Here is a 72,089-nt window from a genome sequence, read left to right as displayed (position 1 = left end):
GAGCCAGTAGAAACTGCAGAGAGATCACTTGAAATATATGGTTGTCAGTTTATCTTGCTGAAAAATTTCCAACTTTAGTCACATAGCAGATTTCATGTGCCATTATGTTTTATGGTTTATCACTTCTTGCACAGTTAGAATTTTCTCTCCTGTCACATTTTGGACAATGCTTGCTGCCAATGGTAGGAGTGGTGGGGAAGTGTTTGTGGGGAAAAGAATTCTGTGAAATGCTCACTGAGGCTACACCCTGATTCCCTGGCTCAGAGCAGCAGGGATTGGAGGCAAAGATGGTCACTGGGAAGGTGGAAGGGGAAGGTGAGCAGACATCAATTTACTAGAATGTGTGTATGGCTATGGTTTACGTCGGAGCAGCACGCATTCCTCACTTCTGATAACACATCCTGCTCCAGCCACTGCAGAATGTTCGACCAAAGTCCCTCCCAGGGTTTTTCAAACTAGAGGCAGGGAAGACCCTTCCCCTCTGGCCAGGCATGAGCATATGAGCTCAAGGATGTGTCTTTTCCCTCCTGTGTGAAGAGGCTTGACTGTAGAAAGTGAGAATGAAGCCAACACACCCAGAACAGTGGAGGTAAGAGGTAGAGAAAGAGAGTCCTGCTGTTCCAGCTGTCCCTGTAACCAGGCCCACCCAGCTGCTTCCTGTGGTTGGGTTATCTGAACCTCTTCCTTTTTTTGCCTCAGTTGGTTCTGGTTGAGATTCTGCCATTTGCAACCAAAGTGCCCTATTCATTCTGATGGGACTGAAGTCCCACAGAGATGGGATCATATCACAACCTACTGCTGGAGTCGAGGCTGTGCTGAGCAAAGAAGGGGCCCTCAATAGCAGGCTTTGACATGTGCAGCCCTGCCAGTTAGAGGTTGGGGAACCCCGAGCTAACCTCAAGGGAAAGATTCCTGCCATGTTTGCCTCATTCAGAGGTCTCAGCTCCCCAAGGCTCCTAGGGCCAAAATGGGCTTTGGGGAATTGCTGTTTATTAGTTAGGATGAGCTAAGCTGCTGTGACAAGTAGACCCAAAGATATATATTGGCTCAAACCAAAAGAAGTTTATTTCTCATTCACATAACAGACTTCAGCATGTACTCTTAGTTGATGAGTGGCTCTCTCCCAAATGGTGATTCAGGGACCCAGGATCCAACTTGTGGCTCTACCATAGCCTAGTTGTCATCTACATTTTACCAGCAGAAGGAGAAAGATAATTCTTAGAAGCCTTGGCGGGAGTGACACACATCACTTCAGGTCGCATTCTATTGGTGAGAACTAGTCACATGGTCATGCTAAACTGCAAAGGAGGCTGGGAAATGTAGTCTAGTCTTGCACCTTGCTATAACCTGCGTCACTACAAAAAAGAGAATGATTTTGGTGGGCAGAAAAGTTTGACTTTCTGAGTGGACTAAGTGGTAGGCACTCAGCTGTTTGGATTCTAGTTCTAGACTGGAGTTTTTTTTTTTTTTGCTGAGGAATATTTGCCCTGAGCTAACATCTGTTGCCAATCTTCCTCTTTTTGTATGTGAGCCACCACCCAGAGCATGGCCACTGAGAGAGGAGTGGTGTAGGTCCATGCCTGGGAACTGAACCTGGATGTGCCGAACTTAACCAGTAGGCCACTGGGGCTGGCCCTAGACTGGAGTTTCTTAATCTTGACACTATTGACATTTTAGACTAGATAATTCTTTGGGTGTGGGAGGGAGGCTGCCCTGTGTGATGTAGGATGTTTAGCAGCATCCCTGGCCTCTACCCATCTGATACCAGTAGCACGTCCTCTCCCACTCCCCCAAACCCCAGTCACAACACCAAAAATGTCTTCAGTCATTGCCAAATGTCCCTGAGGCACAAAATCACCCCTGATTGAGAACCATTGCTCTAGACAACAAGAATCAGAATCTTCTGTCAACCAGGGATGAAAGGCAGTGAAATAACGGGCTCGCACTTTATCACTTGGGAAGCTTATGGGGTTGCTGCTAGTTTTTGCTCCCAAAATTGATGGACAGATTAGCTGAGGTGCCAACTTGAAGTTTCAGAGAGAACTGAGTGGTACAAACTCCAGCCTCTGACTCTCGAATCCCACGATGGGAATAACACTTAGGAGATTCTGCAGATGCTTGTCACAGCCAGAGCAGCACGCAAAGTAATGCTCTTTAAGTCTTTTCACTTTACTCAACGCACAACTCAAAACCATACTGGCTTGTTTGCAAACAACAGACTTTCTGAGTTATTTGGTGCAGATTCTCTAAAATTTCCTTGAGAAACAAGATTTTTTTTTGATACCTTGCCTAACACGAGACAATGTTTGTAAGCACCTGGCAAGTTCTTATTCTGTACGGATATGGCAAACCAGAGGGTGGGCAGATTTCTAGGAAGGATATCTGTTTGCATGAAATGGGCTGTCCTCGAATAAATGGTGAGAATTCCTTGCAGCCTGGTGAAAACAAGAAGTACTACCATCTAGCAAAGCATTAGGATGCTAATAGTTTGCTTTATCTCCTAGAAACCCAAGAACGCTGTTTTGACTTCATAGGAACTAGGTTTTCTGGCTATAGCTGATGTAGATTCCTTCACATTCCACGGAGATCTTTGGGACAAGCTTCAGGGTCTGTGTTGTTCACAGTCCCTGAATAGTCCCCATAATGAACTCTAGGTTTGTGTGTAGCTGCCAGTATAAAGTATTAATTTCCTGATTCACTAGGAATATGCAAGGCTCTTGAACATTAAGAAAAATGGTTACATAAGTCTTTTTTATTGGAAAGCTACTTGATTGAGATGAAATACAAGGTCATAATCAAAAAAGCTCAATTTGAAACACCACTGAGAAAAAGGAATAGAGAAATTTTCTCTGCTGCTAGAGTGGCACAGTGTAACAGGTTTATGTCAGACTGAGATTTGTGTGCAAATAGCTAAGTACTCCTTCCAATTATGAGCAATTTGAGTCTGAATAAGCATTTGATGTTTCACAGACCCATGTGTATCATTCTCTCTGAGCAGGCTTGAAAACACTAGCCTTTTTGGCTTTTTACCAGTTGCTATTTAGTCTGGAAACAACAATGAACAAATAGGATCACTAATTTTATGGTGCTGAGTGATGGCTCTAACTCCAACGTGATTGTGTCACTCCCTTGCTAAACAACCTTTTAGTCCCTTCCCATTGCCTATAGGTGAATGTCCAAACACCCTGCCCAGCCCAGAAGCCCCTGTGGTCTGGCCTTTGCCTCCTTCTCGAGCTCCATCTGCTGCTGGCCCAGGCCTCCTCTGTCACCTAGAGCCCAGCGGAACCAAGTGCACGGCCATGAACACACCAGAACATGTCAGGCCTCTGGTATTGCTCAAATTTCTCCCTCCCCAATCCCCAAAGCTTGATGACTACTTTTTTAGGTTTCAGGATTCAGGGCACAGGTTACATTTTCCAGAAAGGCTTCCTCACTTTCACTGTGGCCTCCCAAGAAGAACTGGCTACTTGCTTTCCTGTGCCACTCATGTCATTTTATCACCCAGAACACTTTATTGCACACATTGTTTAGATGTCTGCCAGTGTCTGATTCCTCTTGGGAGCAACAGTGCCTGACACAGGATCTGGAGAATGTTTGTTCAGTAAAAGTTTATTGGACTAAGAAATGAACAGTAATTTTATAGCAAATGCAAATACTGTCATGTGGCTCTTCTTCATCTTTTTTTTTTTTTTTTTTTTTGGTAAGTTAGATCAGCCCTGAGCTAACATCTGTCGCCAATATTCCTCTTTTTTCGCTGAGGAAGATTGGCCCTGAGCTAATATCTGTGCCCATCTTCCTCCACTTTATATGGGACGCTGCCACAGCATGGCTTGACAAGCGGTGCGTTAGTGCGTACCTGGGATCCGAACCCCCGGCCGCCGCAGCGGAGCGTGCACACTTAACCGCTGTGCCACTGGGCTGGCCCCCGATCTTTTTTTTTTAATTGTGGTAAAATACACATAACATAAAACTTACCATCTTAATCATTTAAAAGTGTATTGTTCAGTGGCATTAAGTATATTCACATTGTTGTGCAACCATCACTACCATCCATCTCCAGACCTCTTTTCATCTTGCAAAACTGAAACTCTGTAACCATTAAACAATCTCATTCTCCTCTTCCCCAGCCCCTGGCAACCGCCCTTCTATTTGCTGTCTCTATGAGTTTGACTACTTGAGTTATCTCATATGAGTGGAATCAGTATTTGTCCTTTCGTGCCTGGTTTATTTCACTTAGCATAAGGTCTTCAAGGTTCATCCATGTTGGAGCACGTATCAGAATTTCCCTCCTTTTTATTGCTGAATAATATTCTATTGTATGTATATACTACATTTGGTTTATCCATTCATCTTCTGATGAACACTTGGGTTGTTTCCACCTTTTGGCTATTATGAATAATGCTGCTAAGAACATCGGTGTACAAATATCTGAGTTCCTGCTTTCAATTCTTTTGGGTATATATAACCAGAAGTGGAACTGCTGGATCATATGGTAATTCTGCATTTATTAATTTTTTGAGGAACAGACGTACTATTCCAGGCTAGCATTTTACACACATTATTTCATTTAATGCTCTAGAGAGTTCCAGGAGGGAGGACAATTATTATTCCTTTCTCAACAGATGAGGAAATGAAGGCAGAGAGAGTTAACTTGCCCAATTTCATAGAGCCAACCAGTGGCAGAGCTGGGATTCACACTCAGGCAATTGGATTCCAAAATCCGTGAGCCCTGGGCCATATTTGCTTCCTTCCAGAAGGGTGGTGGGCTCCCTTACTCTGGTGGGTGAAGGATCTGCCTTGGGTTGGGGAAAAGCAACTTCCTAAATAAGAGGCATCCTACTCTAGCTGGTCACTGAGGTCCAATGTGTGCAGCTTTACCCCAGTCATCCACAGGCTTGGATATCCTATAGCGAGGCAGTAACGTGCTTTTTGGTGTTAGATATTCTGGGATGAGATGGCCTAATAAGCTCGTAATCAAGTGTGGTTATTACAAAATCACTGATTCAACTCTCAAAAACAACTTGGCTGCTGTGCATTCCTTTTAAGTAATGTCTTAGAAAGGGAGGTCATTTAAATCTGGAACAGATCTCTCCGATTTTGTAATCCAACATCTCTTTTAGTGGTTCCAGGCAGGAAAGAGAGAGCTGGTTCACTTAAAATCTATTAAGTCATTCAGAAATAATCTACCCATAAAGAGCCTTCCCCATCCATCTCATCAAAGATCTGGCAGCTGATGAAACTATCTGGTAAATGGGTGGGTTGTGAAAGCACACCCGATACACCGCTGCATCAATAGACACAAAACCTCTCTTGCATAGTAGCCGCTAGACATCAAAACCTGAGGCAGAGAGGAAAGGCAGGGGATATGATGGGGAGTTCATGCTCTGACGTACCTTCTCTGCACCAAACATACAGCAGTGACAGATAACATATTGAAACAGAAAACCCAAAATAACTAAATAAACTCAAAGACCAGATGAATACTTGAAGATAGAAAAGATGAGGCAGAAAAGAGCGGAAATGTAAAGCAGAGAGGTCTGCAGCCTCGGGTGTGCTGTGTTCTGGTCCGGAAGTCAGTAGAAATGGCTGGGAGTTTGAATCCTATGGGACAAAGAGAACTAAAAATGTTCCACACAAGGTCGCTGCTGGAAGTGAGGGGCAGAACAGGTCATGAAAGGAGGTTGGGAAAAAACAAACAACTATTACTGATCGCCACCTGGGGAGATGGCATTTCATAAGCTGCAAGACTGGGGAGGTAGGAAGACACAGATGAGCCTTGCAACCAAGTCACCAGTTGGCCTATTACCTCATTCTGCATAACTCCAAAACCAGCATGGAGCAGGAGAGTCCTAAAATGTCACTGTAAGAGTATGTCTGAACCTGGGGTCAGGCGGAAGCAACTGCAAAACCACTAGATAGGAAGGCGTGAGCCCAGAGTAAGAGAGAAAAAATAAAAACAAAAACTTTCCAAAAAATAAAAAATTGGAATGTGAATCCACTCCAAATTCACACTTTGGAACAGACTGATAAAAACTTCGATATAAGTACAGTGTGTGTGGCATGCTCAGAGAGATAAAAAAAGGAATAACTTCCATTTTAAAAAAGAGCAAGAAATTATTAAAAAGCAATCAGAAACAAAGCAGAAACAGGCGATGTTACAAAGAAACAACTAAAAATCTTCACATCTTGGAAATAAAAAAGTTATTAAAATTTAAATAGTTACTTTACATATGGGATAAACTTGACACTTGACAGGCTCAAAGAGAACAATCAGTGAATTGAAAGAGAGGCAGAGGGGAAAGAAAAAGGATAAGGAGATCAACTGCATCTACCCTTTGGGAAAAATCAACAACATGCTCACACTGTCTGGATTTTCAGTCCCCGTAGACGACTTCCTCCTCAGACCACCGTTTATCCACTGGCTGGGCCATCAGGGTCAGCATTTCGGCTCACTTCTTCGTGGATGCTTCTCAGGGCTTAGGACCACTTGCCTTTCCATAGAACAATCTCCGCTGGATTCACACCACATTTTGCTGGACAAACTTAGGCACGCAGAAGGCCTCAAGAAATGCAGACATGCAATGATGGACCCACTTGGGAGATCGGTGACGCCTTTGGTCAGATTCACCTTCTGTGTGGGCCTGAGCAGACTGCTTAGCCCACTACTCATTTTTTTTTACATCAACACGGTATAGATCCCCGTTGGTCTTTCTCTAATCTTGTTGCTTCAGCAGTATATCTAGAGTAACCTATAAAATTTCCAAAATTCATCTCGGTGAGAGAAAAACCTCCAAACACACGTGCAAAAAAATAAGGTAACTTCTGGTTCCATCTCGCTCTTGGAATCTCCTTCTTATACCAGGAAATGTGGAGGGAGGAGCATTTTGCATATTCTAGATTCCTCCTGGGAGTCAGAGTGTGAAAGCAGGTGTGAGTGCATGAATGAACCATGTAATATAACCTATATACAACCTATATCGAAGGTGAGTGCACAGAGCTATTTTTACTAATAGAAATGTATGCTCAAAAAGTCTTAAGACCACTTCCCCAAACATTCCGCTTAGTGCTTGTGCGTTTCCTGGCTGTGTATGAATCATTGTGTCCAATTAGAAAATGCCTCTCGTCCCGGTCTTCTTTCACGTTTCTCTTCCTCTAGCCCAACATGCAATGTGTGATTCCACACAATGGAATCTATTTCCGGAAGAAAACAGAGGCTGCCCGGAGCTGTGGACAGTCGTGGACAGTTGTTAACCACGTCTTCAGGTAGCTTCCCTCTAATGTGCCTGTGCGAAGGAAAGGAAGGCTGTATTTGCTGACTGAGAACTTGTACATTCCCACTTTCATCAGCCGATGCCAAAACTGTATCCAATAACTTTACTTTCCTCCTCTTTCTTTTCGCTCCTATTCTGAAAATGAGTGCTTCCTGAAGCAATAAGATAGTAAGTCTCTAAGATAGAATAACCCTCTTAGCTGTGTATATAATAGAAGTCTTAATTCTGTTCAAGCTTTTGCTCGCTGTTGAACCCGCCAAAGGCTTAGCTACTAGATGACTAGATTCTTTAAAAGCCCCTAAGCTGTAGCTCCATCTGTAACCACACAGTTAGTTTTGCTGTAGTGTAAAATGGTAGCACAGTTTTACACTTGTTAGATGTTTAGGAAATACAGAAATACTACAATAAATGGTACTTTACTTTGAAAAATTTTGCTTGTGGAAGTGGGCATCCGAAGGGCTGCAGCTTTTGATTTATTGTGAAATGGTGGAAAGAGGGTTATCTGAAATTGGATGGAAAGTTGTAACATCACGTATGGATGTGTGGTGGATGTTTGAGGTGTGTGTGTGTATTTTGTATATTCCTGAACATGGCGTGGGTGTGCTGGGTGCAGTTTTCTGCATTCGCTTCGTTTTTCATGGATGAAATCACACAGAATCAAACTCTGCATTATAATCAAACTTTGCATTATGCTTAAATTGTTTCCTGATACAGCAATTGGGATGGAACAAATTTTCAAAATAAGCATTATAGAAGAACTGACTATATATTTTTAATTTAATTTTTATTTTTTAAATTTATTTATTTTTTAGAACTGACTATATTTTAAACACTGAAATGTTAATCCATTCCAGAATTTTTCATTAATATCTTATTTAACATTTTGATTCGATGCACCCAAAAAGAGAATTCATGAACAAATTATGTGATATTACCTAGGAGTTTAAGATACTAAAATAAAAAAGTCATTATAAAACTTTAATAGACAACAAAAGAAGTTCTGATTGGCGATTTAGGAATTCCTCACAAATTTCCCAGAGTTCGTGCCCACATTAAAAAAAAATCATGACTAGCTTGATGTTGGAGAACAAAGAAGAAATAGATAAGAACTTAGACTACTATATTTTAGGGCCAAACAAAACTTCAAAACTTACCATGACATTAAAGGCTATTTATTTATTCATTGGAATAAACAGTTTTAGTAATTAGACTGGGAAGATAATATACTGTTAGAAACATGGTTATAGGTTAATGTGTGTGTGTATATACTTTTTTGCACTAAAAGGTTATTTTTAAGTTCATTAAACTAAATATTGTAATTTTAGTTTCGGCAAATACGTTTCTGATTTTGTAGAAAGTTTGGATTTTCATGACTGTACATTAAAAAATAGCCCTCTTTCCCTCTGACTTATTCAACTTTACCAGCATCTGAGAACACAGGGAGAGAAAATCTTAGAGGATTTCTCACATTCAACACCATTTTAAAATTTCCTTCCACCACATATCACATGATGATACCTAAGTGGTGAAGGCCTCTGTGAGTTAATCTTCGGATATGCAGTGAGGTATGAGTCTCGGCTGAGAGCTTTTGCATGTACTTCACGGGATTTCTTTCCAGTAAAAATCTTCTGAGGTCAAAATGGGCCTGAATGATCACATCGGTCTTTGTACATTAATTAATTAATAATCATAAGATTTTTCTTTACTATGAATTTTTTATTGTTTAGGAAGGTGTATACTTTGGTGAAAAGATTTCCTCACAGTTTTTACATTGGTAAGATCTTTTTCTAGTACAATTCTCTGATCTGATCTTCAATAAGATACCTACTTTGTTTGATAACTGTGCCACATTCAGGACAACTACAGGGTTTTCCTCCCATAATAGGACTCCTCTGATGGCAATAAGAGATGAGCTATGACTTAAAGCTTTTCGCAGCTATTACATTTATAGGGTCCCTCTCTGGTGTGAGCACTCAAATGCAGAATAAATTCAATGCTCTAAGTGAAGATTTTCTCAAATATAATGCATTCACAAGATTTTCTCCAGTAGAAATCTTCTAATGTTCACAAAAGATTTTGTAATCACGGAAAGACATTCTACATTCATGATATTCAGAGAGTTTTTCCCTAGTCTGGATACTCTGACAGGAAGTAAGAGATGATCTTTTACTAGACACCGCCCGCATTCAGTACATGCATAGCCTCTCTCTGTATGAATTCTCCGAGTCTGTGTAAGGGATGATCTAGGACTGAGGCATTCCTACAATTCTTACCCTTGTTTTAAAATCATGTATTCCAGTATGAATTCTCTGATGATGCGTGAGAGATGAGCTTTGGCTGAAAGCTCATTACTTACATTCAAAGGCTTCCTTGCCTGTTTGAATTCTGTGATGTAGAATAAGGTGGGTACTCTGCTTGAAATATTTCTGCATATTTTGCACTGAAAAGATTTCTCTGCAGAGTGGATTTCTTGATGTTGAATAAAATATGAATGCAAACAAGTATTTTCCACATTCACTACAATCATAGGATTTGATAATTTGCTAGAGCGGCTCACAGAACTCAGGGAAATATTTATTTATGTTCACCAGTTTATTACAAATGACACAACTCAGGAACAGCCAAATGGAGGAGATGCATGGCACAAGGTGTGGGGGAGGGGTGCAGAGCTTCCATGCCCTCTCTGGGTGTGCCATTCTCACAGACCTCAACATGTTCACTAATCTGAAAGATCTTTGAACCCTTGTTGTTTAGAGTTTTTATGGAGGCTTCACTACTGTGAGATAACAGAAAATATACATATTGGTCTTTGCCTTCAATTCCTGGCGCAGAGCTCCTAAAACTCTTGTAAATTTCCTAAGTGATAAGAGCACTAGGAGCATCTCTTGTTCTAATATTTGTCTTTGACTCTGTCCATGACACAGGGTTCCTAAATCCTTGTAAATTCCTAAGTGATAAGAGCCCTAGGAGCATCTTTTGTTTTGTTGAGGCGACTCTAGGTGGGCTCCTGGATGGGGGCTGGTCACCAGAAAGACCAAGCCATGATTAGAAGCTTGGAATTTTCAGCCCCATCACCCAGCCTCTAGAGAGGGGAGAGGGGCTGGAAGTGGAGTAAATAATTGATCATGCCTATGTGAGGAAGCCTCCATAAAAATCCCAATAATAGAGGGTTCAGAGAGCTTCCAGGTGGGTGAACACCTCCACATTGGGAGGGTAACACACCCCAACTCCACGGGAACAGAAGCTCCAGTGCTCAGGACCCTCCCAGGCCTCACGCTGTGTATCTCTTCATCTGGCTGTTCAACTATATCCTTTATCATCTCCTTTAATAAGCTGGTAAATATAAGTGAGTGTTTCCTTGAGTTCTGTGAGCTGCTCTAGCAAATTAATCGAACCTGAGGAGGGGGTCATTGGAATTTCCCATCTATAGCCAGTTGGTCCGAAGCACAGGTGATAACCTAGGCTTGTGAACGGCATCTGAAGTGGGAAACAGTCTTGTGGGACTGAGCCCTTAACCTGTGGGATCTGACGCTCTCTCCAGGTAGATCGTGTCAGAATCGAGTAAAATTGTAGGACATCCAGTTGGTGTCACAGAGAATTGCTTGATGTGAGGAAAAAGCTCCACATGGGCATTTGGTGACCAGAAGTGAGGCGTTTCGTGGGTAGTAAAGGAGACTCACCGGAAAGAAAGACATAGCAGGAAGAACTGGGTTTTTTCCTTCATAGGAAGTGAAAAACTGAGTTTTTCCTTAACCATTACATAGGCACGATTGATTAAATCACTGCCCATTGATGAGTAAGTCTATCTCCAGCCCGTCTCTGCTTCCCAGAGGTCCCCATGGGATGGGGATGAAAATTCCAACCCTCTAATCACATGGTTGGTTCCCCTGGCAACCAGCTCCCCATCCTTAGGGGCTTTACAAAAGTCACCCCATTAACATAAACTCAAGTAATGTTATGAATAACAAAAGATGCTCTTTTCACCATTATCACTCACAAACCCCAAATATAACAAATGATGTTCCTATTTCTCTTACCACTTAGAAAATTGCAAGGGTTTTAGGAGCTCTGGTCAGGAGCTCAGGACAAACCTCAAAATATGTATTTTTTATTATATCCTAATATCATAGACATTGTATTTAAATTTATATTGTTGCATCTGGCCAACAGCCCAGTCAAAGCAACAACATTCCTGCTGACACAGGGTCATTGTGGACGGATCCATCACCACAGCACAGGAATGGCCACTGGGACTTAGAGAAGCGGGAAGGTGCTCCGTTCCAGAGCTGGAATTTTCTGCTGGAGGTAATATTCACAAACCCTGGAAGTGATGATAAATTAAATTTCTAAATCCTTAATTAAATTCACTGTATTCCCTACCCTCTTTTACAATTTAGCAGCAGCAAGCATTAGAGCTGTCAAATCTTTACCCACTCAAAGTAAAAGACTTGAACAAAGCTGCTCCTTTGAACATTACTGATTTTTATTACTTTTACTTTTTAAAGTTGTCAGAGACATTTTCCCAGAATGCCTTATACTTGGGAAAAAGATTTTTACAGACTAAAAGATAGGCTTTTCTCTTAGATAAGGAGTGATTGGTTAAACAATGATTCCACCCTACTTTAATTCTCCTGGATATTACCATTTTCAAAATACAAAAATTGCATTTTAAACATTCTCTTTATTTTCTTTTAAGTTTAGATGTCTATGTGAAAAATTGCAAATATCTACATTCACTGCACATCATAAACATGTTGTTACTCCTTAAACTCTCCATTTCTCTGATCCTCACAAGAAAAATACATAGAGAATAGGACAGCACAATCAAAAGGTTTAACCCAAGTTTAACATGAAAATAATTTGCTTTATTTTCCTTTAAACCTCATGGATACAGCTTCATGTTTGCCGTGTTATTGTTCCCTACAGACCTGCTGGTCACCCCGCCTCCCACCTCATTGACTGAGGACTTTTGCTCACAAACTCCGTGTCAGCCCCCAGCCTTAGCTTCACGCTCAGTGAAGTCAGTATCCACAGGGCGATCAAGCCCTGCCCAAGCAACTAGAAGGATGTGCAACTACGACACACAACTATCCACTGGGGCTTTGGGGGGAAAAAATAAAATAAATAAAAGCCCTGCCCAGACCCGGTGCTCTTTGAGCATCTCATTGCCACTGACCTCAGCCCTCACACTGAGTTGTGCACCCACAGCCCCTGCCATCACCAGAAACTCCACTACCTCTGGAATATCTATATCAGAGCCCCATTCTCTCACCGCCACGTGGGTACATCAGCTTACTTGCTCAAGAACTCAAAATGCTCAAATCCTTTTACCTCTGAGAGAGCTCCACCCATTGACCCCACACATTGTCACTGTCCCTCAGTCCCCACCCCATCAAAGTTGGTCACACGGTTCCTCACTATTCTTACTTTCTTGCCACGCCTCCAACTTTTTCACAAAAGTCTTATTTACCTCACAAAACTCAAATTTTAGATGAGCTCAAGTGGCCTCCTTCTCCAGGCCTACATTCAAACTGCTGCTTGTGGGCCGGCCCCGTGGCTTAGCGGTTAAGTGCGCGCGCTCCACTACTGGCGGCCCGGGTTCGGATCCCGGGCACACACCGACGCACGGCTTCTCTGGCCATGTCCCACATACAGCAACTAGAAGGACATGCAGCTATGACATACAACTATCTACTGGGGCTTTGGGGGAAAAAAGGAGGAGGATTGGCCATAGATGTTAGCTCAGGGCCTGTCTTCCTCAGCAAAAAGAGGAGGATTAGCATGGATGTTAGCTCAGGGCTGATCTTCCTCACAAAAAAAAACGCCAACAAACAAACAAAAAAACTGCTGCTTGTTTCAAAGAAAACTTACACAGTCATGAGAATTTGCTTCTCTTTAAATTCATTATTAAAAAGCCAACATGCCTGGAAATACTCCCATTTTCCTCTAGTTGGCATCCTTCCCCTCTATCAGAGACCTATATTTCCAAGACTCTTATTTTTCCAAATAATAATAGTTGGAATAGCTTCTAGTCAGATGTACAGATTGCAACAGACCAGTACCCCCACTGCAGCAAGTAGAAAAGAGGAATAAACTTTAAAAATGACATTTTTAAGGACACATGGATGAGATGTGGATGCAAAGAAGTCCAAAGCAATTGAATTCCAGAGAGCGATGAACCCTTCCCAGGGAGGCTTTCCTCCCCAGGGACATCTGCTGAGCCTGGGCTCAGGCAGGAGGAGGATCATGCTTGCTGTGGTGGGTTGGAGGGTCTCTGCTGTTGTGAGGAGACTTCGGTGGTGGTGTGTGTGTGTTTTTTTTTTAAGTATCTGTAAAGTATCTGTTTGGCATGTTGGACTGAAATTTGTAGGAACTGCAAATGCAGAGCTAATTCTCCCTCCTTTTGCTGAGTATGGGGCAGTGGTGGTAGTGTGATGGGCTGGAGACTGGGCATGATATGAGTGGGGAAGAAAGACGAGAGAGAACTGTGATTAGCCCAGTCACACTGCAGAGAAAGTCAGTTACCTTTGGACACCTGCCTTCTCAATCCTGCTATCAAACAGTATACTGCTGGAAAACTTTTCACCATTAAAGAATGAATTCACATTTCTGACCTGACTCTCCTTTGATTCATAAGATGCCTCTCCTACAGCCCCTAGAAGGTAGTTCTCTGGATGGCTTTTTTTCAACTCTTTGAGTAAGTAGGAGGCAGCAATGGTCCAAGGCCCCAGGCCATCTCTTCAATCTTGACTGCTACCAATACACTGCTTAGAAGTTTGTCACCATCCTTAAAGGAAGAACTTCTCTTCCTGATCCCACTCTTTGGTGAGAGGGGATGCTTCAACCACCTTTGCACTCTTCACAGGAGAGGAGCAGCAGTGTTCAAGGCATTGGACAAGCCCAGGTAATCCAGGATAATCTTGCCATCTCACAATCCTTAATTATTTATGTCCAAAAAATCTGTTTTGCCATATAAAGTAACATTCACAAGTTCCAGGGATTAGGACCTGGATATCTTTGGGGGCCGTTATTTAGTCTACCACACTGTGTTTCGAGTTGGTGTTATAACACCCAGAGAGGAATTATTCCAAGTTACTTTAAAATACGTTAATTTGAAACACATACACACACACACACACACACACACACAAATTTGACTGTACATCAGTAGTAGGGTATAATGTAAGGACAAGGGTATAATAAAAGGAAATAATTTTTTAAAAAATCTTAAACTTTTCAATAATACTGTTTGTGGTAATGTTATGGTTGTTCTGGGACTTGTTTATGTATTGTTTGATAAAGCAAATTAGTACTTCTATTGGTATAATTGAGAATCTGGGTTTTCAACATGGGAGAGTCAAGATACAGATGTTAAGATTGATGAGTGAAGTCAAAATCTTGTTGTCCTGAATTTGAATTGGAAATATCAGTTTGAACTCTATCTCTATTTATTTGGAAAAGGCCGAGAAACAACACTATTCACTAATGATGAACACTCCTAGCACCTAGATTGTGGTCTCTAAATACCAGTTCCCACTAAAAGGAACCAGGGCTCCTTGAAGAACTAGTTAAAACCAGCTCTGGGGCAGGAAGTATGCAAGATGAACCTGGACACCTTATTTCAGAAAACAAATAAGTATCAAAGATAACCAATTATGTTAAAGTGCTCAGGAACCAACCTAAAAAGACTTCCACAGGTCAAAGATGGGACAATTTGAGCATCAATAAAAATAATAACTGCAGTGAATTTGAACATATTAAATATTTTAAATACCTGAACTCATAATGACCCTTAAAAAGCAAGGAAGCATGGGCCGGCCCCGTGCCTTAGCGGTTAAGTGCAGGCGCTCTGCTGCTGGCGGCCCGGGTTCGGATCCCGGGTGTGCACCAACGCACCGCTTCTCCGGCTATGCTGAGGCGGCATCCCACATACAGCAACTAGAAGGCTGTGCAGCTGTGACATACAACTATCTACTGGGGCTTTGGGGGAAATAAATAAATAAATAAAAATTAAAGAAAAAAAAGCAAGGAAGCAAACAACTAAATAAACAAAAATCTCTTTGGTCACTTTTGGAGTATCCTAGGGAATAAACTTATTTTGAAAGCTGTTAAAGAAAGGAAAATCACACTTTTATCACTTTCCTATATAAACTGTACCCCAGAGTAGCCCAATAGTTGATGAGGGGGAAATTTGTCTTTACAGGAATAATCCAATTTATAAATGAAGAAGGAATTATAGATTTAGAATATCACTATTTTGCAACCCCTAATAAATTAATGGATCTATATAATGATCATCAATGATTGGTTACATCAGAAAAAAAGAAATGCAGACATTATGTGCCTTCTGATAGAAGAACACAAACCTATGAAGTATTTTTGCCAAAAAATTGAACTTGATCTGGATCAAGCCTCTTGTGCTATCAGTTTATAGGAAACACGTGGAGCAGAAGAACATAGAAAATATCACCCCAGTTAATCAGCAAAGTCTGGATTGTGGGAAACTCTACAGGACAAAAGACCCGGTTTCTCCAAGAAATATATTGAAAGAAATAAAAGAGATATGTCAGTGGAACTTGTAGATTGAAAGAGACTTAAGTGACATAACTTCAAAGTGTGGAACTTATTTGGATCCTGACTCAGATAAACAGACTGTAAAAAAAAGTGCAAAAAATTTACAGCAAGCAGGGAAATCTAAACACTCACTTGATATTTGATAATCTTCAGGAATTATCTTTTAAAATGCAATAGAGATATGTCACTATCTTTAAAAACAATCTCCATCTTTAGAAATTTATACAGGTGAAATAATATGACGCTGAGATTGGCTTCAAAATAACGGGGCGATGTGTGCAGGTGGTGCAAGTGTGGCGGGCTACAGATTGGAAACGAGACTGGATGACTGTTGAAGCAGGTCGACAGGTACATGAGGCTTCAGTTGGAGATCAAGGAGAAGGCTGCTGCAATCTTGGAGGGAGATGATGGTAACTGCTATAATGCGGGCCAACGCGGTTACTTGGAGAAACCCTGTCAAGTCCCTCCGTAACCTGAAAGCTGAGCTCCCTAAAGCATCTCAGTTGGAGATGTCCGGGAGTGCACCGAGGGCGGCAGGTGGACACCTCCTCTCCCGCCTGCCGCCTCTCCTCCCAGCAAGGTAAGCCGGAGCACAGGTGCTCGGGGACGTGCGGGGCGGGGCGAGACGACGAGGTGCGCCTGCGCTGCGGAGGCTGCAGACCACACTTCCCAGGAGCGCTGGCGCGTCTGGCCCCGCCCAGTGTCCCAGAATTCCTTTCCAGCCGGAAGCTGGGCTTCTGCCTGGGGCTGTCTCTGGGCCGCAGAGCTGTCCGTCATGAAGGCTCCCGGATCATAGTTGGTGGGGGAGGGGGCAGCTGTTGCTCCCAAAGCCGTTTTGAACGAACTTTAGGTCCGAACCCTTCCCTGCAGGAGGTGAGCTTGGTCCCATGTCCGTCACTTCCCATTCAGCCGGACGGCGGGCCGTCCCCGGGGCGAGCGAGCGGGTCACCCTGCTGACATGGGTGGACTTGCAGCCCCTCGAAGGCGGAAGGAAGTTGGGCATCGATGGGGAGTGGGGGTTACAAAGAATTTCACAGTTAAGAGTGAAAAGAGGACTCACTTCTGAGAAGCTACTCTACCTGCAGTCTTGTTTGAGTGAGCGACTGAAGTTAGGGAAAGGGACGCCCCAGTTCCAGGGCGCGTTAGGAACAAAGTGCTTAACTTGAACCCACGTTTCCTTTCGCAAGACTGGAAAACGAGTCTGTGAACACTGGCACTCCGGAAGGGGAAGACCTCTCGTCTTGAACCCGCTCGGATAACCCTCTCGCCCCACATTCCCCACTTACCGCATGCCTCAGATGGAGGGTCTGTAGGCGCGCAGGCAGGGAAAGGCCGGCAGAGGGCATCATTGCTCTTCCCGGGTTCTCTCGGCCACGTCGATTGCTTGCTTCCTGAAGAGGCTGTTTACCACCCTTCTCTTCTTTACCCGGACTTCTGGCCACGTGCCTCCATACCCTTTTACTTTCATTTCCTGACACTCTCACTCCCCTCCCCCACATCCTATAAGTATATAGTATATACTTAAGTATATAAGTATTGTACCTTTTATTACTTTGTCTGGTGTTTGGCTTAACCAATAAACCCCCGCTCCATTGTGTAGACGCAATTGGCTAACATTCTATAAAGGGTCAGATAGTAAATATTTTAGGTTTTGCGGTCTCTCTATGGTTCATAACTTTGCGGATGTAGCAGGAAAGCAGCCATAGACAAAACTTAAAGGAATGAGTGTGGCTGTGTTCCAGTAAAACTTTATTTATTGACACTGAAACTTGAATTCCATGTGCCAGGAATTATTCTTTTATTTTCAACTACTTGAACGTAATATATTATACTCCAGTGGAAAATATGATGCTCAGAATTAATGTAGTATTCCAGGTGTAGTTTTTAGTCGCTGTACAGTGGAGTGAGATCATTACTTTTCAACCTCTGGATATGCATCTTATTTTGGTATGACCTAAGATTTTTCTTCAGGAAAAGACTTCTACTTTGTAGACTTGAAATAGAAACTTCATTTTGCCTCTTATCTTCTATACCTATAAGCCAGAATGGCTCCCACATTCTCGGTGGGAAATTTCCAGTGTTGGACACTAGAAAAGACACTATTGGGAGAGGCAGTATGCCATGGGCCCTGAGCATCCCTACGTGTTCATGCTGGGTATGCCAAGAATGCAAGGTTTTATCTGTTCTTTACCTGGGCCATTTCTCAAGGTTGTAAAACAGCAAGCAAATACAGAGTCAGTGTCTCCCCAGGTCAAAGAGCATGCTTGCTACCAGTTCACTATAAAAGCAGTGATTCCCATGCTTGTTACCAGTTCACTATAAAAGTAGTGATTCCCCCAAGCTCAATGTTGCTTTCCTGTAATGCAGCCCACTGTGCTGGAATCCATCTAGGCCCACCTCTGTCCCTTTCTTGCAACTTGGGGGCGGGGGCCATGGGTAATTGGCTCAGATGTGAAGTCTGGCAACTGCTTTTGCCATGAGTAATCGAGTTCTTTGTCTATGACCTAGGAATCTCATGTCTTCTGACAGCATCTATGAAATAATAACAGGCTAGTTTATTAGCTAGTAAGTTGGGTAAAATCCCAGACCTTTCACAGTTCTGGACATGTAAAATAATTTTTTTTCGAGAATACAATCTTGATTTTTGTGCAAAAGTTCCTGCAGAGATGCATTAATCAAACATTTACTGAGGGCTTACTATGTGCCAGGTGCTGTGCTGGGTATAGGAGATACAGAAATGAATGACATAGTCTCTGCCTTGTAGGAGCACATTCTCCAGTAGGAGAGACAGTCATCTTTATTTTTTCATTTTTTTTTTTTTGGTGAGGAAGATTGGCCATGAGCTAACATCTGTGCCAATCCTCCTCTATTTTGTATGTGGGACGCCACCACAGCATGGCTTGATGAGCAATGTGTAGGTCCGGGCCTGGGATCTGAACCCACAAACCCCGGGCTGCCGAAGCAGAGTGCGTGAACTTAACCACTATGCCACTGGGCCAGCCCTGAGACAGTCATCCTTGATTCCTCTGTCTCACTTCCCAATCCAATTCATAAGGAAGTTCTATAGACTCTACCTTCAAAATATATCCAGGGTTGAGTCACTTCTCACTACCTCTCCTGTGACCACCACTATTTCTCATCTGAATTACTGTGATAGCTTCCTAACTGGTCTCCCTGCTTCTGCCCTTGCTCCACTTTAGAACATTAGAACCACCCAGGGAGTTGAAGAAATACTGATAACCAGGCCCCATCCCAAATGAAATAAACCAGTATTCCTGGACGTGGGGCCCTGGCATTGGTAATTCTAAAAGCTCCCCAGGTCATTCTGTGTGTGGCTAAGAGTGAGATCCATTTGCTGTTGACAATGAGAAGATACCAAAGCAAACTGTGACATGGTCAAATGCAGGGCCACCTTGTATGGTTATTCACTACTCAAGCTGTACAGCTGTATGTGGTGGTCCTAGTGAGATGTTTTCAGATGACTGTGGCCAATAGTGCAGAAGATACATTGAAAGGGGTGAGGTCAGGGGCAGGGTGAACACTTACCTGGGTCTGAAATAATCTAAATGAGAGCTGATTAAAAGCTGGAAAAGAGGTAGTGGCAGTGGGGATAGAGAAGAGAGAATGAACCGGAAGATATAGAAGGTAAAACCAATAGGACTAAAACAACTACTGGTGAAGAAGAGAGTGGCTTCTAGCTTCCCTGTCAAAGTTACAGTGAATTAAAAAAGAGGTTTTGGGGTGAAAACAATTCAGTTTTAAATTAAACCACTTAAGGCACTTGTGAGATAGTTCCAGGTGATCAATGACTATGTGGTTCTGACTTGAGAAAGATCTGGGTGGGAGACCAAAATTGGAGTGGAGTCGGGGAGTGCATCCTTTGTTGGGCTATTCTCATTTAAAGATTTGAATTTAAGAAACTCTATGGGAGGGAAGACAAAACAAATAAAAAACTTTCAATGCTCTAATCTCATCAAAATACATTATTTTATAAAATTGTAGGTACATACTTTTTGTGCTCTGAATTTTCATTTAACATTATTTTACAGGAAGAACTCAACTAAGTGCTGGAGCCATGGGTTCCAATCCTTATTCTGTCACTGTATGACTATATGACCTCAGGCAAGACACTTCAGCATCAGGGGCATCACTTTCCCCATCCATCCAGAGGACTCAATGTTGCTTACAAGCTACACACATATTTATACATATCACTGTAGTGCACATGCTTGCCATTTTTAATGGCTACAGTTTCTAAGGGTCTAATAATTATAGTGAAATATAGAGTCCTGAGGAGAATAACAGAAATAGAGGCCTAATTACATTTACAGGCACATGCAAGTAAATTGATAGCAAAAGATAGTCAAAGAATGAAATCTAATAGCCTTAATGTTTTAAGCACCAAATAAAAGTTTAGGAAGAAAAACTAGCACTTAGATTTGCATGAAACAGACCCTCAGTTCAAATTTAGATCAGAAATTTGCCTTAAGGAATGTGATGGGAAAGGTGTGTGATTAGCTTATACAGTAAATTATCAAGATATGTAATAGTTAAAACACAATATAGTATGTATCATGCATTTAGTTGCTCTCTTAACTGCTCTCTACTTAACCCAATTGCCAGATTAACTGAGAAGCTCCCTTCCTCTGTAAAATCTGCTGATAGCCTTGGCACAAGACCTCTTGTGGTTAAGTTTGCTGCTTTCTAGTATACGTAACACTTCTGTTCTCTTCAGTTTAGTTGTAGGCTTAACAAGACTTAGTTGTTTGCTCCTAAATTAGTCTGTCCCAGTATGTAATTATATTTCCCATTACAAAATTAGATATTATGTAACTGATGAAATGGGTGCAAAGAGTTGTCTTTATGGAGACTAAATTGAATGGTTGTAAAAAAAGTCAAAGGCTACTTGCTAATGATACCCCAGTAGCAATGAGCATGCCTAGTGCCCAGATCTTGGTTTCTAAATAGTTGCCTATTAAAAAGAGCTAGGGATTCCTGGAGAAATGGCTCATTCCATATGTGGAGCATTGAAAGTGCAAGGTGAACCTGAGATATCCTGTGTTGGAAGGCAATTTAAGTGCCCAAAGACTAGACAGGGAATGTCAAAAGACGTTAAGAGCTACTTCAAGGGTTCCGTCTGGCCAAATCTGGGATAATCTGAGCATCAGAAACAATGATCATAATTGATTGTAACACATTGAATCATCTGTCATCACTACCAACTCCTTACTCTGAAAACTGGTAATTAAGGGAAAAGAATTGAGCACAACCCTGCCTCTAGTGCATTCCCAGTTGATGAAGGAAAGCTCTTCCTTACAGAATGCCTGTCAGTAAATGTAGAAAGAGTAACAGAACTAGAAAATCGCCATTTTGCAAATCTTGATGAAATAATTGATTCAGGCAAGGATCATCATCATTGGATACCAAAATCACCAGGTGAAAGGTTGTTGGTAAATAGGCCATCCATATGCTGCTGAAGTGTCAGTCCACAGATTATTTAATTGCAACAGGAAAAACATACCTTTACGTTAAGAAGATATGGTGGTTGCCACTTCAATCGAGTGATCAAATTTTGCATCGCTGATAGTGAGTCAACCATATATTGAGACTTTTGATGTGATACAATATGAAATACATCTGTGAACTGTTAAAAATGTTTAACCTGAATCCATCAAGCGTTTGGCTCTAACTGCTAATTTATAGAAACTACAGGGGATACAGGAACAAGATAAACAGACCACATGTAAACAACCAGATAAATCCTGAATGTGAGACATTCTACAACTGACCTGCTCTATTAAAAAAAAAAGTCCTGCAAAAAATTCAAAGGTGGGAGACTGTTCTAGATAGAAGAGACAGACATAATCAAATGTAATATGTGAAACTTGACTGGATCAACAGGGAAAACTTAACATGGACTAATAAGCATTAGATATCAGGGAATTACTGTTCATTTTTGAGGTATGTAATGGTAGTGTGGCTACGTAAAAGAGTGCCTTTATTTTTATGAGATGCATACGTAAGTTTTTAGGGGTAAAATGTCATGTCTGTAAGTTACTTTCTAATTGTTCAGTAAAACATATGGCAAAATGTTAATTTTAATCTAGGTGGTGGATATACAGTTCGTTTTATTATTCTTTAACTTTTCTGTATATTTGAACATTTTCATAATAAAAAGTTGTGGAAAATAAGACTATCTGCTAAAAAACCTGAATTACTTGTGGGTCAGACAACTATAAAAAGGGGAAAAATACAGAAAAATCTAGGATTCTCCACTATTATTATTATACTATCATTTTATAAGGGCATTAATTGCCTCAGTGTATTAGTGGAATACTTTATAAATGCATTATTTACATAAAACACACAAAGGCAGGAAATACAAATGAATTCAAAGAAAGGCGCTATGTACTCTGAATACTCCACACATTCACGCCAGAAGAAAAAAGTGGTGTTTAAGCTATGAAGTGGCATTACAAAAACTGCATCTTAAATACAACGGTTATTTTTTAACATCATAACTATGGCATATGCATAATTTGAGTATTATGCAACCTGGAGACAATCTGCACTTTGTGAATGATGATTCCATGACATCAAGGTTAACTAATGTGAGGACAAGGGAAAGCAACTTCTTGAAGAAAACACTCAACAAGAAAGCCTTTAAGATGCTAGCACCCAGGTCTTCCCTTCAGCACCTGTTTGGAGGATGTTTATAAGAACAGTAATGTCCAAATGAAGCTGCATGGTCAATACGTGCTCAAACTGATATGTATGGCACCAGGATTTATATCAGTTTTTCCTCATCTCGCTCAGGAAAATTTCCTGTGCAAAGATGTCCCATGATTTCTTTAGGAATAGCCCCATTGTTAAGATTTGGGGATTCTGCTTCTTCATTTTTTAGTAGTTCCTATTACCCAGTAAATCACCAATATTTATATTTTTTTGTATGTATGCACAAAAGAATTTTAAATTCTACCAATTTCACTCCATATGTTAATTTTACCTTATTACTTAACTCTAATTTACCTACTTATTTATTCATTAATTCAACCAACATATAGTGACCACCATATGCAAGGCACTGAAGAAACAAGAGCAAGATAGAATCTCAGCTCTCAGAATATGGTCTTATATTCTGATAGTGGAATGCTGTGGATATTAAATACAGTACAGCAGTCCCCCCTTATTCACAGGGGTTACGTTCCAAGACCCCCAGTGGATGCCTGAAATTGCAGATAGTACTGAAAGCTATATGTACTATTGTTTTTTTCCTATATATATGTGCCTATGATAAAGGTTACAATTTAGGCACAGTGAGATTAATAATAAAATAGAACAATTAAAATATACTATAATAAAAGTTATGTGAATGTGGTCTTTCTCTACATATTTGATTGTATTGTACTCACCCTTCTTGTAATGATGTGAGACGACACTGCTTATCTGAAGAGATGAAGTGAGGTGAATGACGGAGGCATTGTGACAGTGTTAGGCTACTGTTGACCTTCTGATGCGTCAGAATGATCATTGAGCCATGATGTCGGCGATGGTTGGGAATCCACCAAATGGGATGATTCACGTCCCAGGTGGGATGGAGGGGGACAGCAACAAGATTTCATCACACTACTCAGGCAGCGTGCAATTTAAAACTTATGAATTGTTTATTTCTGGAATTTTCCATTTAATAATTTTGGACTGTGGCTGACTGTGGGCAACTGAAACTGTAGAAAGCAAAACCACGGATAAGGGGGGATTGCTGTAGTATTTTTACCTATTTCTATTTGTATTTCTGCTAGTTTTCCTTTTATGCTGTTTAGGACCCCACAAACTCAGTTCATTATCTGCATCAATGATAGTTTCTGCATCAATGCTTTTTCCACTGAAAATTTTTCCTGCTATTTTAAGAGTAATCCCATTTTACTTAAAAGTATGAAGAAGTACCAATTCTAATTATTCCTTTAAAATCAGTCATTTCATTTTTAGTTTCTTCATATAAACAACAGGCTGAATTTTGTTTTATTCAATTAGTCACTCTTATTTTCTTAGGTAAACCAAGTCCAATAACGTCATGTTATAACAGTTACCTATGTATATTCTTTCCTGTCAAGTCTTCACCTTGATTTTTTCCCTGACCCACTTTCTGCAGTGAACTCAAAGCTATTTTCCATTATTTACTTATTCTCACACTATTTAGGTAGCTGCTTTCATTAATTCCTTGTCTTGGGGCACAGGGTCCCATCTGGCAACCCATTTTAGCAGGTTTCTTAGGCTCATTCCATGACACAGTAATTAAGACCATGTTCTTTATCTTTCTTTACTTGAGAAAGCTTTCTGTTGCTTACACTGGCTGTGACTTGCAGCACTATAAGAAGCCCTGAAAGGATCCAATTAGAAAATGTGGGCCTGAGCACAGTAGGCACTCAAGAGACATGTGTTTCAATGGAAGAAATGGACTTCCTACAGTAAAACAGTCAAAAGGGAACCTTAAATTATGAATTTAGGAGTCAGGTGAAAAAAATGGGAATTGTATTCTTATTTTTTCCTTCAGGATGACACACATGTCAAAACCTAGTGAAACTAAGGTTAATATGTTTTAAAGATTAAATTAAGCTTGAGTGTTTAATTTCTGCATTTAACTAAATTTGTACATGTCTAAGAGTTATATACACATTAGTTTCTCTTTCCTACCAGATCTTTCATTAAGCTTCTCTTCCCTTAATATTTCAGTATTTAAAGGAAAAGGTAATTAAACAGTGGTCACACAGAAGTATTTAAGATACTTTCAACATTTCTGGCAAACCTACTGGTTCCACATTGGCAGTTATGACATAATGGGAACAGGGAAGTGAAAAGGGGGAGGGGACCCTTTACGTATTTAAGGCTTCACAGCTGGGATGATATCTGAGCCTGAAAGCAGCCTTTTCTTTCCTGTCATCCCAGGATTACTCTCTAGTGTGAAATCGCTACTTGATCGAAGCTTTCCCAAGTTTCACTCATAAGGCCTCATTAAGAAGTACTTGAAATAAATACAGTAAAAGTTGCTGAGTTATAGGTTTTTGAGTACTCTTACTTTCATAGGGTTTCTTTCTGGAATGAATTAAACTGACATCAAATAAAGGTTGAGAAGTGAATGAAGTTTTCTTTTTAAATTTCACATTAAATTTAAATAGGTTATATCCATGTTACTAATTCTGATACTTCTGCTGTGTGATATCTAACATATATTGCACTTCTTTTGGGTTTCTTTTGAATAATGTTTTAACACAAAGCATATAAAATAAAATTTAAATGATTAAGTTGTAAAACCTAAATGAAGTCTCCCACATCTGTTAGTTACGATGTTTGGCACCTGTATGAACACGCTGATGCTGAATGAGGTTTGTACTCTGGGTGAAGGTTTTACCACATATACGGCATGCATAGGGCTTCTCTCCTGTGTGAATTCTCTGGTGTTGAATAAGGCATGTTCTCTGGCTAAAATCTTTATCACATTCATTACATTTATAGGGTCTTTCTCCAGTATGAGTTCTCTGATGTTGATTAAGTGATGAGGAATAAATAAAAGCTTTCCCACATTCATTACATTTATAGGGTTTCTCTCCGGTATGAATCCTTTGATGCTGAGTAAGATTTGCACCCTGTCTATATGCTTTCCCACATATGTTGCATTTAAAGGGTTTTTCTCCATTATGAATCCTCTGATGTTGAGTAAGGTGTACACTCTGGCTGAATGCTTTCCCACACACACTGCATTTATATGGTTTCTCTCCAGTATGTGTTCTATGATGTTGAGTAAGATTTGCACTCTGGCTGAAGGCTTTCCCACATATGTTACATATATAGGATTTCTCTCCAGTGTGAGTAGTTTGATGTTGAATAAGAGTTGAGGAATGAGCAAAGGCTTTTCCACATTCATTACATTTATAACACTTCTCTCCAGAATGGATTCTCTGATGTCGAATAAGGTAAGTACTCTGACTAAACACTTTCCAACACTCATTGCATTTATATGGTTTCTTTCCAGTATGTATTTTTTGATGTTGAAGAAGGTGTGTACTCTGACTGAAAGTTTTCCCACATTCGTTGCATATATAAGGTTTTTCTCCAGTATGAACTCTCTGATGATTAATCAGTGATGAACTGTGGCTGAAGGTTTTACCGCATTCCAAGCATTTATATGGTTTCTCTCCAGTATGTGTCCTTTGATGTATGGTAAGGTGTGCACGCTGACTAAAGTCTTTCCCGCAGTCATCACACTTATAGGGTTTCTCTCCCGTATGAATTCTCTGATGGATAGTAAGATGTGCGCGCTGGCTGAAGGCTTTACCACACTGGTGGCATTCATATGGTTTTTCTCCAGTATGCATTCTCTGATGTGCAATAAGGGATGAGATGTGCCTAAACTCTTTTCCACATTCTTCACATTCATAAGATTTCTCTTTGGCATGGCTACTTTGGTGTTTCAGGAGGGAAGGGTATTTCCTAAACTTTTTCCCACACACATTACATTTATAAGGCTTCTCTCCAGGAAGTATTTTCCTATGTACAATACCATATGAGACATGACTGAAGGTTGCCCTGCCTTCGTTATACACAGAAGTTTTATTATCTGATTGGGTACCAAACTGTATAATTAGGTTTGAATGCTTTTCAAAATTATTTCTATATATATCATATTTACTAAGATACTCTTCTGTAGGATCATCTTCTTGTGAAAGGACTGACTTTAAACTGAAATCTCTTTCATTAGTGGGAACTTTCCTGAAGGTATCTGTTGCTCGCCTCTCTAACCTGTCATCATAGTCATATGGTTCTTCCAATTTGATGGTCCTGGTTCCATCCTTTGTGAGTTTAGGAATATTTTTAACTGGAGTACACTCTTGGGCTTTTGTTTCCCATTCTGAAATAAAAAGAATATAAAAAGATTTTCTCTATTTGGAGAAAGGAAACTGCCAAAACAGAAACAAAATAATGAACATGAGTAAAATGCCTAAAAAGACTATGGCTCTGACAACCTGATAACATGGTCCTTAACGCTTGGGAAAGGAGAATAAAAGGGAAAAAAAAACAGGAGACTAAATTGTTGACAAAGGAGACGCTTCTTACTATTTGACATGGACACACAGTAAATAAAATAGGTTAGGTCAGATGACAGAGCTAAGAGAAGTGAAAACAGTGAAGACTGTGTGGGATAACTTGGGATGACTTTAATTATATAATTACTTATATAGATTATAGCTTATATAATAATCATAAAGTAGGCATACTCATGTCATCACCCATTCTTCCAATCTACTCTGCACAATCCTACATAATATTGAAAAGCAATTTCATGGAGTGCTTTCCATGCTTAAATATGTTTACTAATTCTTCTATAGCCTAAAGCAATGGTTCTCTAAGGTACAGTCCCCAGACCAGTGGCAGAACATCACTATTACCTGGGACTATGTTAAATTATTGGGGCCCACCCAGACATACTGAATCTGAAACTTTGGGAGTGGGGCTGAGCAATCTGTTTTAGCAAGCCGTCTAGGAGTTTTTGATGCACACTCAAGTTTGAGGATCAGTGGCTTAACGGACAAAAGTTCAAGAAAGAGAAAAATAAAGTTCAAAATACCTCCACTTGGCCTTCAGTCTCAAAATAATCTAGCCTTTCTATTCTACTATATCTTCTGCCACACCTCATATTCAGCTTAACTTAAAGTTCAAAGTTATCTACATAACTCAAAAGTACTTCCTCATCATCTTCTACAGGTGCCATGCTAATTCCAGACTCTAGGCCTTCTCTTATGCTACTGTCTCCACCTATTAAAAAAGATGTTCATGGCCCAGCTCATGTTCCTCTCTCCTTAGAATCCTACAGTACAGAATAGGTTGAATCATATGAAATTGCCTTTTCTGTAGGTCAGTATGTCTGAATATCAGCAGTTTCTAATGGTTCAACCTAATATAATATTGGAGCTGTGACAAAACTTGGCCTTATAGTATTATTTCACAATTTTGTGCATTTCTTTTTTTTTTTGTGAGGAGGATCAGCCCTGAGCTAACATCCGATGCCAATCCTCTTTTTGCTGAGGAAGACTGGCCCTGGGCTAACATCTGTGCCCATCTTTCTCCACTTTATATGGGACGCTGCCACAGCGTGGCTTGACAAGTGGCACGTTGGTGTGCGCCCGGGATCTAAACCCCGGGCCACTGCAGCGGAGTGCCCGCACTTAACCACTGTGCCACCGGGCTGGCCCTGTGCATTTCTTGTATTTCCAACCTAGACGTAAACTCTGGAAATGGCTTATGCTTCTTTTGTATTTCCTTCAGAAACTGATTTGGTAAAATAAATGACAATAACTTGTTGTAAAAAGGTGAACTCAAATGAAAGCACACACATATACAAACAAAACAAACAAACTTTGACCCCAAACCTGGCTGCAAAGCAATCATGTATGTCTTTGTGATGCCTGTTGTTTTCATTATGAAGGTTTAAAACAAATTTAAGTTACAATACCTTTCTCCTTTGAAGTCAGGTGGGAAACACAGAACTTGCAAATGTTAAGAATTATATAATAAAATATAATCAAATATGGAGTTTATTTTTTTTATTTATTTTTTGTGAGGAAGATCAGCCCTGAGCTAACATCCATGCTAATCCTCCTCTTTTTGCTGAGGAAGACCGGCTCTGAGCTAACATCTATTGCCAATCCTCCTCCTTTTTTTTCCCCAAAGCCCCAGTAGACAGTTGTATGTCATAGTTGCACATCCTTCTAGTTGCTGTATGTGGGACGCAGCCTCAGCATGGCTGGAGAAGCGGTGCGTTGGTGCGCACCCGGGATCTGAACCCAGGCCACCAGTAGTGGAGCGCACACACTTAACCACTAAGCCACGGGGCCAGCCCTGGAGTTTATAATGTAGCAAAAATGGTACTGGGTAGTTCAGAAACTTTCTAAGATGCAGATCAAAGTATAATAACTTTGTAAATATATCCATTCAACAGGATCATCCATCAATAAAGGACTAGTTAGCCTAGGGGACAATGGAATATTGATAATGATAAAAATGTACATTGGTATGAAAAGGTGTACAGGACATATTAAGTGAAAAAAGAGGTATATAACAGTATGCAGAGTAAGATGCCATCTGTATAAAGATATGCTATATGTATTGTAGATACACATACACATATATACACATACACACAGGCAGTGGTAATCTAAGGGGAGAAGGTCCTGGTAACACGTGAGGAGAGGGAGACATATTTCATTTTGCTTCCTTGTACTGCTTGAATTTACAAACTACTTTTATTATTTTGATTCAAATCCAAAAATCAGAGTTGACACTAGAAAATGCTTAGGAGTAATGTTAAATGGAAAAAACAGTATCATAACTAGCATGAAGACTCATTAGAACTAGACAAATATTATCAAAATGCTAACAATCAGATTATAGCTTTTTAAAAATATTTTTAAATTTTCAATAAATTGGCTATATTACTTTTATTGCTATTAAGTACTAAAAATGTAGTTCTATTAATTTTATAGAAGAAAAAAATTAAAAACTCCTTCCTCAAACCAGGATTTGTTACTCGCCCCTAAAAAACCAAAATGAGACTGTTAATGGATTGTAGAGGTAGGTGTGTATATACACACAAAAAAGGTGAGACAGGACCAGAAGCTGAGTTTAACTTCTATGTAATCAGAATCAGTCTATGACAGACTGTTCCATATATCTGAAAAGTACCAGAGTTATAATCAAGAAGCTTTAAGTAACAAGTTGGAATGATGACCATGAAATTGCTACTATAAGCATACAATTTAAACCAATCAGTTTATTAGAAATTGAAATCATTAATCACTAAGCTTAAATATGTGCATATAATTAACCAGAAAGGATTGGTTAGCACAATCTGTTGGTCAGCAGGGCCAAACAGTGGTATAATATTCCTAATAAAAGAGATGAGTGTTGACTCAGGTCATCAAGGAAAGCTTTGAGGGCCGGCCCTGTGGCTTAGCGGTTAAGTGCAGGCGCTCTGCTGCTGGCGGCCTGGGTTCGATCCCAGGCACGCACTGATGCACCGCTTCTCCGGCCATGCTGAGGTCGCGTCCCACATACAGCAACTAGAAGGATGTGCAGCTATGACATACAACTAACTACTGGGGCTTTGGGGGAAAAAAATAAATAAATAAAAATTATTAAAAAAAAAAAAAAAAAAGGAAAGCTTTGAGGGGGAGGGTATGACTTGAGTTGAACCTGAAAGAATGGATAGGTCCTCTATAAATATAAGGAACTATAGAAGTTCTGAGACAGGAATGGCCATCGAAGACCAATACTACCACTCTATCTGGGTGAATTATCAAAGTTCCCATTTCCTGAAGCATGACTGATTAGATATCCTAAGCAAAAGTTCAACTTATTATGTATCTCTGAGCTGATAAGAAAGTAAAATCCTCAGAGGTCAAAAATCAAGTAAAAGCAAGAAGACAGGAAGTTAGCAAGAGTTGAAGCTGGCTGCCTGAGATAACTCCTCAATCCTGTTGCGATAACTCCTCAATCCTCCTTAAGCTTCCATTCTGACAGTGCAAGGGGCTCAGGGGACAGAAGCCAAAGTCTGGAGCCCAACCAAGGAAGGAGGCTGACACTCTCTATTACACTCTGTATAAGGACAGGCTAGAAAAACAAACAAACCCCCCAAAACCTCATCTCTACAAAGGAAAAAAGGAACTTGCCTTTCTGTCTTGGTGCTCTTTGGTGGGAGAAAAATCTGCCTTCAAAATACCTAAGCATAAACTGCCCCCTCCTGTGGATTTACAGTCCTAATTCATGCTACCTGAATGATGTAAAAAATTCCTCATGCTGAGAAGTCAACTTACAGTGGTCCCAGACTGGCAGTCCCTCCCAGAGGACTATCCTGACTCTAGTCCAGGCTTACTTCCATTATGCCATGTATGTTTTCTCAGTGTTGAGAGTGTGCTGAAATCATTCCCCAAGAATTTAGTGTGCTATACGTGTATTTTGTGTCATTTTGCCAACTAAGGCAAATAAGGCCATAAATTGTGAGAAGAATTAGCTTTTCAAGTACTATGACCCTTAAAATACCTAATGACCAGATAAAGTTAAAGAAAGATAAAGTTTAAAAATGAGATAAAGTTTAAAAAAGTGAAACAGTTCACTCTAAGGTGGCATATTATATTCTGTCATTATTGTTTAATTTACTGTTAATGCTGTATTCTAGGATCCACATTGTAAGATATAAGTCAGTGTCTTACAATAAAAGAAATAGAAAAGCAAAATGCAAAGGAGTGTAGTGTACTACTTTTGTATAAAAAGGGAGATATAAAAATATACGTATGATTTATTTCTGCAAAGAGAAACGCAGGAAGAATAAACCAGGAACAAATGAACATGGTTACCTACAGGGGGTGGATGGGGACAGGCAGAAGGGTGGGAGTGAATACCTTTCTATGTAATAGAGTTTTGACTTCTGAACCATGTTAATGTTTTTACATACTCAAAAACATAAAATTAGATAAAAAATAAAAAAACAAGAAAACATTAAAATTGAACACAAATGGAAGTGAACAACCTTAACTGTATATCGAACTATTAAGATATCCAGAAGGAAAGAATTCAACTAACTTTTGAACCCAGAATTCTGTATACCTTTAGTGGAATATATTCTAAGGACAAAACTTCAAGAAATTTCTAACTGTACCTAGTTTATTAGTAGTGATACTGATATAATTCTGAAACCATTTTTGTGTGTACTATATGATAGAGCAAGTGAATAAATATACTAATGTTGTTGGGAACCAGGTTACTCATTGTATGGGAAAGGAAATACAAAATGAAATATGTAAGGTACAAAATGGAATATCCAGGCCGGCCCCATGGCTTAGTGGTTAAGTGAGCGCGCTCCGCTGCTGGTGGCCCGGGTTCGGATCCCGGGTGCGCACTGATGCACTGCTTCTCCGGCCATGCTGAGGCCGCTTCCCACATACAGCAACTAGAAGGACGTGCAGCTATGACATACAACTATCTACTGGGGCTTTGGGGGGGGGGAGGAAATTATAAAAAAAACAAAACAAAACAAAAAAACAAAATGGAACATCCTTGTAATGTTGGATTTGAATTAGAGTTATCACTTTGAACTCATGATTAAAAAAAAAACTACATACATACATACACACACATATATATATATATATTTTTTTTTTTTTTTTTTTCCCCAGCTCTATCCACTGAACAGATCTAAAAGCAATGGTACCCATGGTAGTGAGTATACTCACTGCCCAGATCCTGGTTTCTAAGTACTTATTCCCCATTAAAATGAACGACAGTTTCTTAGAGAAATTCCAGGTCTAAGGTAGACACAAGGTGAGCCTAAAGAACATCCTGTGCCAGAAAGCAAGGAAATGCTCAAAGACAAATGGGGACATCTCAAAAGTTCACTGGACTTGGTTTGGAAGGCTCCTACTGAGGTGGTCCAAGATGGTGATGTAGGAAGATCCTGAACTCACCTCTTCCCATAGACACACTGAATCTACAGCTACATCTGGAACAATTCCCTCTGAAAAAGACTTGAAAACTAACTGAAGAGCTGCTTCACATCAAAGGAGAAAAGGGCCACATCAAGGTGGGTAGGAAAGGCTGAGACACGGTTTCACCAAAAACCCCACCCTAGCACGGCGACCCACAATTGGAAGGGATCTCACAAATCCGAGCTTGTCCCTGAGGAGCAAAGGGTTGGTACATCACATCAGGCAACCCAGCCCTTAAGACCTGCACCTGACAGATAAGGCCTCAAGACGTCTGGCTTTGAAAACCAATGGGGCTCGCGTCCACAAGACCTGGGGGTTGTAGCGAACTGAGAGACTGCTCTTGAAGGGCTCATGCACAGACTCACTTGCCCCAGGGCCCAGTGCAGAGGCAGCAGTTTGGAAAGTGCCCAGACTATACGTGAAGGAGATTCATTTGCTAATCTTAAAGCATCTACTGGAGGGGCAGGGGACCATTGAGATTCTCTCCGGGGACAGAGGCGCTGGTGGGTGCCATTTTTGTGCTCTCCCTCTGCCTTGCTAAAGCTGGCAGACATGTGCCATTCCTGCACTCTCCCTCTGCCTAACTAAAGCCAATGGGCGCCGTCCTTGCGCTCTCCATCTGCCATGCTCCATTGTGCCAGTATCTCCCAGAAAGGAGGTTTTACTCATGTCTGGTGCCCCAGTGTTTGCAGTGGCAGCCCAGGGGACACACCTTGAGCGCCTGGCTCTGGAGGCCAGGGGAACCTGTGTTCCTGGGACCCATGTGACTATAACAATTGAAGAGACAGTTCTTGGCAGACTACCATCCCCAGGGACTGCACAGACAGCAGACTGAAACATACCCCTAGTCTTTCTGAGAAGGAGGTCTACATGCCTGTCCAGGAGCTCTGGCCCGAGGGGCAGATTCTTGGTCTGGCATACTCCTAGAGGCCTACAGAGGTGCTCTCAGGAAACAGAGTCCAGTGGACGCAATCTTGGTGATTTCCCTCTGCCTCACTCCAGCTTCCTGCTATCTTCCAGAAAGGAGCTTATACCTTGTCTGGTGCCCTGATTTTTGCAACTGCTGCCAGGGCACACCTCTACATCACTTGGCTCTGGAGGCCAGCAGGGCTTGTGCTCACGGGTCCTACAAGACTATAACCAACAGAGAAATAGTTCTTAAACAGCTACTATCTCAGGGCACAGTAAGAGGGAACAGACTCAGGAGCCCAGTCTCTGTGAGAGAGACCTATAAGCTTATCATCACAGCTGCAGTCTGAGGGACAGGCTACTAATTACAGACCTAAGGGCTGACTGGAATCCCTTCCAGAGACCTCAAAAGGCAGGCACTACTTTACGCTCTCCCTCTACTGTGCTCCAGAGTGCCAGTGTGTTTTGGAGGGGAGTTCTTACACGCGTCTGGTGCCCCGGTTTTTCAGCTGCCACACAGGGGATGTTCCTTGGTCGCCTGGCTCTGGTGGCCAGCGGGGCCTGTGTTCTTGGGTCCCACAAGACTGTAATAATTGGAGACAATTCTTGGCAGGCTATCACCCCCAGAACACTGCACAGACAGCAGACTAAAACATACTCCCAGTCTTTCTGTGAAAGGCCTATTTACTTGTCTAGGAGCTGCATTCAGCCTGAGGGCAGGCTTCAGGTTTGCCACATATCCAGAGACTACAGAAGTGCTATTAGGGAAGGTAGGACAGGGTATGCCATCTTTGCACTCTGCCTCTGCCTTCCAACAGCTCATCGGCACCTCCTAGAAAGCAGCTTACACACTCATCTGGAGCCCAAGTTTTTGCAATTGTTGTATAGGAGATACCTCCAGATCACTTGGTCTGGAGGCCAGCAGCGTTTACAATTGTGGTCCCATGGGACTATATATTTGTATATATATACATATATAGCTATATAGCTGCGACCTGAGGGTCTGGCTTCCGGTCAGCCTGGAACTAGGTGCTGACTGAGATGCCTCCCTCTGGAACACTGACAGGTCTTGGCACACCCTCAACAACTAGAGCTATTAAAAATAAATCAGGCTGCTTGGACAATCACAAAGGTTCAAGAGACAACCAAGAGCTAGGGCAAGGATGAATGATGAGGTTCATCTCCTACATGAGGCCACTCCTTCAAGGCTGGGAGGACTAGCTGTTTTGCCTAATACACAGAAACAAACACAGAGAATCAAGCAAAATAAGGAGACAGAGGAATATGTCCCAAACAACAAAAAAAGATAAAACCTCAGAAAAAACCCTTAATGAAATGGAGATACATAATTAACCTGATAAAGAGTTCAAAGTAACGGTCATAAAGATGCTCACTGACCTTGGGAAAACAATGGATGAACACAGTGAAAACCACAACAAAGAGACAAAAAATATAAAAAAGTACCAAACAGAAGTCATAGAGCTGAAGAATATAATAACTGAATTGAAAAATACACTAGAGGGGTTCAATGGCAGACTAAACGAAGCAGAAGAAAGGATGAGTGATCTCAAAGACAAGGCAGTGGAACTCACTCAAACAGAGCAGCAAAAAGAAAAAAGAACTCAAAAAAGTGAAGATAGCTTAAGGGACTTATGGGACAACATCAAGCATTTGCATTATAGGAGTTCCAGAAGGAGAAGAGAGAGACAAAGGGACAGAAAACTTATTTGAAGAAATAATGGCTGAAAACTTCCCTAAGCTGGGGAAGGAAACAGACATTCAGATCCAGGAATCCCAGAGAGTTCCAAATAAGATGAACCGAAAGAGATCCCCACCAAGATACATTATAATCAAAATGTCAAAAAATAAAGATAAAGAGAGAATCTTAAAAGCAGTGAGAGAAAAACAACTTGTTATGTACAAGGAACCCCCATAAGACTATAGGCAGATTTTTCAGCAGAAACTTCTCAGGCCAGAAGGGAGTGGCACAATATATTTAAAGTGCTGAAAGGAAAAAACTTCAACCAAGAATACTCTACCCAGCAAAGTCATTTAGAACTGAAGGAGAGATAAACAGCTTTCCAGACAAGCAAAAGCTAAAGGAGTTCATCCCCACTAAACTGGCCTTATAAGAAAAGGTAAAGGGACTTTAAAGTGAAAAGAAAGGGTGCTATTTAGTAACAAGAAAACATATGAAAGAATTAATCTCACTGGTAAAGGTAAATATATAGTAAACATAGTGGATTAATCATGTATAAAGCTAGTATGAAGGTTAAATGAAAAAACTAATAAAAATAACTATACAAGAATGAGTTAAGGGACACACAAAATACAAAGATGTAAAATGTGATACCAAAAACATAAAATGGTGACATCAAAAACATAAAATGTGGTAGGGGGAGTAAAAATGTAGAGTTTTAGAATGTGTTCAAACTTAAGTTGTTATCAACATAAAATAGACTGTTACAAATATAGGTTATTATCTGTAAGTCTCATGGTAACCACAAAGCAAAAACCTTCAGTAGTTACACAAAAGATAATGAGAAAGGAATCTAACCGTAAGACTAAAGAAAGTCATCAAACCACAAAGGAAGAGAGCAAGAGAAGAAAGGAAAAGAGAGGAATTACAAAACAACCGGAAAACAATTAACAAAATGGCAATAAGTACATACCTATCAATAATTACTTTAAATGCAAATGTAGTAAATTCTCCCATCAAATGACAGAGAGAGGCTGAATGGACAAAAAAACAAGACCCATCTATATGCTGTCTACAAGAGACTCACTTCAGATGTAAGGACACACATAGACAAAGTGCAGGGATGGAAAAAAGAAAGCTGGGGTAGCTATTCTTAGATAAAATAGACTTTAAAACAAAGACTGTGATACAAGACAAAGAAGGGCATTACATAATGATAAAGGGGTCAATCCAACAAAAGAATATAACATTTATAAATATTTATGCACCCAACATAGGAGCACCTAAATATATAAAGCAAATATTAACAGACTTAAAGGGAAAGATAGATGGCAATACAATAAGAGTAGATTTTAATAACCCATTTACATCAATGGATAGATCATCCAGACAGAAAATCAATAAGGAAACATCAGCCTTAAATGACACATTAGACCAGATGGACTTAATATATATAGAACATTCCATCTAAAAGCAACATAATACACATTCTTCTCAAGTGCACATGGAACATTCTCCAGAATAGATCATATGGTAGGCCACAAAACAAGTCTTAATAAATTTAAGAAGACTGAAATCATACCAAGCATCCTTTCTGACCTCAATGGTATGAAACTAGAAATCAATTACAAGAAGAAAACTGGAAAAATCACAAATATGTGGAGATTAAGCAACATGCTACTGAACAACCAATGGGTCAACAAAGAAATCAAAACAGAAATCAAAAAATACCTTGAGACAAATGAAAATGGAAAGACAAAATTTATGGGATGCAGCAAAAGCAGTTCGAAGAGGGAAGTTCATAGTAATACAGGCCTACCTCAAGAAACAAGAAAAATCTCAAATAAAAAATCTGACTTTACACCTCAAGGAACTAGAAAAAGAAGAACAAATGAAGCCCAAAGTTAGTAGAAGGAAGGAAATAACAAAGACCACAGTGGAAATAAATGAAATAAAGACTTAAAAAGAAGCGGGCCGGCCCGGTGGCTTAGCGGTTGGGTGCGCGCGCTCCGCTGCTGGCGGCCCGGGTTCGGATCCCGGGCGTGCACCGATGCACCGCTTCTCCAGCCATGCTGAGGCCGCGTCCCACATACAGCGACTGGAAGGATGTGCAGCTATGACATGCAACTATCTGCTGGGGCTTTGGGGGAAAGAATAAATAAATAAAATCTTTAAAAAAAAAAAAAAAAGACTTAAAAAGACAGTAGAAAAGATCAATGAAACTGAGAGCTGGTTTTTTGATAGGAGAAGCAAAATTAACAAACCTTTAGCTAGATTCACCAAGAAAAAAAGAGAGGGCTCAAATAAATAAAATCAGAAATGAAAGAATAGATGTTACAACTGATACCACAGAAATACAAAAGGTCATGAGATTACTATGAACAATTATATGCCAACAAATTGGACAATGTAGAAGAAATGAATAAATTCTTAGAAACATATGACCTTCTAAGACAGAATCATGAAGAAACAGAAAATCTGAATAAAACGATTACTAGTAAGGAGACTGAATCCGTAATCAAAAACCTACAAACAAACGAAAGTCCAGGACCAGATGACTTCACTTATGAATTCTATCAAACATTCGAAGAAGAATTAATACCAATCCTTCTCAAACTCTTCCAAAAACTGAAGAGGAAGGAATGCTTCCAAACTGATTTTACAAGGCAAGCATTACCCTGATACCCAAACCAGTCAAGGACACTAAAAGAAAAGAAAATTACAGGCCAATATCCCTGATGAACATAGATGCAAACACCCTCAACAAAATATTAGCAAACCAAATTCAACCATATATTAAAAGGATCATACACCATGATCAAGTGGGATTTATTCCAGGGATATAAGGATGCCTCAACATCTGCAAATCAATCAACATCATAAACTACATTAACAAAATGAAGGATAAAAATCATACGATCATCTCAATAGAGGCAGAAAAAGCATTTGACAAAATTCAACATCCATTTATGATAAAAACTCTCAACAAAGTGGGTATAGAGGGAATGTACCTCAACATAATAAATGCCATATATGACAAGGCCGCAGCCAACGTCATACTCAATGGTGAAAAGCTCTTTTCCTCTAAGATCAGGAACAAGACAAAATGGCACTCTCACCACTTTTAGTCAACATAGTACTGGAAGTCCTGGCCACAGCAATAAGGCAAGAAAAAGAAATAGAAGGCATCCGAATTGGAAAGGAAGAAGTAAAACTGTCACTATTTGTAGATAACATAATACTATGTATAGAAAACCCTAAAGACTCCACCAAAAAACTGTTAGAACTAATAAATGAATTTGGTAAAGTTGCAGGGTGCAAAACCAATATGCAAAAATCTGTTGCATTTCTATACACTAACAACAAACTATCAAAAAGAGAAATTAAGAAAACAATCCCATTTACAATTACATGAAAAAGAATAAAATACCTCGGAATAAATTTAACCAAGGAGGTAAAAGACCTGTACAGTGAAAATTACAAGACATTGATAAAAGAAACTGAGGACAACACAAATAAATGGAAAGATATTCTGTGCTCGTAGACTGGAAGAATTAATATTGCTAAAATGTCCATATTACCCAAAGCAGTCTACAGATTCAATGCAATCTCTGTCAAAATTCCAATGGCATTTTTCACAGAAATAGTACAATAATCCTAAAATCTGTGTGGAACCACCAAAGACCTCAAATAGCCAAAGCAATCTTGAGAAAGAGCAGAGCTGGAGGCATCAAGCTCCCTAATTTTAATCTATATTACAAAGCTACAGTAATAAAAACAGTATGGTATTGGCAGAAAAAGACACACAGATCAATGGAACAGAATAGCGAGCCCAGAAATAAATCTACACATATATGGTCAATTAATCTATGAAAATTTTTGGAGGTGAGAATATACAATGGGGAAAGGACAATCTCTTCAATAAATGGTGTGGGGAAAATTTGACAGCCACATGCAAAACAATGAAACTAGACTACTGTTTTACACCATACACAAAAATTAACTCAAAGAATTAAAGACCTCAATGTAGGACCTGAAACCATAAATCTCCTAGAAGAAAACACAGGCAATAAGCTCCTTGACATTGGACTTGGCAATGATTTTTTTGGATCTGACTCCAAAAGCAAACGCAACAAAAGCAAAAATAAACAAGTGGGACTACATCAAACTAAAAAGTTTCTGCACAGCAAAGGAAATTATCAACAAAATGAAAAGGCAACCTACTGAATGGGAGAAAACATTTGCAAATCATATATTTGATAACAGATTAATATCCAAAATATATCAAGAACTCATATAACTCAACAGCCAAAAAACAATCTGATTAAAAGTGAGCAGAGGGCCGGCCCCGTGGCTTAGCAGTTAAGTGCGTGCGCTCCGCTGCTGGTGGCCTGGGTTCGGATCCCAGGTGTGCACTGACGCACCGCTTCTCTGGCCACGCTGAGGCTGAGTCCCACATACAGCAACTAGAAGGATGTGCAACTATGACATACAACTATCTACTGGGGATTTGGGGGAAAAAATAAATAATAAAATTATAAAAAAAAAAAAAAAAAAGTGAGCAGAGGACCCAAATGGACATTTTCCCAAAGAAGCCATACAGATGGCCAATAGGCACATGAAAAGATGCTCAACATCACTAATTATCAGGAAAATGAAATCAAAACCACAATGAGATATCACCTCCCACTTGTCAGAATGGCTATTATTAAAAAGACAAGAAATAACAAGTGTTGGTGAGGATGTGGAGAAAAGGGAACCCTCCTGCACTGTTAGTGGGAATGTAAACTGGTGCAGCCACTATGGAAAACAGTTTTGAGTTTCCTCAAAAAATTAAAAATAGAACTACCATATGATCTAGCAATTCCACTTCTGGGTATTTATCCAAAGAAAATGAAAACACTAATTTGAAAAGATACATGCACCCCCTTGTTCATGGCAGTATTTACAACAGCCAAGATATGGAAACAACCTAAGCGCCCATGGATCCCATGGATGGATGGATGGATAAAGAAGATGTGGTATATATGCACAATGGACTATTACTCAGCCATAAAAATCTTGCTATTTACATGCATGAAGGACCTTTAGGGGCATTATGTTAAGTTATTTCACTCAGTCAGACAGAGAAAGACAAATACTGTATGATTTCACTTTTATGTGGAATCTGAAAAAACAAAACAAAAAAACAAACAGGGGCCAGCCCGGTGGCGTAGTGGTTAAGTGTGCACACTCCTCTTCAGCAGCCCAGGGTTCACAGGTTCGGATCCTGGGTGCGCACCGACGCACTGCTTATCAGGCCATGCTGTGGCGGCATCCCACATAAAGCAGAGGAAGATGGGCACGGATGTTAGCTCAGGGCTAATCTTCCTCACAAAAAAACAAAACAAAACAAAACAAACAAAGCAAAACAAAATACCAAGCTCACAGAAAGAGAAAACAGATTGACGATTCATAGAGGCAGGTGTGGGGAGGTGGGCGAAATGGGTGAAGGGAGTCAAAAGGTACAAACTTTCAGTTATAAGATAAACACATCCTGGGGATGTAATGTACAGCATGGCGACTGTAGTTAATAATACTGTACTGCATATTTGAAAGTTGATAAGATGGTAGATCTTAAAAGTTCTCATCATAGGAAAAAAAAATTTTGTAACTATGTATGGTGATGGATGGTAACTAGATTTATTGTGGTGGTCATTTCGCAGTGTATACAAATATAGAATCATTATGTTGCATACCTGAAACTAATATAAAGTTATATGTGAATTATATCTCAATTTAAAAAAAGGCTCCCATTTTCCAAATTTGGCACAATTGAGTATCAAAAACAACCCCCCCCAAACTAGAATTAATGGACTAACAATGAATTTTTAAAAATTCTATAAGTCCTTAGTGTTACATACACATAAAAATGGGGTGGGAGGCGGGACAACTATTCTTTACAAAAGAATGCAATTAATCGTTTAGAAGATATGGCTGGCCCCATGGTGTAGCGGTTAAGTTCACGCGCTCTGCTGCTGGCGGCCTGGGTTCGGATCCCAGGCGCGCACCAAGGCATCGCTTGTCAGGCCATGCTATGGCGGCGTCCCATATAAAGTGGAGGAAGACAGACACAGATGTTAGCCCAGGGCCAGTCTTCCTCAGCAAAAAGAGGAGGATTGGCATGGATGTTAGCTCAGGGTTGATCTTTCTTACCAAAAAAAAAAACAAAGAATAAGAAGAAGAAGATATGGCTGAACTAGAAAATCACCATTTGGGGCCGGCCCCGTGGCTTAGTGGTTAAGTGTGCGCGCTCCGCTTCTGGTGGCCCAGGTTCGGATCCCGGGCGCGCACCAACGCACCGCTTGTCCGGCCATGCTGTGGTGGCGTCCTACATACAGCAACTAGCAGGATGTGCAACTACAATATACAACTATCTACTGGGGCTTTGGGGAGAAAAAGGGAAAAAAAGGAGGAGGATTGGCAATGGATGTTAGCTCAGAGCTGGTCTTCCTCAGCAAAAAGAGGAGGATTGGCATGGATATTAGCTCAGGGCTGATCTTCCTCACAAAAAAAAAAAAAAAAAAAAGAAAATCACCATTTTGCAACCAGCAATGTAATAAAGTAAGGATGGTCAATGGATACTGAAAACCTTAAATAAAGGGTTATCAGAGAATACAATAATCACGTGGCCTCTAAGTATCAATCCACAGATTACTTACTAATTACAAAGGAAAAAAATGCACCTTTAAAATAGAGAGATTTGGTAGACAACACCTTAACCAAACTGAACATCACCCTTAATGAGACTAATTGACATTATGTGTCTTCTGAGGAAATGCGATGGAAAGTACACATCTATAAAGTATTCTTGGCAAAAATGTTTAATCTGAATCTAATCATGAGGAAACAATCAGGCAAATCTAGATTGTGGGTCATTCTCAAAAAAACCTGGCCTGGATCTTTCAAAAAATGTCAATATCATGAAAGATTAAAAAAAAGAAAAAAGAAAAGGCTGGGGAACAGTTCTAGATTAAAAGGGACTAAAGACACAAGATAACCAAGTGGAACATGTGATTCCTCACTGGATCCTGGACTGGGGAGAAAAATATCTATAAAGGATATTTTGGGATAGTTGGGAAAATCTGAATATTTGACTATACATTAGTTGACATTATTGTCTAAACGTTAAATATTTGGAGTGAGAGAATGGTGTGCTTATGTAGGAGAAGGTTCATGTTCTGAGAACACATATGCAGAAACAGTTAGGGGTGAGATGTCATGATGCCTGCAACTAACTTTCAAGTGGTTCAGTGCAAAACCGAAGTGTGTGTGTGTGTAAAGAGATAAAACACAAGTGGCTAAATGATGATAACCTTTTTTACCTGATTCCAGGTAAAAAATATATAGGTGTTCAAGGTACTGTTCCTGCAACTTTTCTGCAGGTTTGAAATCTTAAAATGAAGCTGTTAGGGAGGAAGAAAGGAACGGGAATAACCAAAAAGTCCATCAATAAAGAACAGGTTCAGTAAGTTATGAGGCACAATAAAATTTGTCTACAATATCTACAAATAAAATTTGCAGATATTTAAAAAAAGAACAAGGAAGCTCTTTACATACTCATTTGGAACACTTATCAAGATATCCTTATAAGTAAAAAAAAGCGAAGTACAAAACAGTGTGTACAGTATGCTAGCATTTATATCAGAAAATGGAGGAAAAATACTTTTATACTGGCTTTATATGCAAACAAAGGAAAATAAACCCCTGAAAGGATGAAGTAGAAACAAATAACAGTGGCTGTGTGTTGGGGAGGTGTAGGAACCGTGTGAATGTGGTAGACAGGTGGGAGACTTCTGTCTGTATATATCTGGCTTTATGTATTTTAAAAATTTTTGATCCCTGACAAAGCTCTAAGGGACAGGAGCCAGGGGTCATGGAAAAGGATTAAATGAGAGACACGGGGGATAGGTATAAAAATGACATTTGGAAAATCTCTTCTTGAAGATGGCCTCTGTAAAGGAAGCAATGCCAAACAGCTCAGTGTTTTCGACAGGCTGGGATGTCTTTGTGGAAAGTGACTTGGCCATATTTAAAAATATACCTCACTACACTTAGGATAATATAGGCTCTTAAGTGCAAACAATCTCATCTGCTGGTTAGTCTCTCACCTGGACTAGGGCCTTCTAGGATTTCCTTTATCACCATCCATGGTTCTTCCAATATGGGAATCACAGTTGGTCTGTACACTGTAAGTCCTGTTCAGGAGGAATATAATGAGTTTTATCTGGGAGATAAACAGTTGTTCAAATTTTATTACCTGACTTCTTTTTATTCATAAGGACAGATCTCTATAGGAAAACAATAGTTCACGGACATGATCTAATGAATTAGGTCATTGTCCTTTTCAGACCCAGGATAAAAATTTCCTGATATCCTGGAGGATATGTGCATGGAGACCATGGGGGAGGCAGGGAATGGGCAAGGCACAGCATTGAGTGGTGGCCCTGTGAAGCTGTGCCTCATAGTTTTTATTGATTTTTCATTTGGGAAAAGGGAGTAGAACATAGCTATGTCTGTGCCCGAATGGGATGAGCACATTCATCTGTAGGCCCCATTCTTAGCAAAGTATTTTAGAAGCCCAACCCATTTTTAACAACCAAGGACAGAAAAGATACTCTGGTGGGTTTGCTGGGAGGAGGAGTGGGCATAGACGATGCTTACCCAGAGAAACCATGTTCCAGTAGTTCTGTAACGTCACAGTCTTGTACAATTCCTTCTGTACAGGACGCATTAGCTCCCAGTCCTCCTGGGTGATATCCACAGCCACATCTTTGAATGTCATTGATTCCTAAAACATCAAATATATCTTAACTTGGTTCAAGACAAGTAGGAAGGGGATAGTGATAACACCAGGTGCGTGTGTGGTGGTAGGAATCACAGAATCTTGAGCTTTCGTAGGACCCTAAAGGTTATTTAGTCAAGACCTTCACTCAATGTATGGATGAGCATACCTCAATGGCCCTCAAGGGAAGTATGAAAATAAAGTAGAATTTATCACTTTCAATTGCCACTAGTGCATACACTGGAGGCTCCATCTTAAAGAAGAAAGGGAGGTTTTAAACATAGATGACACAGAGTTGAATGGTTTTCCTTTTCAAGCTTTGCCTTAAGAATAAATTCAGTTATAATTTGAAATTTTAAGATATTTTTGTGTACTCTATGATGATAAGAGCACTTCCTTCCTTCCTTTTTAAAATAAAACTGGTACCCAAACCCATACTGTTGAACTGCTGTACTTTTAGATACATTTCACAACTGGTAAGGTTAGCATCCCTCTTGGCTCTTCTTCCTTTTGTTAAAAAAATATTCTTAATTACTCTTATGTGTTTTTCAAATAAGCTTTATAAGTTTCTTTAAAAAATTGTATTGGGAGTTTGAAATCACATTAAGTTTACAATCTAGGGAGAACTGACAGTTTTATAATATTCAAGGCTTCTTTCATGTCCTACAGAATGATACAGGGCATGAAGGTACTACAAAATTTATACTATGTATACCAGGCTAACAAGTCTCATAAATTTTGGGGGGGTCATATTCTGAATGGAATCTTTTATTTCATTTTATCATCTATCTGATTTTTATGTATACATAAGGAAGTGATTAATTTTTGTAAGCCATTTTCTGTAGCAGTCACTTTAGTCAAATTTTCTGTTATTGTTTCTAACAGTTTTTCCCTTGATTTTCTTAGGTTTTTCAGGTAAACATTCATATTATCTATAAATAATAATTTCACTCTGGTTATTAATTTCAGACCATGTATATTTTTACAGTGAACCTTTCTCTTAAGGTGGCCTGAGTTGCTATTCCTTAAAGTAACACAGACTCATGATCAACAGTGACACCACATAATACATGGCCTTTAATTATTTGTTAATGAGGAAAAATAATATTAGTAACTATTGTTTATCTTACTGTGAGCTTATTGATCACTTACTATAATCCAGGCTAACAAATCTCATAATATTTAATCCTCATAATCTAAGAGGAATATTCTATTTACTAGAGTTGAATAACTCAGGCTAGCAGCAGTTAAATATCTTGCCCCAAATCACAGGTTCAATGGCAGAATCAGGAAGCAAACCTAGATCCATCTGGCTGTGGAGGTTGATTCCTTAACCTCTATGAGATATTGCTGCCTTAAAGTCAAAAAGTGAGGAAAGGCATATTAAGGGAAGGCAATGGATCCCATTTCCCATACAGGGCATTCACCTACCTTAACGGGCAGGGTGAGTTAAGGAGAAAAACTGAGGCTTAGGTCCTTGATGGGACCTTTGGGGTCACAGAAGTTAAGAGAGCCAGGATAGAAAATGTCCTCACACACCAAGAAGGCATTTTAAAATCACAGAAGAAACTAAAACTCACTTTGGCCACCAAGTTATTTAGCCATCCTGCCTGGAAAGCATGTCTTCCTTTGGGGTAGTCTTCTGGGGTCTCCTGGGAAAGAGCTGAGTTCTGAGGAGCAGCTAGGGAAGAGAAAGATACCATGATGGAGATTCATCCTATATGAACAGCCTAGGGAACCCTTCACCAAACCGATGCCTCCATTTTCTTAGAGTTGTAAGTCAGAAGGAAACCAGAAACAGCACCCCTACTTCAAAGAATCAGAGGGAAGGGGTAATAACTTGTCCTAAAACATCATTTGTAGGCTTCAAAAACAAGTCTGCTCTGGGACTCTTAAGTATATGTACCAAATTCACAATTTTATACCAAATTCTTATTGATGTAAATTTTGTGAGTTATCTCTACTTAATAAGAAAATGTTCTCTGGACCCCTTTCTACCTATTTGGAAGTCTGTTACTATAAAATCAAATTCATAAGGCAAATGATTTATTGGCAGAATGGTTCAAACTTCTGCAGGTAAACTTCCTGAGGGCTCACACAGGGGTAATTTGGTTGTGTCTGGTCATTATTTTATGACACATCTCCTCTGGGTTTAGATAATGTGTCCGGTTCCAAGCAATCTGAAGAGGAACACCATGCAGCATGGGGCTCATGTTAAAGCCTGTTCTCACTCACTCACTTTCCTTCTCTCCAATTTCTTTAAAGTGCTGCTCTCTGATGTGCCCGTTGTCTTCTCTAACTACCCAGGTTTCCTCCCCTCTCTGCTCTATAATTCTCACCTTCCTCTTCTAGAATCTGAGTCAAATCCTCCACCAGAGTCACCACTTCTTCGCCGTTCTCTGGGTATTGGGACTTCACCCAAGTCCTAATCTCCCCAGGCAGGATGGTCAGGAATTGTTCCAGCACCAGCAGCTCCAGGATTTGTTCCTTTGAGTGAATCTCAGGTCTCAGCCACTTAAGGCAGAGCTCTCGGAGTTGATTCAATGCCTTTCGAGGACCAGCCAGGTCTGGGTATGGGAAATTCCTAAAATTCTGTCGGCAGGTCTCAGTGTCACGCAAGAGTCTTGAAGCAAGGGTTTCCTTTTCAACATTGTGGGGTCCACACTGAGCCTTGTCTGGCTTCCACATCAGAAGGATTTGGGAGCGTGAAGAATTGGTCATCCTCTTGCTTGAGGCTAACATGGCTACAGACAGGAGAGTCAATCTGGCAATATCCTTTGTTTCTCCAGTAGAGAGCCAACTGCTTGAAGTCTCATGCTAGAGCCACAAAGACATTATATCAAGGGCTGCTGCAGCCAGGGGCAGAACAGAGTCAAGGTAGAGTTAGCCACCTTAGTTGCAAATTTGGAGCCCAGAACTTGCAGGGATGGTTAAGAGACCCTGAAACACAAGAACAGACCATAAGCTCAAGAATTCCCGGTGCTCTCTGCTATACACGTACACAAACAGAAACAGACTACCCAGTGTGCACAGATAAACACATACAGACTTTTACCTTGGTCTCCCTCTCTTATACCCTTAGACTTGTAACATAAATGCAATTTGCTGGGGGAGGGGGTTGGGACTGCCATAAAAAGGTGGTGATAGAAGCAAAGACTTGAATCATGAGCAAAATGACAGATCAAACTTCTAACTTGAAACAGAAATTAAACATTTTTTACAGAAAAAAATGCTTCAGTCATTGATGATACAGAAGCTGTAATGACTAATTAGCTCTCAATACAACAGAACAAATCTATTAGAACAAACTATGAGGAGAATTTCTTCTCAACAAAGTGCTAAAGGTTCCCAAGGGAACTGTCTGGAAAAAAGGGAGAGCCATTTACTCGCTTTGCATATTAATGCCAGCCTATTCTAGCTTTTCACTGTCTGCGGGCTGGGGAGACAAGCCGGTTGGACTGGAAAGAAGTAGAACAGATTGGTGTGATTTAAAGCCCATTAAGTGCTTCTACAGGAGACAGTTACTTAGGAATAAATTTGAAACCAGGATCCCGAAGAAAACCTCAGACTAGGCCTGACCTGGAGAAGAACCGAAAACACCTGTCCACGGGCTCCAAATCTGAGCCCTTCTCAACCACAGCCGTGTCACCCAAGCCTGTTTACACGGCCCTGCAGAACAGATGCGCCGGCCTCGCCTCGCCTTCTGTCACCTTCTCTCCCCAGGGGGTCTCCCTATCTCCTCTTTACCCGGAGGGTCGCAGGCAGCAGGGAAGTCAGGACCTGGCGATGCGCTGCGCTGGGACTGGGCCCCACAGCAGCATGCATACCGTGTTTGCCTCCGCGCACCCGCGAGAAGGGCGCCCACGCGTGGACGGGCTGGGGCTCTTGGCCCTGACCGCGCGGACACTCGCTTCCGGCGCCCGCGACATCATTACCTGCCGCTGGGACCCGGCGGACCCGCAGCCGGAGCGGCCCGAGAGGCCCCGGGCAACAATGGCGGCGGGGGCGCGGGCGCCTGCGTGGCGGGCTCAGTCCCGCGCTGCACAGGGGCCTCTGGTTCCGCCACTTCCCTTCCCCGGAAAGCACAAAGTGTGTCGGCCAGGAGCCCCACGTCCCAGCCCGGTCCTGCCTGAGAAACCCGGCCTGGACGCCACCGCGCCTCGCGTTCGCCGCGACCTCGCCTCGGCGCCACTGCGCATGTGCACAAAAAGAACGCTGCGCGCCCGCTGAGCCAATCGGAAGCGGTGTCTCGGTCCTCCCCCGCCCGAGCCTTGGTCCTTGGACCTGTCTCCATGGCAACCTCCTCCACCCATCACTATGACTTGCTCGTTAGCCTGAAAGGTTCTGAAGGGAAATTTAAAGTTTCATTGGGCAGAGGCAGGTCTGCTAGACGACTTAGAGGTCGGGGAGCTACTAGCATCTGGGGGATGGGGATGTGGAGGTTGAAGCCCCGTGCTAATTAACCAGAGAAAACCTAGTGTCAGAGTTCCTGGAGGAAGAATGGGCACGGAAGATGTGGGGTCTAATGGCAGAAAGACCCAAAGTGCTGGTTCCTACTTTGTGTATAAACATTCTCTGTTAAAGGTTCTGAGCCCCTCAGAATCTGATTCTGAGACTCTCAGATTGGAAAAAACCCAACATCCAACAGTAGGTTGTTTATAAGAGACATAAAACAAAGATACATAAAACATTTGAAAATGGGCCGGCCCTTGGCTTAGCGGTTAAGTGCGCGCGCTCTGCTACTGGCAGCCTGGGTTCGGATCCCGGGCGCGCACCGACGCACTGCTTCTCTGGCCATGCTGAGGCCACGTCTCACATACAGCAACTGGAAGGATGTGCAACTACGACATACAACTATCTACTGGGGCTTTGGGGAGAAAAAAAAAAGGAGGAGGATTGGCAATAGATGTTAGCTCAGAGCCGGTCCTCCTCAGCAAAAAGAGGAGGATTAGCACGGATGTTAGCTCAGGGCTGATCTTCCTCACACACACACACAAAATAAATAAAACATTTGAAAATGGGCCGGCCCCGTGGCTTAGCGGTTAAGTGGACGTGCTCCGCTGCTGGTGGCCCGGTTCAGATCCCCGGCACTCACAGACGCACTGCTTCTCCGGCCATGCTGAGGCGGCGTCCCACATACAGCAACTAGAAGGATGTGCAGCTATGACATGCAACTATCTACTGGGGCTTTGGGAGGAAAAAAATAAATAAAATTATTAAAAAAAAAGTCAGTGCCTTTAAAAAAAACATTTGAAAATAAAAGGATAGAAAAACATATTCCAGGTGTTCCTGTTATCTACTGCTGTGTTGACAAACCACCCCAAAACTTAATGGTTTTAAAGAACAACCATTTTATTACGCTCATGGACTCTGTGGGTCAGGAACTTGGAAGGGGAACAGTGGGCATGGCTCTTCTCTGCTCCAGTGTGTCTGGAGCCTCAGCTGAGAGGGATTGATGGCAGAGTGGGTCCACTTCCAAGATGGCTTCTTCACTCACGTGTCTCGTATGTGGGCTGAGAAGGCTTAAGGATGAGCTCAGCTTGGATTTGACCCGAGTGCCTACATGTGGCCTTTTCAGCATGAAGGACTTGGGATGGTTGGACTTCCTACATTACAGCTCCAAGCTTCAAGAACAGGTGTTCTAGTGAACAAGGGAGAAGCTCCATGGCTGATTATGACATAGCTTTGGAAGTCACATAGCATCATTTCCGCCATACCCTTGGTCAAAGCAGTCACAAGTCTGTGCAGAATCAAGTGGAGGCAAACAGAGATCCTGTCTCTTGAGGGGAGGAGTGTCAGAGAGTCTTACTATTCCCACATCAGGTAAATTTGAACAAAAAGAAAGTTGAGTAGTATGTTGGTCTTTGATAATGTCAACTTAGCTAGGCTGCAGGCTCCTGCCACTCAAGGAAACACTAATCTAGGCCTTATTCAATCATTTGAAAGGCTTTGAAAGCAGAATTGAGGCTTCCCTGATGAAGAAGAAACTGTGGACAAAGCTTCCAGCCTGCCTTTCCTGAAAGACTGCCCTACGGATTTTGATCTTGCCTAGTTGGCCTCCACAACTGAGTAAGCCAATTCCTTGTGGAAAATCTCCCAATGTATATGTCCTGCTGATTCTGCTTCTCTGGCTGAACTCTGACTGGTACAAGTACTAATCCTAATAACTGACAAAAAGGAATTTTAAAAGATCACAAGGGAATAAATAAGCATGGTATCCACTTATAAAAAGAAAAATTGACAGAGGAGATATATCTACATAAATATATGTCCGTAACAATAAGTCCTCAAAAGATACTGAGCAATAACTGATATAACTGCAGGGAGCAAAATATGAATTAACAACTGAAGCTGGAAACTTTAATACACTCTCTAGAGCACACTGTGCAGGGCTGCTAGGATCCCCCTTTAGGGCTGGGGTACCTGGGTACCTGTTCCCCCAGGTGCCAGTGTGTTTGGCTGTTGATGGCTCACAACTACATATCTCCATGGGAATTGTCCTGGCTGCAGGAAGCTGTCTCTTGCAGGTTTCATCTACTCCCCAGGGGCCATCCACATCCAGGGGTGCTCACTGCAGGGGTTCAAAGACCTGTCCCCTTGCTTCAACTTGCAACCTCTCTATAGGGTCATCCTGGCTTGAGTTCCCTGTAGGATCAAATGAGGCCTCTGTTGCAACCGTACACAGAATTTCAACATTTTCCTTGACCCAATCCCCCTTACATCACTCCTTTGTAGGTATTTTTCTAAAGAACAAGACCCTTGGGCCGGCCCTGTGGCTTGGTGGTTAAGTGCGCGCGCTGCGATGCTGGTGGCCCGGGTTCGGATCCCGGGTGCGCATCAAGGCACCGCTTCTCCGTTCATCCTGAGGCCGAGTCCCACATACAGCAACTAGAAGGATGTGCAGCTACGACATACAACTATCCACTGGGGCTTTGGGGGGAAAAAATAAAATAAATAAAATCTTAAAAAAAAAAAAAAAAAAGAACAAGACCCTGCATGCTGTTCTCCACCTCAGAATCTGTTTCTAGGGAATCTGTCCTACAACAGTTGGTAGCAGCAGTGGTCCTAGGAAAGCAGACTCTAAAATAGGATTTTCCTGCTAGATCACCAGTCAGTTTGCTGGCAATGAAGACCCTATCACTTGTGATTGGTGGAGTACTGATAGCACGTGTCAGGCTGCAGCAGCATAATCGTTAAAACTGTCACTGGTGTCGAACTGGGATAGGATGTTGATGGAAGGGAATGCACAGGTGGGTGCTATATATCAGGTATTTATGCGATTGAGGGAAGTGGCAATTTTAAGGACTATGGAATTGAATGGATATTAGTGGGGGCTGTCGACAAGGAAAGGCTGAGGGTGATTAATTACCAATTTAAGGGAAAGTGGGAAAATCAGAGGGCTTCTTGAAGTCTGATGGCAAAATGTACAAGTAGCATAACTTCAGATAAGGTTGAATTCTCAGCTCCATAAAGTTTGCTGTGCCAAGGTTAGGACCTTGTTTGGAAAGAAGTAGAACCCTGAGACTCAGGATGGGGATATTTGGATTGAAACAAGCAAACACCTTGAAACACCAATCCATCTAAATTCTCTGGGCCTGCAAAAGTGGCCCACTCCTCCCAGTCTTGCTTGGAGGTGATGCAGACAGAGGCTTCTACTTTGCAATAAAACCTGTGCCCCTCTCAGGATCTACTCTTCCCCCCGTCCTGACCACTAGACCAATTGCTAGGGTCAAGTAACCAAAAAACCCAACAGGGGCAATGCTGGGCCTGATAAAGGAGGAAGAGGACTGTCCCCTGAAGTTGCTGCAGGCCCTAACCGATCTGTATCTGCGGGAACCAGGAGACTGTATGGGTCTGGATCCTGAGGATGCTGCATCAAGGAGGGTGGATCATATAGTGAGCACTGGAGAGTTTATGGTCATTAATATGTGGTCAATTAATTTTCAACAAAGGAGCCAAGAATGTACAATGGGTAAAGGACTTCAGTAAACGGTGTTGGGAAAACTGGACAGCCACACGCAAAAGAATGAAACTGGACCACTATATTATACCATACACAAAACTTAACTGAAAATGGATTAAAGACTTGAACATAAGGCCTGAAACCATAAAACTCCTAGAAGAAAACATAGGCAATAAGCTCCTTGACATAGGTCTTTGCAATGATTTTTTGAATCTGACGCCAAAAGCAAAGGCAACAAAAACAAAAATAAACAAGTGGGACTACATCAAACTAAAAAGCTTCTGCACAGCAAAGGTAACCATCAACAAAATGAAAAGGCAATTTATGGAATGAGAGGAAATATTTGCAAACCACACATCTGATAAGCAATTAATATCCAAAATATACAGGGAACTCATACAACTCAACATCAGAAAAATAAATAACCCAATTAAAAAACAAGAAAAGAACCTGAATAGTCATTTTTCCAAAGAAGACATTCAAATGGCCAACATGAAAATGTGTTCGACATCACTAATCATCAAGGAAATGCAAATCAAAACCACAAGATATCACCTCACACCTGTTAGAATGGCTATTATAAAAAAGACAAGAGATAACTGTTGACGAGGCTGTGGAGAATGTAGAACACCTAGCACGCTGTTGGTGGGAATGTTAATTGGTGCAGCCACTGTGGAAAACAGTATGGAGATTTCTCAAAAAATTAAAAATAGAACTACCATATGATCCAGCAATTCCACTTCTGGGTGTTTATCCAAAGGAAAAAAACACTGACTCAAAAAGATGTGCACTCCCATATTCATGGCAGCGTTATTTACAATAGCCAAGATATGGAAGGAACCTAAGTTTCCATCGATGGATGTGTGGGTAAAAAGATGTGGTTAAATACACAAAATGGAATATTATTCAGCCATAAAAAAGAATGGAACCTTGTCATTTGCGACAGCATGGGTGGATGGACTTTGAGGGTGTTATGCTAAGTGAAATAAGTCGGACAGAGAAAGACAAATACTGTATGATCTCACTTATATGTGGAATCTAAAACACCCCACCAAAACTGAATTCATAGATACAGAGTAAAGATTGGTGATTGCCAGAGGCGGGGGATGGGGGATGGGGGGGGCGGGCAGAGGGTGAGGGAAATGAGTGAAGGTAGTCAAAAGGTACAAACTTCTAGTTTTAAGATAATAAGTCCTGGGATGTAATGTACAGCGTGGTGACTATAGCTAATAATACTGTACTGCATATTTGAAAGTTGCTAAGAGAATAGATCTTAAAAGTTCTCACCACAAGAAAAAAAATTTGTAACTATGTGATGTGATGGATGTTAACTAGACTTATTGTGGTGATCATTTCACAATATATACAAATATCGAATCATTGTGTTGTACATCTGAAACTAATATAATGTCATACGTCAATTAAAAAAATAAAATGCTGCTTTGTTATGGATTACTGCTGTGCAATAATCCTGTGATATGGGATTTAAACACTCTGGCAAGGATGCCAGGAGATGGTGCTAACACACTGCTGGAAGGACTTTTGGAGGGTAGGAGAAACAGATGGCTCCACCCTGAGCAGAAATACCAGAACTGCTTGGCGAAAGGTGGAGGAAGAGTTTATGTCAGGCTGGAAAATGTGCCAGCTGATAGTGCTTCACTGGAAAGCCTGGAAGACCCTCTGTTGAGATAAAGAATGTGCTGGCAAGGGCACCAGCGTCACTGAGAAGCTCAGTGGTGGCTGGCTGTCCTCTGCAGGCTGAGGCTGACAGTAGAGGATTTGTTACAGAACTGGGCTCCCTGAGGGTGGCACTTGACCTTCAGAAACTAGGCGAGCTGGATGAGCGTAATGAGCAGTAAGATTAAAGTGGAAGCAGGGAGGGGGAGAGTGGAGGGAGTGCTTTATCTCCCGAGAGTCATGGAGACAATTAATAGAACATGGTGTCTCTGTGGACACAAGATGCATGGGCAGACAACAGGCAGTAGTGCTCAACTCTATACAATCAAATCAAATAAAGAATAGATGATCAAGAGGCTGACGTTAAGAAAATGTTACAATCTTTTGCCCCATTTCCAGACCCTGGTCACTTTCAGACCCAGAACCCGTTGACTGAAGAAGCCAAATTTCCGGAAGGAAGGACCCTGCAACACCACATCAAGTATACATGGTAATGATTTTCCCAGCACTTCCCCCAAGAGGGACAGATGGCTATTTACTCAGGTACACTGAGAAAAGAGGTGTACTGACAAGTTTCCAGGCTATACTTAGGGACCTGAAGCATCACGATGATCTCTGTTAGAATGGAGGAATGTGGGAACCAGGTGATAAATGGAGGTCTGTCTTATGGCAGGTCCACAGGATTCACTGTCCCATCCAGTGGTAGTTTCCCAAGACCTTGAATGCACAATTGAAATAAATGTACTTATAGTTGACAAGTCAAACTGGTTCCTTGGCCTGTAGGGTAAGAGCTATCAAAATGGGGAAGGCCAAGTGGAATACTCTGAAACTGCCTCTCTACCCCATCCCTGTCTAAGGTGGAAACCAAAAAGAGCATCACATCCCAGAGGGAATGGCAGAGATTCTTAAGGACCCAAGGAGTACAGGGTGATGGTCCTCATCATGTCCCCATTTAATTCAACAGTTAGGCCCCTCCAAAAACCAGATGGATCTTGGAGGATGACAGTGACTTACTATAAAAATCGAAGAAGAAGTCACTCCAATTGTTTTGCTAGAACAGATTAAGACAGCTTCAAGTGCTTTGCCATTGGTCTGGCAAATGTGTTCATCTACCAGAGGAGCAAGAAGTGGCAGGCATGTTGGAGGCCCTGGTAAAACACAAGCACCACAGAAGGTGGAGATAAATCCTACAAAGTTTCAGGGGACTGCCACAGCAGTAAAATTTTTAGGGGTCCAGTGGTATGGGGCATGTCAGGAATTCCCTCCAATGTAGAGGACAAGTTATTGTTTCTCGCACTCCCACCTCCTAAGAAGGAAGCACAATACTTAATAGAACTCTTTGGGTTCTGAAAGCGAATATTCCAACTTGGCAAGCTGTTCCAACCCATACACTACGTGACATCAAAGCCTGTCAGCTCTGAGTGGCGCACGAAACGGGAAAGGCTCAGCAACAGGTCTAGGCTGCAGTACAAGCAGCCACTTGGGCCAGATGACCCAGTAGACCTTATAGTATTAGAGGCATCTGGGCTGAAAAAGAGACCATGTGGCATTACGGCAAGCCACACTGTGAGAATCACAGCAGACCTCTAGATTATACAACAAGATCTTGTCATCTTCAGCATAGAATTATTCACATTCAAAAATCAGCTACTGGCATGACATCAGGTCTGGTCAAGACTGAACATTTGACCATGAGACATTGTGTGAACTGCTCATTATGAGCTGGGATTTGTCAGACTCTCCAAGTTGTAAGGTTTGGTGGGTGTAGCAGTAACCCATAGAAAAGATGGAAGTGTTATATCTGAGTTTGGCAATGCTTTAGTACAGATTTTATTATTATTTAGGTATGGTAAGCCCAATGGATTAGAGAATGATTGCCAGTGAAAAGACAGTTTGTAATACTCACAGATCCCAAGTGAAAGGGGTCATGCTACGCCACAAGGGCCACATACAGAAGTGCCAGAGTCGGTTAGGAGCCCGAGAGAGAGGGCGAGCTGTGTGCGAGAGCCTTTATTGTGGTTTCCTTGGGAAGGAACGGGTGAGGCAGGGTAAGATTGTTTAGGATTGGCTAGTTTGAATAATTTAGGTGGCCTCTTGGTCATAGGAGCTGTCTCTAGTTGTCCGGTGGCTCGCCCTGGGGCGATTAGGGCAGGTGGACAGCTGCCGGGAGATAAAGAAGGTGGTTGGGCGCTAATTGGTTAGCATTTGAAAAGCATGTTGTTCACTATCTCCAGGATTGGCTAACCCTGGGAGGGATGGTCCCTCCAGGGTCAGCAAGGCCCCAGATGTCAAAGCATCAGAACACAGATAATAAAAGACATGGTTGATACAGGGCACAAGTAGGACCAAAGGGCACGAGTAAGCTTTGCAGGCAGGTGGTCCAGATCTTCATGTCATCCAACAGTGATGCACAGACACACCTCCCTCAGTGCTTGGCCCATGTGATGGTGGGGGACTTATTTCTAACTAATGAGGGAAAAAAAAGCCCAAACTTTGTTTATGGATGAGTTGGTTTGAGATGTAGGTGCTAGCTGCAAATAGACTGCTTCTGCCTTATGCCCCAAGTAGGAGTGGCCATGGAGGACATTGATGAGAGGATATTGCTCCAGTGGACAGAGCTTCTGGTGGTACACCTGGTCATCCATTTTGCATGGAAAGAGAAGTAGACAGAGGTAAGGATATACCTGGGCTCATGGGTGATGATGACTTGCTTGGATGGTTAGTCAAGGGCCCATAAGATTGAAAGATGGCAGACAAGGAGGTCTGGGGGAAGAGGCAAGTGGATGGATCCATTGGAGGAGTCATGGAGTGTGACAATCTTTGTATCATGTATTAATGTTCACCAGAGAGGATCTACTACAGAAGAGGCAGTGAACCACCAAGTAAGACAGGAAGACTTGTCCAGTTGTCATCAGCAAATCTCTGTTATTGCCACTCCAGTGCTGGTACAATGCATTCATGAACAGAGTACCCATGGAAGCAGGAATGGAGGCTATACACGGTTGTATCTCCAAGAGTTCCCATTCACCAAGGCTGAGCTAACTATTGCTGCTTTGAACATCCAACCTACCAACAGGAGAGAACAGTGCTGACCACCCGCTATATCTCCATCCCTTGAGGAGCCCATCAAGCCACTTGGTGGCAAGTTAATAACATAGGATGCTTCCATCCTTTCTCATCATGGAAAGGTGAGAAATTGATCTTGACTGGAATGGACACATGTTTGGGGTTTGAGTTTATCTTTCCTGTCTTCGGGGTTCTCTTCAAGTGTTCCAACCTAGGGTCCCTTGTAACATGCCTATTACGTGGAGAGTGTAAAGAGGCCAATATGGACTGCCCTAAACAAGGGAAAGACCAGGATTTGCGTCCCAATTCTGCCTTAGGCTCCTCATGTGATTTCAAGTGAGTCACTCAACCCCCCAAAGCTCTCATTTTCTAAATTGTAAAATGAAGAGAAAAATATTCAAACTGCTTAATCTCATAGGTCTTTTAGGAGGATTAAATGGGATTCTGGAGTCAAGTAGCTATGGCACAGAGAGTGCACGAATTGGAAAACCATTGTCATAGCAAAGATAGGTCAAGCAAGAATATCTTTACTATGATGGTGGAAAAATGGTGGTTTTCCGACTCTAGCACTGAGTGGCTTGTAAGCAATAGACATTTATTTCTTATAGTTCTGGAGTCTGGAAGTCCAAGATAAAGGCAAAGGCAGATTTGGTGTCTATTGAGGACCGGCTTCCTGGTTCATAGACTACCTTCCTCTCGCTGTGTGTATTTCCCCATAGATAGCTTGTTAGTTACAGGGAAGGAGATGGCGATTATATGTTCTAGAAGTCAGATAAAACTTTGATTAGTTGATCAAAACTGACATTCACTGGGAGCGGGATGGACATTCTGTGCCTCCAAATATGAAACCCTGAACAAGATACAGGATCATCTAGTATTTCAGCAGAGAGAGAATAACCTGAATCTCATCATGAGAAAATGATAGATAACTGTGGAATGTTATTTTACAAAATGAGGAGTGTGGGGAATCTGTATACTAGCAAAATGCCAAGATCATAAACCGCAAAGAAAGACCGTAAAAATCTTCCAGATTAAAGGAAAGTAAAGATACTCTGTAATTAAATGGCATAACTGGCTATAGACTAGATCCTGTAACTGAGGGGCAAAAGGGACATGTGAGTCATTTGAAAAATTACACGAGGGACAGCAGAATAGATGGAAGTATTTATTGAGATTAAAGTTGCAGAAGTTGATAACAGTACTGTGGTTATGTAAGAGGGTATCTTAATTCTCAGGAAAAACTCTTGGAAGTATTTAGGGATAAATGGCGATGCCATATGTAACTTTACCTCAAATAGTTTAGGGAAAAATATTATGTGTGTTCGTGGGTATCTACGTCCTGAGGAAGAAATTAAGCAGGCACAAATAATATGGAAAATGGAGAAAAATATTGAAAATAAGTGAATCTTGGTAAAGATTATATTAGTATTCTTTGTAGTGTCCTTATTCTTGCAAACTTTACGCTGCATAATATCGTGTTAATGCATTCCCAGATACTTCAAGTCTTTTTTTCATTCTTTAACTTTTCCTGGGAAAGAATTTCAATCTTATATCCAAAGAAAAAGCAAAAGAATGAAAACAAAAATAGGAACCTAGGAACACATGAATAAGATACCATCTGTGCAAATACTTTGTAGAGAAAATTAGACAATGATTTTGAAAAACATTAAAGATTATCTAATAATGGAAAGAAAAGCTTGTATGGTAAACATTTTAATGAGCCCTTTAGTGCATCAAAACAACACAAAAAAATTATAATCCAAATCTCCCCATCCTCACACAATGGCTGTGAATAGAAGGTTTTAAGTTAGGACAGGGCAATGTTTCTCCAGTAAGATGTCTTCAGTCCCCTCACTCTGTGGCGCTTGTCTTCAGGGATTATGTGCATGTACTTCAGTGGAGACTTCACAGGATGAAATTCGATGGAGGTCTGGGGAGAAATAGAGGCAGCCTCAGCCCAACTCCCAGTAGCACCAGGGCCCAAGGCCACCTCCCAGAGGGGAAGTGAGAGACCAGGGAGGTGAGGATACACGGGCACAAACTGTTTCCCAGCCTGTGCTGGTGTGAGGTCCCCCACAGTAATGAGATTGATTCAATCCACGTGTTTTCTTCCATGTTATAGGTTGAGAGCATTGGTCCCATTTATGGATAAGGAAACGGAACCTCAGAGAGATAACACGACTTAGCGAAGACCACCAGTGAGTAGGGGCAGAGCTGGGCCTTGAACTCTGGGTCCTGTCACTGGTGTATGCCCTAAGCAGCTGGAAGGAAGTTTCAAGGTGCTTAACACTTCCTCAAGGCTGTTTTTCAGAGCTATGTTAGGATGAGATACCAGCGTCAACTGGCCTGAACAAGATTGAGCCCCACTGCAAGGGCAGTGCTTATGCAGACGGCCTGGAAATGACCAAGAGATGCCCTTTACTTCATCTTACTCTAAAATCTCCACCCTAGGAGGAGTCTAGGCCTTATTAGCAGAACATGCGACATGTGTGAGAGCATGTCTTCAGACTGCACCTGCGCCAGCTAATTCCCGCCTCTACACGTGATGACAAAACTTCCCTTTCCATGTTCATTCCCCACCTGAAATAAAAGGACCTGCTTCCCTTTGTTTGGGGAGACACAACTTTGGAAATGATTCCACATGTTCTCCTATTTGCTTCAAATAAACTCTACTTTGTGTGACAACTATTTCTGGTGGAGAGTCTGATTTTAACTCACGAGTAAGCAAACTCCTCTTGGTTCCATAGCACCCCCTTCCCCAAGCAACCACTCATCTGCTTTCTGTCACTCTTGATTAGTTTGCATTTTCTAGAATTTTAAAAAATAGGCATCACCATATAGTATGTACTATTTTCTGTCCAGCCTCTTTCACTCAGCATAATTATTTTGAGATTTATCTATTTGTTCCTATGTCAATAGTTCGGCCTAGCACAGCATTGCGTAGATATGTTACAATTGTTCATGCATTCACCTGCGGGTGGACATCTGCAGTATTTCCAATTTCTGTATGTTTGAAATAAAGTTGCGTTAAAGAGAAAACCACAGGCCCAAAATGGCATCACCTGTGCTAAAGCCACAATGCCAAACCTAGATTTAAAACCTTACCAAATTGCAGTTTTGACCTTCCCCAGAAATGTAATGTTTTTTTTTTGTTGAGGAATATTCACCCTGAGCTAACATCTGTGCCAATCTTCCTCTATTTTTTTTTAATATGTGGGGTGCCAGCACAGCATGGCCGCTAACAGAGGGGTGTAAGTCCATGCCTGGGAACTGAACCAGGGCCTCCGAAGTGGAGTGAGCCAGACTTAACCACTAGGCTACCAGGGCTGGCCTCAGAAATGGAATCTTAATCAACCAGTCTGGAAGTTTCTGGTCAGTACCAATGAGGTAATCTGTCACATGGGCCACCTCGGTCCCCTAGAGGAAGAAGAGGCAATCTACCATTCCCTTCCCCCAAAGAGAAGACATGCTTGCTCAAAATAATCCTTTCTTTTGTTTTGCTAGTAACTTCCTTGCCCCACCCTCCTTCCTATAAAAACCTTCCATCTTGTATAATTCCTTGGAGTATCTCTCTACTTGCTAGAAGGGATGGTGCCTGATTCATGAATCACTTAATAAAGACAATTAGATCTTTAAATTTACTCAGTTGAACTTTGTTTTTTAACAGTTGCTATAGACATTCCTGGAAAAGTCATTGTATGGACACACACTTTCATTTCCCTTGGTTAATACCTAGGTCTGGAATAGCCAGATCATATAGTAGGTGTATGTTCAACTTTTTATGACACTGTCAAACTGTTTCCCAAAGGGGTTGTATCATTTTGCATTGCCACCAACAGTGTATGGGCTATCCAGCTCCTCTGGTGAGGATTCTTAATTCTAGCTGTTGTATTTTCAGCATTTTCTTATTGTTTTTGCAGAATCACAGTGAGTAAAGGCTATTTGCATTACATAAAATGAATTAAACTTGCCTTGGTCATAATTTTAAAAGTGAAATAAAAAATAGAAATCACCTATAGTCATACCACTCTATTTTTATGTATTTTCCTTTAGAATTTTTCAAGTATATGCTCAAGAACACACACCTTACTTAGGAGGTACCATAAATTAACCATAACATAAGCAATTACCCTACTGTTAGATATTTGTGTGTTTCTGTTTTTAAGTAAACATTGTATTTCACATCCAGTTGTAAAAAATAATGGAGAGACCTTGAGTACCCTTTACCCAGTTTTCCCCAGTGGTAACATCCTACAAAACTATACATAGTTCAATGAGACAATCTGGAGAGGAGAACGACATTGATACAGTCAGGATCCAGAACATTAACCTCACTGCAAGTAACCCAGATTTGTCCTTTTATAGCCACACTCGCTTCCCTCCTGCCTCCAACCCCAGCTTAACCCCTGGCAACTGCTTACTTGTTCTCCCATTTCTATGTTTTTGTCATTTCATGAATTCTATATAAACCGGATTATACTGTACGTAATCTTTTGTGATTGGCTTTTTCCACTCAGGCTAGTTCTCTGGAGATCCATCCAGGCTGTTGCTTGTATCATTTTTCATTGCCGAGTGGTTTTTCATGGTATGGATGTAGCACAGTTTGTCCACTCACCTACAAATGGACATTGGGGTTGTTTCCAGTTCTTGACTATTACAAATAAAACTGGTATAAAAAATTGAGTAAAAGTTTTTTGTGTGAACAATAATATCTTCTTTTCTCTGAATAAATTCCCAGAAGTGTCATTGCTGCACTAAATGGTAGTTGCATGTTTCATTTTTGAGAAACTGCCGAACTGATTTCCACAGTGGCTGTGCCGTTTTCCACTCCCACCAGCAATGTGTGAGTGATCCAGTTTCTCTGTCTCCTCGTCAGTTTTTGGTGTGGTGGCTTTTTAATTTTAGCCATTCTAATGGATGTGCAGTGATATCTTACTGGGGTTTTAATTTGTGTTTCTCTAGTGGCTAATGATGTTGAACATCTTTCCATTTGCTGATTGGTCTCCGCATATCCTCTTCAAGAAAGCTCTCAAATCAATATCTTAATTTACACATCAAGGAACTAGAAAAGGAAGAACTAAACCCAAAGTTAGAAAAAGACAGAAATAATAAAGATTAAAGTGGATGTAAAACAGGAAATAGGAAATGTAAACAGAAAAACAGTAGATACCCCACATGGTGCAGCTGGAAGGATGTACAACTATGACATACAACTGTCTACTGGGGCTTTGGGGGAAGAAAAAAGGAAAAAAGGAGGAAGGTTGGCAACAGACGTTAGCTCAGGGGCAATCTTCCTCAAAAAAAAAAAAAGTTTGAAAAGATCAACAAAATTGACAAAACTTCCCCTTGAGTGACCAAGAAAGAAAAGAGAGAAGACTCAAAGTAATAAGAATTGAAAGTGGAGACATTGCTATAGACCTTACGTAAAGAAATGAGATCCTAAGAGAATACTGTGAGCAATGAATGCCCACGAATTGTTAATCTAGATGCAATGAAAAATTCAACTCCAGTGATTCCGAAGGCGTCCGGCAGGGGGCACATGGCCGCCACAGTGAGAGCAAAACTCCCTGCGCTGCGTCTGGAAGGCCACAAGAGGGCGCGCGAACCGGCCCTTTCTGATTTGCGTAGAGCGCATGCGTGTTCTGGTGGTCCACTTGAGCATCGTGTGCCCGGGGAGGAAAACAGTCGTGTCCGCGGCTGATGGCTGAGGATGCGCCTTTGTCCCTAGCCTCTCCCGGGAGATTTTTGTTGAATGGCGAGTGCAGAAGCCTTCATTTTCTGGAATGTTCCTGTATGTTTTATTCTTTAGTTTCTCATGTAATGTTTTATCAAGACTTACTTGACAACAATAGCCACTCATTGAACGTCGTAATGATAACGTGAGGGAGTATTTTGTAAAATTCAGAGAAGGAAGAAACGCAGACAGTGGTGAAAAGAATGGACGAAATATCAGTTCCTTCCAGTCCGAAAGGAGCCGGAGTGAACGGGGAAATGAGTGCTCCCGTGGCATGCTTTTCTTAGAATTTTAAGGTTTCATTTTTCCTATAGCGTTCAAGTAGGTGAAAACATATTGAAAAATTGTAATGTAGGGATGTTAAAAATCACATTATTTTAAGTTAAGCAAAGAAAATTTATTATAAATTTACTCTCCTGACTTTGATGGAAGCAAACTTGTTGATAATATTTTAAAAATATGCACCCTACCTTATCTCATTTTCACTTGACATAATTGACATATTTGAAATTTCTCATGACCCTGTGACAATCTGACATAATTGTTCCTTAATTTCAGCTTTCTTTCTTGCAGGACCCCATTGTGAGTGGTGGTGGTAAAAATTATATATCAAGTCCACTTCCTAATGTGGAAAAGAACTCAGCAAAATTTGTTAATCACTTTTTAGAGATTGAAACATTATCTATTTTTTTACTTTTTTGTATTTTTGGTGAGGAAGATTAGCCCTGAGCTAACATCCATTGACAATCCTCTTTTTTTTTTTTTTCTTTTTGTTTGCTGAGGAAGATTGGCCCTGGGCTGACATTCATGCTCATCCTCCTCTACTTTATGTGGGACTCCGCCACAGCATGGCTTGATGAGTGGTGCACGGGTCCACACCTGGGATCCGAACCTGCGAACCCTGGGCCCCTGAAGTGGAGAGCACTTAACCACTCCGCCACCAGGCACGCCCTGAAACATTATCTTTTAAATTTTGACACTAACGACTGCGTTATCTGAGGAATTGACATTTAGAGTGAGGCTGGAGCATTTTGAGTATGGGGTGGGAGACTGTGTGGGTGTTGGCGTGTGTAGAGATAACAGCAATGCTTGATTGTATTTGTGTAGTTTGAGCAGTTAGTCAATGATTAATTACTGGATACCTAGTGGGGCCGTTGTTTGAGACTGGAGACAAGGGGAAAGTAATTTTTATTTGAGGAGGAATTTGAGGGCCTCAGTTTGGGGTATATTTTATTTTATCTTCCTGCAACACGTGCAAGCAGAGACTGTACTGCAGGGGTGACGTGCAGACGTGAGTTTTAGACGCTGTCTCCATGGAGACAACAGCGGAAGAAACTGAAGCACTGGGAGAAACGCGTGAGATTTCCAAGACAGTGCAGAGTCAGGCACAGCCGGGGCTCCACCCAGTCTTGGGATGTTTCCACGAGTGCTTTTGAGGAGGACCCTGCAAAGGGCGCTGGCAAGAAGTGTTTACAGTATTTTGAAGACAGGAGCCTGAGAGTCAGAAGACCCTGGGAAAAAGAAGTGTCTTGGAAGGAGGTCACAGTCCAATTATTCTGTTTCCAAGGAAGAGGAAGGCAGAGAAACACTCATTGGGTGTATTTATGGAATGACGGGTGGTGATCACAGCAAGATTTACGTGTGAGGAGACGATTGGTGAGACTAGGAAGTCAGAGGTTGGAGATGCGAGGAAAGCAGAAGAAAGAGATGGGGCTGGAGCTTAGAAAGAAGAGCAGAGGAGTTTCTTTTCAAGATCAAAGATAGATACTTAATCAGTTTAAAAATGAGAGGACAGACAGAGGAGTGATGGAGAGGTTGCTGATAAAGACTTAATTTGTAATCAATAATATAAAGTTCTGAGGAAGTTAGATCCAAATTGGAAAAATTGGACTCAGCTAGGGGCAGACATGACTCTTCACTTTTAATGAGGAGACAAGGAGTAAACAAAGCAAGAATGCATGGGTATTTGTAGATTTTGTGGCAGTGAACTGAGATACTTGTCAAATTATCCATTTCATCTTTGTAGTGAGAAAGTTAAGGGGAAGATGAGAATGTATGAAACTCAAAATGCATGGAGAATGTTTGAAATATTCATGGAGCGTGTTGACTTAAGGAGCTCGACTTAGTAGGATTGCCAGAAGTGTTTGTAAGACATTTAGAGATTTGTGACTGTTCAGACCAGACCAATATCCCAGCCCTGTGCTCTGTAGGGTGCAGCCGGGCAATAGGCAGCACTGGGAGTCACTGGGATTGGGGTTGTGATCAGCGGATGTGGTGAAAGGTGGGAGGGACGTGAGAATTGTTGGCCTTGGTGTATTTATGTTAAAACGAGTAACTGTGGACTCAACTGGGCAGTAAAAATGAGCAGAGATGGGGCTCATACATGAGAAGAGGATTCAATACCCTGGGAGTTCCCATGTGGTGAGAGACCTGGGCATGGGGAGTGATTGTGTGAATAAGGCAGAAGGATGTTACCATGAGGGAGGGACCTCAGGTAATTGATCTGAGAGCTGACAGTCCAGGTAAAACCTAGGGCTGATGTGAACTCTTGAAGATGAACATGTTTAGGAATTTGAGCTTCAGAACAAGGCAGAGTGAGATTCTAATTCTGGCCATGTCGTAGTTTAGCATGTAATTCTGGTATGTTCCTAAAACTCTCTGAACTGTTCTCCTCATTTGTGATTGGGTAGCTAACCCCTACATAGCAGGTTTACCCTGAGGATTAAATAAGCATATGTATGTAAAATCTCCGTGAACATAGTCTCAATTAATACAGTTTTTGGGGTTTTTTCCCCCCTCTTTGGTGCACCTCAGGTTCAAAGGGGTGAGTTAATTCTGCTTGATGTGCTTATGGCACATCATCATTCATGGATGCAGTGCATGTAATTATTATTATTATTATTATTATTTTTTTTTGCAAGGAAGATCAGCCCTGAGGTAACATCCATGCTAATCCTCCTCTTTTTGCTGAGGAAGACTGGCTCTGAGCTAACATCTATTGCCAAGCCTCCTTCTTTTTTTTTTCCCCCAAAGCCCCAGTAGATAGTTGTATGTCACAGTTGCACATCCTTCTAGTTGCTGTATGTGGGACGTGGCCTCAGCATGGCTGGAGAAGCGGTGCGTTGGTGCGTGCCCGGGATCTGAACCCGGGCCGCCAGTAGTGGAGCACGCGCACTTAACCACTAAGCCACGGGGCCGGCCAGTGCACGTAATTATTAACAGTGTATTAGGAGGGACTGCAGTTTACAAATACCTCACATAGATGAACTGTGAAATGCAGGATGTTACTGCTAATAATGGTTGTTGATATAGGGCAGGATTTCATCTACTGCTTCACTAGGATATCAGATGGAGCCAACTAAATTTCCCCCCACCCCTTCACTCTGTGTTTTATGAGCTGGCTGCCCTTTGGAGGTTGTGGAACAACAGTAGCATTGTGACCTGGGTGCACCTGCTACTGTCCTGTGCACGGGGTTCTAGAGCTGGGCTTGCACGGTGGGAGTTACTGAATTGGGCAACATGGGACAGCCCTTGAATGATCCCACCTCATCCTGGAATAGATTCCAGTGTTCCTGGGCAGAAATCTGAAGCCATGGGGCACAGAGCTGGGAGTCAGGACTGAGGGACTGACATCCCTCATGTGGAGGAGCCAAGATGATGGGGTCAGTCATGCTCAGAGGGGTGGAGCAGCAGAGCGGGTGGAGGTGAGGCTCCCGAGTCCTGGGATGGGTGTTAGAGAGCCAGTGCCTGTGCACCACACCAGGAACAGTTAAATGTGAGAAATGAGGGCGTGGTTTCTCCCATCTGGAAGCCAGTATCTATGAGACATCTGTCAGAGTCTCCTAGAATTTGAGGTCATGGAGGGAATTGAATAATACCTCTGAAGAACAGGGCAAATTAAAGCATGAAACTATAATTTTCATTTTCTTACCTGTAAGAAGGGGATATTCATATATTCCTATGAGCAACAGTAGTCAAAGCCTTCTGCGTTTTGACTCTGGAAGGGGAGGCTCCCTGTATTTCTTAGAGCACTCTGCATGTGCCTGTGGTTTGGGCAGGGGGTCACCCCTAGGTGAAGGTTTGGGGATTCCTGACTGGTGTGTCTGGGAGTTGTGGATGAGACTGGAATCTCCTGGCTGCTTCTCCTTGCCCAGCTTTGCCTGCTTAGTGCTCAGACGGTTTCTGAGTGAGAATACAGAGGAAGAGGGGTGGTGGCTGAGTTTCTGACAGTGAATCCCCAGGTGAGTAGAGACCTGTTCTTTCTCCTAAATTGACACCTCTGGAGCCAGCCCTGACGGCCTAGTGGTTAAAGTTCTGTGCTTTCTGCTTCAGTGGCCGGGGTTCAGTTCCTGGGTGTAGAACCACACCACTCGTCTTTCAGTAGCCATGCTGTGGCAGCGGCTCACATAGAAGAACAAGAAGGACTTACAACTAGAGTATACAACTATGTACTGGGGCTTTGGGGAGGAAAAAAATATACTGGTTTAAGGAAAAAAAAATGACACCTCTGTTGCTGAAGATGGGCAAGTTTCTCCTCCTGGCCTTCAAAGTGGACCCTAGTGGTGTTCAAGGAGTTGAGCTTCATTAAATTTCCAAAGGCTCTCTGACATGTACTGGGTTACAGATTGACCAAAAACTAGTCTTCTTCCCAACACTTACTCTGATTTGTTTCAAGCTCTGTTAAGGCTGTCTTGAACAGAGGGAATGTTAGAGTGTTGTCTTTCCCCCACCCCAGACCAAGTTTGGTGGGGAAAACTCCCCTATGAAACCAAGTTAGTGGCTGCAATGGGCTTAGGAATGTGGTGCACACAGGACATTGGGGTGAGGGAGAGGTCTAGGTGGGGAGGTGACCTTCCAGCTGGTGAGCCAATCAGACCAGTGTCAGGTGCCAAGGTAAGTCCTCTGTAGAGTCAGGGAGAGCAGCAAATATGTAGGGTGGGGCCAGACAGGGCAATGGTGAATTGTTTCTTTTTCCATTTTAAATTTATTAAAGTTTTGATAGAATATACTTGAACCTTTTGAAATCTCCAAAAGAAAAAAAGATAAATAAAATTCCCCTCAGCACCACATCTCAAACAACTCTTTTCCCCTGTGTGTGTAAACATTTATTCAAATTTGAAAACAGAAACAATTTTGGTTGCACATTGTTGAGAAAGAGGTTAGTTATCTATTCATGATAGCCAAGATATGGAAACAACCCAAATGTCTGTTGACAGATGAATGGATAAAGGAAAAAAGGTGTATACCTACAGTGGAATATTATTCAGCCTTAAAAAAGAAGGAAATCCTACCATTTGTGACAACATGGATGAACCTGGAAGACATTATGCAAAGTGAAATAAGCCAATCTCAGAAAGACAAATATTATATGAGTCCACTCATATGAGGTATCTTAAATAGTTGAACTCATAGAAACAGAGAATAGAATGGTGGCTGCCAGCGGCTTCAGGGAAGGGGAAATGGGGAGTTGTTGTTCAATGGGTATAAAATTTCAGTTATGCAACATGAGTAATTTCTAGAGATCTGCTGTACAATAGTGCCTGTAGTTAACAACATGGTATTGTGCACTTAAAAATTTAGTAAGAGGGGGGCCGGCTCCGTGGCTTAGCGGTTAAGTGCGCGCGCTCTGATGCTGGCGGCCCGGGTTCGGATCCCGGGCGCGCCCCGAGGCACCACTTCTCCGTCCAACGCGAGGCCGAGTCCCACGTACAGCAACTAGAAGGATGTGAACCTATGACATGAAACTATCTACTGGGGCTTTGGGGGGAAAAAAATGAATAAATAAAATCTTTAAAAAAAAAAAAAATTTAGTAAGAGGGTAGATCTCATGGCAAGTATTCTTAACAAAACAAACAAACAAAAAAGACACAAGGAAACTTTCAGCCCCGTCTGAATCAGAATGTCTGTGACCCTGGAGGATGTAACTGTGGACTTCCCCTAGGAAGAGTGGGCCTGGCTGGACAAAGGAAGCTGTACAGAGACGTGATCGTGGACAACATCAGTCACCTGGTGTCTGTGGGTGAGTCTGTTAACACTCATTTATTAATTCAGCAAGTATCCAAAGCAGCTTCACTGTATCCCACTTCTGTCTCTCTCCATTCATATTCTTTCACAGCACTTACAATTGACTCCATGTAATTTTAAATTTATTTCCTTATATCTAGTTTGCCACCCATTAGAATGCAGTATTCCTGACCATGACTTCCTGCCTTTTTTACTGCCGATTGAGATATTAGAGGACCTGTTGGCTTCCGTGACATGGCTCTGTGAAGTAGAGGGACTAAGGGATCTGGGCAAGAGATTAATTTGGGTTCTGGGGGCCAAGTATGGGGCTCTAGGGTGGGGATCTTACAGGGTTGGAGATTGAGGATCTGTGGAGTTTGTGATTTGAGGATATTCAAGAGTTAAGTGGGGTCAGCTCTACCTAATGGCTTTAGAAAATTGTTCAGAAGGAGAGGGAAGAGAAAGGGATAATAAGAAAAGGAAAAATAAGAGGACAGAGAATGAAGGGAACCTGTTACAGTTGATTTTTCACAATGGTGTCAAAATAATTCAACAGAGAAGGAAAGTCTTATTAACAACAAGTGCTGAAATAACTAGATATCCGTATGGAAGAAAATCCATGGTCCCTGCCTCATACCACATAAATATTAATTTGCGATGGCTCATAGACCTAAAAATAGCAGTCAAATTTATGAAGTTTCAAATTGCAGGATATCTTTTTGACTTATGGATAGGAAAAGCATTCTGTGGTCAGAATGGTTTAACCATAAAGAGTAATAAATTAGACAACATCAAATTTAAACTATCTTTCCATTAAAAAGTACCATTAATAAGTTGAATAGGTGAGCCACAGACTAGGAGAAAATATTCACATATATAACTGACAAATTCATTGTATCCAGTATATATGAACTCCTACAACTCAGTAGTAAAAAGAATAACAATCCAATAAAAAAATGGGCAAAAGATTGAATAGACAGTTGATAAATGAAGATTTTTTTAAATGTCCAATAAACTCATGAAAAACTACTTACATTTTTCTTTAGGAAAACACAAAAAACTAATGAGATACCACTATGCACCCACTAGAATGGCTAAAATTAAAAAGACTTCCCATACTAAGTGTTGACAATGATGTGGGCAACTAAATCTCTTCTATACCCCTGCTCTGTTCTAGTTACTACTTGCGTGGAATATCTTTTTCCATCCTTTCACTTTCAACTTATTTGTGTCTTTGGGTGTAAAATGAGTCTCTTGTAGAGAGTATCTAGTCAGACATGTTTTTTTTTTTAACCCATTATGCTGATCTCTGTCTTTTGATTGGAGATTATAACCTGTGTGCATTTAAAATCATTACTAATAATGAGGGACTTATTTCTGCCATTTGGCTATTTTTTTTCTTTGTGCTCTATACCTTTTTTGTCCCTTATTTCCTGTATTAGTGTCTCGTTTTGTGTTTAGTTGATTTTTTGTAGTGAAACATTTCAATTCCTTTCTCCTTTTGATTATATTCTGTAGCTCTTTTCTGTGTGGTTACACTGAGGACTACGTTTAACATCCTAAAGGTATAATTTTAATTTATACCAGCTTAATTTCAATAGCCTACAACATTTCTGCTCCTAAACATTTCTTTCCCCACCATCTTTCAGTTATTCATGTCAGAAAATTATATCTTATGATTTTTGTGTACAAAAACAAAGAATAGTAATTTTTTTATGTAGTAGTCTCTTAAATCATGTAGAAAACAAAAAGTGGAGCTATGGACAAAAGTTACAATAATACCAGCTTACAATAATACAATACAATAATACTAACTTACAATAATACAATAATACTAGTTACAATAATACTAATATAGTTGTCCATGTATTTACCTTTTACCAGACATCTTTATTTCTTCACAGGGCTTCAAGTTACTGTCTAGTGTATTTTCATTTCAACCCGAAGGACTCCCTTCATCATTTCTTTCAGGGCAGGTCTAGAGGAAACAAAATCCCTCAGATTTTGTTTATTTGTGAATGTCTTAATTTCCCACACCTTTAAAGCACAGCTTTGCCAGACATAGGATTGTTGGTTGACAGTTTTTCCCTTTGGCACTTTGACTAGATCAATCCACTGCCTTCTTGGCCTGCAAGGTTTCTGATGAGAAATCTGCTTGAAATCTTATTGAGGATCCCTGTTATGTGACAAGTCATTTCTCTCTTGCTGCTTTCAATAGTCTGTCTTTGTCTCTGGCTTTTCCTAGTTTGATTGTAACGTGTCTTGGGTCTCTTTCAGTTTTCCTACTTGGAGTTTACTGAGCTTCTTGAATGTTTATATTCATGTCTTTCATCAATTTTGGAAGGTTTTCAACCGTTTTTTCCTTCATATAATCTCTCTGCCCCTCTCCCTCTGTCTTCTCCTTCTGGGACTCCCACAGTGCGTATATTGGTCCCCTTGAAGGTGTCCATGGGTCACTCAGGCTCTGTTCACTACTTTTCTTTGATCTTTTTTTCTTTCTGCTCCTTACATTCGATTATTTTAATTGTCCTATCTTCAAATTCAACGATTCTTTCTTCTGCCTGCTCAAATGTACTTTTGAATTCCTCTAGTGAAATTTTCATTTCAGTTGTTGTCCTTTTCATCTCCTGAATGTCTTTTTGGTTCCTTTTTATATTTTCTGTTTCTTTATTGATATTTCCATTTTGTTCATACATTGTTTCCTTGATTTTGTATCTTCTTTTAGCACTTTGAGCATCTTTAAGACAGTTGTTTTAAAGTCTTTGGCTAGTAAGTTCTCCATCTGGTCTTTCTCAGGAATGGTTTCTTTTGACTTACTTTTTTCCTTTGAATGGCCATACTTTCCTTTCTTTATTGTGGCCTTGTGATTATTTTATTGAAAACTTGACATTTGAATATTATAATGTGGTGACTCCAAGACTCAGAGTCTTCCTTTTCTTTGCTGGGTTTTTTTCTCATTTTTGTAGGGTTTCTCTCTGTCAGGGATCAGCCTGAGGTGTAAACTTAAGGTCTTCTGAGGTCTCTTCTGATCCTACACCTTTCCCTCATCATGCATGGTAATTTTTTGAATTCCCCTGTGTATGTGATTGCTTTTGAATGTCCTAGTCCTTAAATATCTATGTTCCAAAAGGGAAAAGAGGGAAAAATGAAAAGAAACAAACAGGCTCTGGACCTTTAAATTTCCTAGAAGTCACTTTACCTGGAGGGGGAGGGGTTTGCAACAATGATGGTGAGAATTGCAACAATGGCTGCCCGCCTCTGTCTGCAGCTCTACTATCAGAAGCAGGAATCAGCGATCAGAACACAGATCCCTGAGATTTGGGGGTCTGGTCCGTATGCCCACCCTGGCTCCTGCAGGCTGTGAGCTTGCTGCTCAAGGAACAAGTGCATCCCTGCCTGCCATCAGGGCTGGGGTGGGTGATGGGTGGCTGGCACTTTGCTCAATTTACTGTCCAAGCCTTCCCCTAGATGTTGCAAGCCTTCAATAGACTCCAGAGTTCCATACTAGTTACATTAGACAGATGCTGCCAGTGCAATTGTTGTCTAGGTGGGGAAACAGATTCCTTGTGCTTCCTTCTCTACCATCTTCCCTGTCACTCCAATAATATCATTTTAAGGGATCACTATTTAGGTCTCACCTGTAAAATCAAACAAGATCCATGGTATATCCAAAGTATATAACGAATAAAATTTAAAAAAACCTTTTGTGTGCTATGAATGCTTTATTTACGCCCCTTCTATGTCAAAAGTAATGTAAATAGTTCAATTTTAATAAGCTAATTCCAGATCATATGCCAGGGCTCACTTAGGGCCCAGGCCTCCCGTCTGGGCCATCAG

At 41.3% G+C, this 72,089-nt stretch overlaps 1 protein-coding gene across 3 annotated transcripts; it reads right to left on the bottom strand.

The window, feature by feature from the left end:
* Positions 1 to 23,490: 23,490 nt before the first annotated feature.
* Positions 23,491 to 47,983, bottom strand: ZNF287 (zinc finger protein 287). Of its 3 annotated transcripts, none has more exons than XM_004433018.3 (6): positions 47,745 to 47,983; positions 46,149 to 46,749; positions 45,390 to 45,490; positions 43,689 to 43,815; positions 43,136 to 43,222; positions 23,491 to 26,748 (listed from the first exon to the last, which is right to left on the bottom strand). In XM_004433018.3, the coding sequence occupies exons 2-6, from the start codon at positions 46,549 to 46,551 to the stop codon at positions 25,178 to 25,180; spliced, it is 2,289 nt and encodes a 762-aa protein (XP_004433075.1). In that variant the 5' UTR covers positions 46,552 to 46,749; positions 47,745 to 47,983; the 3' UTR covers positions 23,491 to 25,177. The 3 variants fall into 3 exon arrangements, with proteins under 3 accessions (XP_004433075.1, XP_087296456.1, XP_087296457.1); XM_087440330.1 differs by lacking the exon at positions 47,745 to 47,983 and adding an exon at positions 47,557 to 47,611; XM_087440331.1 differs by lacking the exon at positions 23,491 to 26,748 and adding an exon at positions 39,894 to 40,290.
* Positions 47,984 to 72,089: the final 24,106 nt, after the last annotated feature.

Source organism: Ceratotherium simum, chromosome 16, assembly GCF_057802395.1.
Source record: "Ceratotherium simum simum isolate JZ-2026a chromosome 16, ASM5780239v1, whole genome shotgun sequence".
NCBI classification, from domain to species: domain Eukaryota; kingdom Metazoa; phylum Chordata; class Mammalia; order Perissodactyla; family Rhinocerotidae; genus Ceratotherium; species Ceratotherium simum.
This window is presented reverse-complemented; position numbering and strand designations above follow the sequence as displayed.

Excerpts from the sequence above, each read along its gene's own strand:
- ZNF287 (XM_004433018.3), bottom strand. The coding sequence starts at position 46,551 with ATGTTAGCCTCAAGCAAGAGGATGACCAATTCTTCACGCTCCCAAATC. Across the intron at positions 45,491-46,148 it reads TCAGATTCTAGAAGAGGAAG|CTGCTCCTCAGAACTCAGCT; the intron begins GTGAGAATTATA and ends TCTCTTCCCTAG. Across the intron at positions 26,749-43,135 it reads CCTAGAAGGCCCTAGTCCAG|AATGGGAAACAAAAGCCCAA; the intron begins GTGAGAGACTAA and ends TTTTTATTTCAG.